Consider the following 72089-nt stretch of genomic DNA (forward strand, 5'->3'; position numbering starts at 1 on the left):
GTCATGTCTGACTCTTTGCGACCCCCGTGGACTGTAGCCCACCAGGCTCCTCTGTCCATGGAATTCTCTAGGCAAGAATACTGGAGTGGGTAGCCTAACCCTTCTCCAGGGGATCTTCCCCACCTAGGAAACCCAGGAATCGAACCAAGGTCTGCTGCATTGCAGGTGGGTTCTCTACCAGCTGAGCTACCAAGGAAGCCCACGTTCTTCTAAGTCAGATGCTCATAGGCAGGAAATCTAGTTAGCCATTTATCATTTATTTTTGGCTGTTCAGGGGCTTCATTGCTGTGCTGGTTTTTCTCTAGTTGGGGAGCAGGAGCTGCTCTCTAGTTGCTGTGCACAGGCATCTCATGGCAGTCGCTTCTCTTGCTGCAGAGCACAGCTCTAGGGTAGGGGGCTTCAGCAGTTGCGGTGTGTGGGTTCCAGAGCACAGGCTTAGTAGTTGTGGCTCCAGGGCTTAGCTGCTCCGCGGCATGTGGGATCTTCCCAGACCAGGGATTGAACCCGTGTCTCCTGCATTAGCAGGCAGATTCTTTACCACCGAGCCGCCAGGGAAGCCCCAGACTACTTTTAGTCAATGTCCCTTTCCCTGCTCTGACAGAGGGCCCTCTGAGCCTGGAAAGGGGCTGGCAGAAGAGGAGGAGTCGAAGGAACGAACCCGAATGACTTCCCACCTGGGGAGTGAAAGGAGCTGGGTCTGCGCCCTGCAGAGCTGTCTTACTCCCTGTTTTGGGGCTGCCCCTTCCTCGTTGCCAATCCAGGCTCCTGCCTTCCAGCCCGGGCCTGTTGCAGTGCACACCCCAGTCTGGTTACCCACAGGCCATGATGGCGGGAACGCCCCAGATGTCACCGTAAAATCAGGATATTTGCAAGCACAAAAAGGACCCGGGCCACGTTTTAATACTTCATCTCCTTCATTTTACAGCCAGAGAAGCAGGGATCAAAAGGCTAAGCAGCTTATCAGAGGTGGTGGGGCCAGGGTTAGAAGGCTCGTGTTGCCCTGCTGTCCCCATCCTTTGAGTCAGCAGGGCTCCAGAGAGCGCTGCCCTCCTCCCCACTGGGTCTTTGCACATCCTCCCCAAGGTGGAAGGAAGTGGGTTTCCGCCTCTTCACTCTTCGCTCATCTCCATTCTCCCCTGCTGTGGGGAGGGAGGCTTTTAACATAATCACCCATCAAAGTTTTGCTATGAGATACCATCCCGACAACAAAGAAGACTTGTTTGTAGAGTAGAGATCCTTCTCCGTATAATGTGGAGATATGGGGCCCTGTGGGTTAAATTGTCTCCCCCGCCCCCAAATACATATATGCACTGTGTGCTAAGTCACTTCAGTTGTGTCTGACTCTTTGCGGACCCCATGGACTGTAGCCCACCAGGCTCCTCTATGCATGGGTTTCTCCAGGCAAGAAGTGGACCAGAGTGGGTTGCCGCGCCCTTCTCCAGGGCATCTTCCCAACCCAAGGATTGAACCCTCATCTCTTATGTCTCTTGCATTGGCAGGCGGGTTCTTTACCACCAGTGCCACCATACTGAAGTCCTAACCCTGTGAATGTGATGTTCTTTGGTAGAGGGGTGCTCTTGCCTGGAGAATCCCATGGTGGAGGAGCCTGTTAGGCTGCAGTCCATGGGGTTGCTAAGAGTCGGACACGACTGAGCGACTTCCCTTTTACTTTTCACTTTCATGCATTGGAGAAGGAAATGGCAACCCACTCCAGTGTTCTTGCCTGGAGAATCCCAGGGACGGGGGAGCCTGGTGGGCTGCCGTCTATGGGGTCGCACAGAGTCGGACACGACTGAAGCGACTTAGCAGCAGCAGCAGCAGCAGCAGAGGGTAGGCAGGGCCCTTAATCCTCTATGACTGTTGTGCTTGTAAGAAGACAGAAGACACAGAATAAACACACACAGAGGAGAACACTGTGAAGATGGAGGCAGAGATAGGAGTTATGCTGCCAGAAGCCAAGGATGCCTGGGACCACTGGAAGCTGGAAAGCATAAAATGGACCCTCCTCTGCTGACACCTTGATGTTGAACTTGTATTCTCTAGAACTGTGAGAAACCAATGATCCTATGTTCTAAGCCAGGGGTCCCCAACCTCCGGAACATTATGCCTGAGGATCTGAGGTGGGGCTGATGTAATAATAATAGAATGTAATGCACTCAAATCATCCTGAAACCATCCCCCAGCCCCTGCTCAATGGAAAAATTGTCTTTCATGAAACCTGTCCCTGGTGCCAGAAAGGTTGGGGACTGCTGTTTTAAGCCACCAGGCTTGTTGTACTTGGTTACAGCAGCCTCATGTGTGTGTGTGTGTATGTGTGTGTGTGTGTGTGAGTCACTCAATTGTGTCCGACTCTTCGACGCCATGGACTGTAGCCCAAGGAATTCTCCAGGCAAGAATACTGAAACGGGTTGTCATTTCCTCCTCCAAGGGATCTTCCCAACCCAGGGATTGAACCCAGGTCTTCCGCATTGCAGGCGGATTCTTTCCTGTCTGAGCCACCAGGGAGCCTTACTGCAGCCTTAGGAAAATACAAATGAGACTTGTTAGCTGGAACCCAGGAAGCTGAGGTGGGAGAAGCCAGGATCTGGAGTTGAAGCTAGGGTCTGGAGTTGGAGCCAGAAAAGGAAGTGGGGAGGGGAGCCCACATGAGGCTTACCTGGTGCTGCCTAGAGGTGAGCAAGGAGAACAGCAAAGCAACGTGTGGGCCGATTTCCAGCTTATCAGAAACCAAGCTCATTTCCTTTCAAGCCACTGGGGGCCTGGGTGAGGGCAGCAAAGAATTAATGCCTAGAAATGTCTATGGGGTCTCACAGAGTCAGACACGACTGAAGCGACTTAGCAGCAGCAGCAATGAAATCTCTGATGCCACCTCTGGTTGGTCTCCTTCCCTTTGAACTTGCACCTCTTCATTCAGCAGACAATAATTGCATGCTGCGATTTCAACTGTGATGGGACCTAAAGACCTCAGGGAATAAACCTCGTCTTACAGCGATCTTTCTCTGGGCTCCTGTCAGTGCCAGGGCTGTGCATGGCATGTACTGGCTTCTCAATCTGTATTGACTAGTTGGGTGATTTGGTATCACAGCAGTAGTGCAGCCTAGGGTGGAGTGGGTTTGTTTAATTTTAAGTATTTCTGGCAAACCTATTTAGAGTGTAGCAGTGTTCTTGCCTGGAGAATCCCAGGGACGGGGGAGCCTGGTGGGCTGCCGTCTATGGGGTTGCACAGAATCGGACACAACTGAAGCGACTTAGCAGCAGCAGCAGTACCTTTACACTTCCAGGCAGGAGATAAGTCACATGACAAGTGGATGCCCATCTACTCGGTGACCTCAGACTGGTGTGGTCGCTGAGCTTTGCGAATCTCCCAGTTCGGGCTCCTCGTGTTTGTATGTTCAGGGTATTTCTGATTTTAGAAGATGCTCATTTGCCTTTTCTCTTGCCTGTTTCAACTCCCCACCCCAATTACCTGGTAACTCATCTTTCTTTAGAGGTTATGTATTTTGCAGAATTTTCAAAGAGCAGGATGATATTCAAAGGTAAGCATGGAGAAGCATTATTCCCTCTGTCCGCATCTTCCTCTCTCTGGGCCACAGGGATGGATAATTGCCATTAGATTCTTAGGTTTCTAACCCTCTTAGATAACAACACATAAAGGCATTTGTTCTTAAATCTGCTCTGTATTTCTTCTACAAAAGACAGCAAGAATATTTACTACTTGACAACTTGATTTTTTTGTGCAAATAGTACTTTACTGAAGTGTAACATATGCCATCAAATGTACAGAAGCTAAGTGGACAGGTGAATGAATTTTTTTTCTTCTTGAAGTTTATTTTTTCTTGTGTGACTTTTAAAAGCAGTCCTAATGAGGCACGATTGGCATAGAATAATAAGCAGCATACATGTGTGTGTATGTACATCCATGGATCATCACTATAATCAAGATAGTGAGCACAGGCATTGTTCTCCAAAGTTGCCTCCTGCCTTTGTATGTTTTTATTAGCTACTAAATTAAAACAAGTGGCTTCTGGCTTTCCTGGTGGCTCTGTTGGTAAAGGGTCCACTCTCAATGCAGGAGACCTGGGTTTGATCCCTGGGTCGGGAAGATCCCCTGGAGAAGGAAATGGCAACCCACTCCAGTATTCTTCCCTGGAGAAGTCCATGGACAGAGGAGCTTCAGTGCATGGGGTCACAAAGAGTCGGCATGACTAAGTGACTAACTTTCACTTTCAAGTTAAAACAGACTACTGAGTTGGGCTGAACACATCTAACGTCATGCTGATTTACATCCTTGTGGATATTTCTCTGAGGTTCCTGCAGTTTCTTGGGGCTTCCCTGGTGGCTCAGGGGTAAAGAATCTGCCTGCAATGCAGGAGCCGCAGGAGATATGGGTTTGATCCCTGGGTCAGGAAGATCCCCTGGAGGAGGGCATGGCAACCCACTCCAATATTCTTGCCTGGAGAATCCCATGGACAGAGGAGCCTGGTGGGCTACAGTCCACAGGGTTGCGGAGTCAGACATGGCTGAAGCCACCTAGCATGCATGCAGAGTTTCTACTTACCAGGAGGCAGGTAACACAGCGTAAGTTAACAGCATAACACAGCCACTACCATGCCTTATTAATCATCTAAATTTCTAACAATTAAACATTTGGACTCAAGGGACTTTGGGAAGATTAATTTGAAGGTATTTGTAGCAAAGAGCTTATTTTTGTCAGCCTGTAAACCTCCTAGTGCCAGAGCTTCTGATTCTGAGCAGGTTGACTCAAAGGATTAAGGATTCTTGGAAAAAAGGAACAGAAGTTCCATGGAATTTCAGGGTTTCCTTTGTTTATAAACCATAATTCTGGGAGGAAGGAAGTAAACACTTGTTAAGAGTCTTGTAAGTGTCAAGCACTTCACATAAAATAAATAATTTAATCCTCAAAATAACTACAATGGAGAAGGGATTATCACCATTTTTACAGAAGAGGAAATAGGATCTGAGAGTCTAAGCAAGTGGCTCAAGGTGACAGGAGCTGGATGAAACCCAGAGCTGTTTTATTTTAGAGTCTATCCTATTTACATCTTATTTATATAGCACCTTCTGCACCTCACATCTAGGCAAATATTAACAATTTATATATCCATAGATATAGATATCTATAGATTGGGTTTCTCTGGTGGCTCAGACGGTAAAGAATCCTCCTGCAATGTTGGAGACCTGGGTTTGATCCCTGGGTTGGGAAGATCCTCTGGAAGAGGGAATGGCAACCCACTCCAGTATTCTTGCCTGGAGAATCCCCATGGACAGAGGAGCCTGGCAGGCTACAGTTCATGGTGTCGCAAAGAGTCGGAGATGACTGAGTGACTAAGCATGGATATAGATCTGCAGATATATCTATATACATACATACACAGATACATCTATATACATACACACACACACACATATACACACATACATACATACCTATTGGGATGTGCTGTCGTTACCTGTTAGACTCTGCCAAAGCCCTTAGAAAAAAGACAACAGTCTACAGAACATGCAGGCAAATTGGTTACATGGATAAGCGGATTTTGTAATTTATATAAAGCGATATATATTGAGTTGATCCCCAGTGTTCTAGTTACAAGTACTGAGAAGTTTTCTTATGGCCTAAGAATTGTGTTCTGCATTTTAATGGAAACAAAATAAGAATGAGATAGAACATCTACTAGCAAAGAGGGTATCATGTTGTTGGTGAGGTGAGGCATTCAGAGAGAGACGGGGTGTCGTGACTGTGAGGGCAGCATGGTTCTAGGAAGGTCCCAACTGCAGGGAGGAGAACTAGAGGATGGGAAGTTGAATGTCTAGTTGGGAGGGGTCTCAATATCCAGAGCTTTAAAAAACCAGGCAGTGAAGTTTTCATGACTTGCTTGAGTTTGCATGGAGAGCTATAATAATAAAGTACAATCAAGTGTGAGGCATCCTGCCCAGTTACACAGTTGGCCTTGCCTCTCTGTGGGTTTAGCAGCTCAGGATTTAGCCAACTGTGAATCAAAAATATTCAAAAAAATTCCATAAAATTCCAAAAAGTCAGATTTAAATTTACAGTGCTGCCGACTATTTACATAGCATTTACATTGTATTAGGAATTAGAAGTAATCCAGAGATGATTTAAAGTGTACATGGAGGAGATGCATAGGCTTTATGCAAATACTGGGCCATTTTATACATGGGACTTGAGCAGGTACAGATTTTGGAATCTGCGGGCTGTTCTGGAACCAATCCCATTCGACACAGAGACTGTACATCTTACCAATCTCTGTATTCATCAAAAGCTGAAATCTTTCCCTCATGAGAACCAGCCTCAACTAGCTGTAAGCAAAGAGAAAAAAAGGACACAGCATCAGAGTCCTACTAGAGACAGACAACACATTCAAAAGGGGTAACAGAAGGGCGTTCCGTGGAGGAGGGCCCGTTGACAAAGGTGGATCAGGCTCAGAGAAAAACAAGAGGGGATGGCGAAGCACCAGGACCAGAAAAGCAGGAAGCCACTGCCCCAAGCTGGAGGGGCAAGGGGAAGGAGACGGGTGCCAGAACCAGTGTGCGGAGCCTCAGGTCCAGGAATACATACCTCTTTCTCCCTGTCCCCACATCCTCCAGTCAGTTGCTGGTTTCTCCTATTAACCCAAACCAAGAGGAAGCTTAGGGGCCTGAGAACTGTGTGGGCTCAGTCCCCAGAGGTCAGCAGCCTGGGGTACAGGACAGGATGGAAAGGCACAGCGCATGGATTTGGAAGGAAAAATGGACAAGGTCAGTGCAAAACCTGGGCGAGGGGGATCTGGGAAGGCTTTTCTGGGCAGTACATCAAAGGAGCTATTCCAGGTGCCCTAGAATCTCAGAGTTTTAAATCCACTCCTTTTTGTAATCCAACGGCTTTGTCCTGGTTCTTAACAGCAGCTCTATAAACCCAGGACCTTATTCTTTTTGGAGTCATCATTTCCTGCAGAACCCAGATATAAGTGCCAGCTGTTTAGCTCAAGCCCTGGCTGAGGAGGCGGTAATGGGGGCTATTCTTAGTGAGCACATTGTCATGGGTTAGTGACTTGGAGTTCAAGGTAGTGGGTGCCCAGATAACTCTGAATGATGGTGGTGTTTGTCAGTTGGAAAGAGGTCTTCCTCATTAACTCATTATCTTGCTGGAGAGGCAGTAGCACTTTGGCTCCAGCTTTTCAATGATAGTGGCTCCATTTCCGACTTGCTTGGAAACTATTATTAACTATTATTCCAAACAATACGCTTGCATATTTGACAATCCGGAAACCAAATTTAGCCAGGCAAATTATAGACAACTGCTCTCTTATAATGTCACTGTGATGTCCTAATTTTTTAAAAAATGGAAGATTAACAGAGCCAGCTTTAAATGCTTACGACAATGTTTTATGTTAGAAACCATTTCCCCCCAAAGATACTTAGATCTCTGAAATGTTACCAGAGCTCTCTGGAAGATAACTAATGTTTCTTTCAAAGGAAGGGGAAGTTGCAGAACATCAAATATATGCAAAACGTCTTCAAAGCTGGATGTGCTATCAACTTATAAGGAATTATGATGAAACTAAGGAAAACTTAAGAGGTAATTTAAATGATTTAAGCACTACCCTCTTCCCTCCTTCTCTAATACCTCCTCCCAACCCAAGACAAAGCTCATAACATTAGACTGACCTTTAGCATACATGATTTTAATGAAAACCAAGGCGTTCCCTGCTCCTGAACACATCTCAAACCATTCTTTAAGGTAATGATCTCTTGTCAAGTCCCTTGCTCTGACATGTGAAGGAGGAACGTCTGACATTTGAAAAACATTGTACAGGTTTGAATCACCTAAGTATATTATAGCTTTATTTTTGTAGATAAGAGAAACTGAGAACAGTGTGAGCAACAAAGGAATCTGTTAATTCGGCTGGATTTGGATGCCACATATTTGGGTTCCACCGTGTGACTACAGGCGAGTTGCGTAACCTCTCTGAATCTCAGTCTTCTCATTGCAAAGTAAGGATAACAGTACTGTTCGCCATGCTTATTGTATAATGGCAAGTGGATTTGTGTGAGCATTAAGGTATTTTTCCTGAAGGTACTTGTTATATGGAATACAGTGCGAGAAAGCCGGCCACAATAATTCATGAGCCTTCTCAGAGTTCAGGTCTCTTACTGAGAATGCTATGTTGGCAGCTGACCTATGAGGCAAAGAAAATGTGACCTTATATATGGAACCTGAAAAAAAGGGTCATGGTTTTTAACAAACCAATCTAGCGTACTTGAGCTTGAGGGGGCTATGCATCTATTTTCAAACTTGTCTGTCGGGGTACCACAACTAGCCTGCTTTGCCGAGGATGTTGATATGAAATTGTGACCTGGCACAGGTGATGATGTTTCAAGAATTAAATAACTTCCCACTGAAACAGTTTCAAAGGATCGAAGCTCTTTAACAATCCAGGCTCTTTGTTTCAGTAATCTTCAAACCTCTCTGCCCAACTTCAGAGATCTGCTAAACTTAAATCTTTGGAGCAAGGAGTAATCTGTCCTTTCTATTTTTCTGATTTTTAAAAATAAATCTTATGCAATGGGCAATCATTTTATAATGTATGCAATTCGTAGGCATCAAAATGTTTACTTTTAAAAATTCTTGCAAATAAAATACTTTTGAATATTTTTGGAAATTGAAACTTATTTTAGTATATTTCATATGTACTGTGATCATCGAAGCTAAATACAGCATAAAACAGAAGGAACGGGGAGGAGAATTAGAAGAAATTTTGGCAGTCTGTTGCCATATTTGCATTAAAGGGGCAATTAAAAGTAAATTGCCCAGATTTTGGAAGCTTCTTCCAAATCCTAACTCAACCACTTAACAGTTATGTGAACCCAGGACAAGTTATTTAATTTCACTCTGCCTCAGTTTCTTCGACAACAAAATGGGAACATAATATAAATATGTTATGAGATTTAATGAATTAATATATATTACATGCTTAGAAAAGCAATAGCAGATAGTAAGCAGAATCTAAGTCTCATCATTATTGTCACTTTCTAGACTCACTCGCTAGAATATTCCTGAAGATTGGTGATTCAGCCTTTATTGTATTTATTTATACTGCTTTTCGTATTATCAAAGCTATATATAAAAATCAAATTGTACTTAAAGAGTAATCATGAAAATCAGGCTTCCCCATCTCTACAATTAATCTGTGATCTTGCCTCCAGAGGCAGTCACTTCTCATCTATTCTTTTAGCTGATTACTTTGCTATGTACTTCCTTAAGTAAGGATGTTACTTCTTGAGTTATCAATACTGCTATTTCTTGATTTATCAACTATAGACATTACCTATGAACTTCTATTGCAGCAGTCAAGTTTAGCTTTTGAACTCTTCCCCTTTTCTTTCTCCAATTCTACCAAATTATGCTTAAATCATATTTTATATTTACTTTATTATGATTGTGTATATATTGTTGACCCCTGAGCCAAGTGATGTGCCAAAATTGCATTTTATTTTGTTTTGGAAATTTTTGCCTTTATTGGAGATAATTAATTGCCTTACTTTTTCATTTCCTTATCTCTTTAATTCCTCTCCCCCGCTCCCCCCACCCTCCCCGCCCCTCATACACACACACTTGATCATTCAGGTCAGTCAGACATCTCCTGTTTCATTTCAAACTATCAACTCTCTTGGATAAGCAGTTGATTCCACTGTACCCCAAAGGCTCCCCTCTCTGAGCCCTTCATCCACTTCCTTCAGTCTGGGCGTGGCTGTACATTAGGCTGGTTGGTCGGCTGCATCCCAGGTTTTCCTTACACCTTTCCTGTGTTCTCCATCTTCATACTATTTTACTCGATTACTTTTCTGAAACACAGCCTCTGGAAGCATATTTTAAAAGTGTGCTTCGCAGGTAAAATGCTTGACTCCCTGAATATCTGAAAATGTCTTTCCTCTGGCCTTATGCTTGATCCCTCATTTGGCTGGTTGCAGAGTTCTTTCTAGATTGAAAACAATTTCCTCCAGAATTTTGAAGTTCGTATTGGTTTGCTGTCTTCATGCTCCCAAGCCTTCTGATGCCTTTCTAGTTCATGTCTTTTGTGTGTGACCGTTTTTGTTCTTTCTAAATGCTCCTAGCGTCTTCCTTTTTATGCCGGCCTACTCTCTTCATTGTTTATTATGCATTGTGCTGAGCACGTGGTGGCTATTTTCAGTCCAAAGTCTCATATTGTCTAGTTCTGGGAAGTTTTCTATTATTCTTTGACAATTTCCTCTGCTACGTTTTCTTCATCCTTTTCTTAGAACCACTGTCAGTTGATGTCAGACTACATAAATTGATTCTCTAAATTTTGTACTATTTTTCTTCTCTTTTCCTTTTGTTGCTCCTTTGGGGTTATTTCCTCCAATTTATCTGTCGATCTCTTTACCGAGCACTTAAAAAAGTTCATGTTTTATTTATTTTTTATTGAATAATACATGCTCATGTTAAAAATTCAAAATTATGAAGAAAAGAGAACACAGGTAGAAGTAAGCCTCTTTGTCGCCCTCATTCCTCAGACACCCAGTTCACCACGTTGGCAGGGATGTTTGGAACAGCTGAGGGTGGAGCTGCAAACAGGGTTGTTCTATGAACGTTTGCATGCTGAGTGATGGAAGGACGCCGCACACAGCTCTCTTTCTTAACGAATGCAGCCATCCAGGAATATATTCTCCTAGATAGGAATTCGCTGGGTGGCTTTGCTGGAGAAAAGAACCTTGGCTGTCACACCTTTGGGACTTTTCTCCTGGGTTGGTAAGTCTCCCTAATGTAGGACACTCTAGCGTTCTGTTGGAAAGTGTAAAACTGAAGCCTGGCTGCTAACATTCTCAGCGAGAGAGCTGGAGTGCAGCTGGGGCGTGTTTGGGGGAACATTTCCATGCTCCGTTTGTAAATTTCTACTTCATCATTTTGGTTTCAGTCTTGTGCCACCTACCACCCAGAACTGTGCCTAATCTCTCAATCCAGAGGAAGCTCCCCACCCCCGCCACTTTTTACCCTTTCTAGAGACTTAGCCTGTTTTATCCTCTTTGGTCTTCTCTTGGGGTAGAGGAGGGGAAGTCATTGGGCAGAGTTGAACAACGGTAGGGATCTTAACTTTGTTTGGGCTTTTTCTGTTCTTTACACTTAATTTCTTTCTATTGATCTCTTCTTGCTTACAGACGCTTTCCCTTGTTATCACCATCCTCTGTTACCTAGCCTCCCCACGAAATGTTTTATTTCAGATACACTCCAGTTGACCCTTGAACAACACGGGGGTTGGTATCATCAACCAATCTGAATGAAACTTAAGAGCTGATCCTCCCATCACACAGTTGCTTCATCCAGTGCTTCCCCATCAGGGATTCAACCAACCCCAGATCAGGTAGGACTGCTGTATTTACTATTGAAAAGAATCTATGCACACGTGGATCTGCTCGATTCAAACCCATGTTGTTCAATTGTAGTCAGTTTTAAGTTAAAAAAAGAAAAAGCTTCCAATATGCTGAGATTTTCCACCTTTCATTCATGACAGGTATATTTTCTTCTACTTTATTCACTATAGTTATAATAGATGTTTTAAAGTCCTTGTTTGCTACTGTAAACATTTGGGTCATGTCAAGGTCAGTTTCTATGATTACTTTTTCTCTTGAGTGTGAGTCACATTTTCCTGTTTCTTTGGATGTTGAATCATTTTGGATTATATTCTAGACATTGGGAGTGTTGTGCTGTAGATAATCGGGAGGAATACTGTCTTTTCCCATTGATTTGTCTTAGTAAGCCCTTGGTTGCATTCTAGTTGAAAACTTTAATTTTGGTTGGCGGCTCGAATTTTCCTTTGTTTCATGTCCCTTTAGCTGTGCTGTTGGCAGTTCTCCCTGTGCCTGGGTAGCCTGAGAGTCACTCAGACATTCAGAGTTTACACGCATAATCTACGGCTCCTCATCATGGATCTCGACCTTCCCAATATGGTGACTTCACTTTCCACTAGCCGTGGTTGCCTGAACTCTGCTGGTTCTTCAAAGCTGGAAACACTGCAGGTTTCCTATTGGAGTTTCAGCTGTGCCCTGTGATCAACTTCCTTGCATCTAAGGGGGAAAAATGTGGGGGGAATCTCACCTTGTCAACCTGTGCCAGCCCCCTTTTCCAAATGTCACCTGCCCTCTCTAGAATCTGCCTGCTTTTGTTCACTGCATGCTGCCTTCAGATGGGTTTTGTTTTTGCTTTTTATAAATGTTGCTCTGTGAGTTGAAGTGAAAGTCGCTCAGTCGTGTCCGACTCTTTGTGACCCCATGGATTGTAGTCCATGGAATTCTCCAGGCCAGAATACTGGAGTGGGTAACCTTTCCCTTACCAGGGGATCTTCCCACCCCAATAGTTATTATCTGGGATGGAGCAGGTTTAGTTTGAGCTTAATCTACTGTACCAGAGGTAAACTTCTAACTTCTTTTTAAACAATTACATTTTCAGTCATTAACTCTACTTCCGAAGTAACTCAGTGGCACCAATATCTGAGCTTTTTGGAGGTCCTTTGTCCAAGTGACAGTACCGTTGCTACTATATTCACCCTGAAAAGCTCTTTTAGCGAGCATGAAATGACACATGAATAAAATGGGAGGTAATGGAACGCTGCGGCACAGATCCTTCTAAATTAGACGGAATCTCTGCTGCTCCTCCAGTTAGCCTCAAAGTGGCAGAGGGTAGGTTTTTTTAGCTTCATGTGAGCCAAAATAAGAGTATTCTTTTAAGGCAGCATTTTAAAAAATGTGGCTAAGAACCTCAAACAGCAGAATCACTTGGAGTTCTTAAAATAATGCAGATTTCTGGGTCCTGCCTTAATCTTCCTGAATCAAAATTATAAGCGTGCAGACTAAGGATTTACAGACTCAGATGGCTCAGAAGTAAAGAACCTGCCTGCCAATGCAGGAGACATGGGTTCAATCCCTGAGTCAGAAGATCCCTTGGAGAAGGAAGTGACAACCCACTCCAGTATTCTTGCCTGGGAAATCCCATGGATGGAGGATCCTGGTGGTCTACGGTCCATAGGGTCGCAAAGAGTCAGACGCAACTGAGCAACTTCACTCACTCACTAGGCTGCTTAAGCAACAAACAGCCCCCTGATGTGAATCTGATGCACTGTTACCATAAATGGAACTGGTGTAAGGAGTGAGACGCAGCTCCTGATTTTAAGTCAGTAAATTTGCTTCAGGATGACAAACACAAATCTTTTGGAAGCATGTTGCATGATAGGAAAGAGCTTTTTGCTGTTTTTTTTTTTCCCAGGGTCAATTTGAAATAGGGATTTTGAATAAGATTTTAGTTCCTAAATTTGGAACTGCTCTTAATGTGCATACTCTGTAAACTCCTAACAGGAAATCACTACTGTGTACAGCAAACAAGACCCCTTTGCTGTAAGAGGTCGCCATTCTTTCTGGCTTTCTCTCACCGGCATTCGGGTAAGCAATATCAACTGTATTGCTCAGTATGATGGTAACCCCACAGAAACCGTCACTTCAGGACCCTGCATACACACTGGAAAGCTTCGTGAAGTTGTTGCATTCATTTCTGGAAGTTAATTGTTACTCTTACCTTCCTATAAATTCAAGAGACCAGACAAAGGAATGTAGTAATTGGTCTGTTAGATCAGCTTCATTAGAAATTGACTTCATTCTTCATTCCTGCTACTCTAGACTATTAGCTTAGGTCTCAGTAAATTTGTTCTAGAGAAATTCGTGTACTTTTAAAAAGACCCATTTTCTATCAAGGTACAGATGGGGAAATTGAAAGACTGAAGCGGTAAGCATTGTGCTTATGTCTTGGTTACACACACCTTTTGAGGGGAAACCAAGACAGAAATAAAAGGTAAGTCATCCTCTAATTCAAGGCTATATAACCTCTACTACTGGGCTCTTTGGGGCTTCCCTGGTCACTCAGATGGTAAAGACTCTGCCTGCAATGTGGGAGACCTGGAATTGATCCCTGTGTTGGGAAGATCCCCTGGAGAAGGGAATGGCAACCCACTCCAGGATTCTTGCCTGGAGAATTCCACGGACAGAGGAACCTGGATGCTATACAGTCCATGGGGTTGCAAAGAGTCAGATACAACTGAGTGACTAACACTTTGACTAGGCCCTTTATGAAGCTGTAAGTCAGTGCTTCACCCTCTGGGGTACCTGAGCCTTTAGGGGGTCTTTGAAAGAAATAAGAAGGATTTTTGAGTGGTTTTCATTAATTTCAAAAGGTCCAACAGAAACTGCACATTTCCCTAAATAAAACTGCATGAATTAAGTAGAATGTCATGGTATTTTTGCTTTTGATTAGCGTTAAATTAATTCAGTTTGATAACATTGATTATCATGCTAATTTGAAGCTGTGATTGCAGTTATATATGTCTTAGATGATTAAAATGTAAAAATAGGTTAATTATGCCTTAATAAATGCAGTTTGTTTGATAGAAGTTTATAACACCTAAACTCATCAGAAAAAATATGATAAATTTTGGGCACTTTCTACATATATCTAGAAATAGGAAGAGTGTTTCTAGTACATATAATTCTAAAACACACCTCTTCCAAAAGTCTTCTGGAATCACAAGATTCCACATATTTGTTCTTTCTGGTCACCTTAACATGCATAGTATAAGGACTTCCCTGGTGGCGAAGTGGATAAGAATTTACCTGCCAATGCAGAAGACACAGGTTCAATCTCTGGTTGGGGAAGATCCCACGTGCCCTGGGACAACTAAGCCCGTGAGCCACAACTATCGAGCCTGTGCTCTAGAGCCAGGAACTGCAACTACTGAGCCCACAGACCTAGACTGTGCTCCTCAACAAGAGAAGCCACTGAAATGAGAACCCTGTGCGAGACAGCTAGAGAGTAGCCCCTGTTTGCTGCAACTAGAGAAAGCCCTCGCAAAACAACAAAGACCCAGCACAACCAAAAGGGAAAAAGACAAAACCAAAACACACGCAGTATAAAGTCAAACCATCCTTTCTTATACTTTTGATGCCAGTTGTGACTACAGCCCACTGACAGTTAGTGTCCATCACTGACATCGCTGGCTATTTAGCCTTAGCTATGCGTACAGTTTCAACTTGATGGGTGGATGCCTGTGGAAGCTGGTAGCGCACTTAAAAGAAGGTTCTTGAAAGCAGCAACATAATCATTGCACTGAGAAATGGGCAAGAGAGAAGCTTAATCTATCCTTCTGCTAAAACTCAATGGATACTTTACCTGGGTGCTAACAGCACATGGCAGTTGACAATGGCAGTTCAGCTCGTTTGGAAAGTATGAATACAAGCGTAACATATTTTCTGAACTCATGAATCATTAGGCTCGTTGAAAGACATGTCTTTGAGGAAGTACTCAACGTGCTTCCCTGAGCTAAGCCCCCAGGGTGGGGTTTTCGTAATCGCGTTACCATCTCTGTGGCTTTAGGCGTCACTTATGTGACTCACCTGGTTTGGGCTGCTTTAGACAAAGGGTCCAGAGTTCAGTCTGCTGAAGGGCACTGACTGAGATCATTGTTTCCCAGGGCATGGCCTTTAAAGGTTAAATCGGTGGGGAGAGGCTCAGGAACATGTGACTGGCTATATTTAGGCTGCGTTCTTCCCTAGAAGAATCTGTTCCAGAGATCATTCTGGAATGCTTCTTGGTTCTAAGGAGAGGTTAGGCATCATCCCCTCACCCCCTACCCCGTCCCCATGCTGATGTCCACGAACTTGGAGGTAAGAACAGAATTTGCTAACTCTCGGTTGCAGCGGTTATTCGTATGATCACCACGTGTCTGTTGGAACACATTACACAACACCATGTGATGGGATGGAGACTTAATCTATTCAAGTTCCTCCTGTGTAAAGGAGGATAGGGCACACGACCACTAAGGATCTCCCAGGCTCTGACCAGCTCCGTGTGGCTCTGAGCTGCTATGTAGAGTAGATCTCAGAATAAAGATTGCCCTTATACAACACTCTTGACCAAGCTGATGCCAGACAGGTGGCAATTTACATGTGTGGGAGACTCTCACTGCGGGTGGGGAAAGTGGGGTGGAGACAAAGCATGTGCCTCAAAGTACTTATTTTAACCTTTAAAAAAACCTTTAAATGTTCCACTCATGTAAGGTGACTCTTTTCCTTTTGTTTCTTCGTGCTGGTGTAAAAAGCTATCAGCTAGGACACTTGTAAGCATCCACATTGGAACTGTTGTTCCCAGGGATTTGGAGGGTTCTCAAAGTTTTAGTTATGCAATTTACTTTGTTTTCAGATTGTGTCTTTAAAGTTCTTAAGGTTCTGTCTTTCATCCTAAACTTACTCCCCTGCGTAAGACATGTGGGTCTGGCACCTGTGAGCCCACTAATATGTGTTTATTAATAATTAATTAAAATGAATAATTATTGATAATTATTATAATTAATAATAAGCTGTCATCTATTTAGACTTTATGCCAGTCCCCATTGCTCTAAGCATATATTATTTAATCCTCACAATAACCTCATGATTTACTCTTGTCCTGTCTTACAGACAGAAATGGAAATTTTTGAGAGGCTGAGTAATTTGCCTAAAGTCACATACACGTGGGAAAACAGGATTCAGGCTCATGTGCATTTGACTTGAGAGAGTCTATGTGCTTAATCACTATGCTGTATTGTCTCTCTTTCTTTGTTGAAAAGATGAATAATATGAGCTCTTTCACACTGAGAGGAGTGTAGTATTAGCAGATCTCCTCTGCTTGAAGACATCCTCTGTGATGGAGAGGAAGAGGCTTGGGGTTGGGAACTCTTTTACCAACTTTACCAGCAAAATAGACATCCGGTCCACAACCTAATAACATTTACAGAAGTTTAAAAATACTCACAAAGCAAAAGTCCACACTTTACAGGAGCACATTCAAGCAACATGACATATATTAAGCCCCTTATAATGGTTTCTCTTGGGGTACAGAATGAGAGTGGGAAGCAGGGCTAAAAGGCAATGAATAAATACCTAAGACAGGAGAGGGGATTCATGAAGGCCCAGTGATGGTGATATATGTGAGCTGAGAAATATAATGAACTTGACCTTTGCACTTGAGTATCTCCCCTCTGCCTTAGAAAGAATAAGAGCCAGGACAAGGGAAAAATAGATGAGGTTAAGGCAAAACATGGAAGGGTAAGGAAGGCAGGAGTGACTGCCTCCTTCCTCACATTCAGGGGTTTTATTTGGACCTAGAATTGAGGGGCTTTCCTGTAAACACAGCTACATGTAGATCCGCCCCACCAGGAGTTTAAGTTTTGCCGGAGGATAAGGCCCCATCATCCCTATACTGGGGCTTCCCAAGTGGTGCTGGTGGTAAGGAATCTGCCTGCCAATGCAGGAGACATAAGAGATGCATGTTTGACCCTGGGCTGGGAAGATCCCCTAGAGGAGGAAATGGTAACCCAGTCCAGTATTCTTGCTTGGGAAATCCCATGGACTAAGAAGCCTGGCGGACCACAGTCCATGAGGTGCAAAGAGTGGGACATGACTGAGGCAACTTAATGCATGCGCGTGCACACACACACATACACACACACAAACACACTCATATACTAAAGGAGAAGCCATTTCAGAACATGCGAACTAGAAAGCACAGTCAGAGTCACCCTGCAGATAAGAAAGCCAATGTTCAGGGTGGTTGAAGGACTAAACCAAGATGGCACAGCTGGTTTGGACCAAATCCCGAATGACAACCTAGCTCTCTTCCCATGGGCCCTCACCCCTTCCCCAGGCACATCTGCCTCAGCTGGGCTCTAGAAGCCCCTTGCACGTTGACTTCTCTCTGTTTCTCTTGCTGAAGTAGCGATGGATTTGCCTGACCAATCTCTCTCCCCTTCATTACCTGGACTCAGAAGAGTCTTTTTAAAAAGATGTCAATTTTTCTTCCAGTTTTATTGAGATATAATTGACACACAGCCCTGTAGAAGTTTAAGGTGTACAGCATTATGACTTGACCTACATAGTCCATTAAATGATTATCACAGTCTAGTGAACACTCATTGCCTCATATAGATGCAGCATTAAAGAAATGGAAAAAATATGTCTCCTTGAGATGAGAAATCTCAGGATTTAGTCTTTTAACAACTTTCATATATAATATGTGGGAGTGTAGATTTTATTGCCCATGTTGTATATTACATCCCTAGAACTCATTCATCTTATAACTGGAACTTTGTACCTTTTGACCGTATCTGTCCAGTATGCCCTCTCTCTAAGAGGGAGAGAGCCTTGACTTTGGAAACGTCATAAAAGTGAAGTGAAGTTGCTCAGTCGTGTCCGACTCTTTGGGACTCCATGGACTGTAGCCTATCAGCCTCCTCTGTCCATGGGATTTTCCAGGCAAGAGTGCTGGAGTGGATTGCCATTTCCTTCTCCAGGGGATCTTCCCGACCCAGGAATCGAAGCCGGGTCTCCTGCATTGCAGGCAGGCGCTTTACCGTCTGAGCCACCGGGGAAGCCCAACTTTGGAAGGTGCTCAGTAAATATTGGTGACAGTGATCACTGATACTACAGAAGATGTTCTTCGACCCTCCAAACACTTGGGTAAGGAAGCGAACTCTATACTACTTGTTCTAGATTGTTGTAGCTTCTTATTTTATTCTAGTTTCAGCTTGGGTGTTAACTAGCTGTACAAATGTGAACTGGAAGCCTTATCTTGGATTTAGTTTCTTCGTTTGTCCAAAGGATGGAGTGGTTTTTAGAGCTTTCTAGCCAAGGATTCTGTGGTTAGGGCTCTTCTGGGACTCCAGAAATAATATTTTCCACCAAGGCAGGCATGGGAGAGTGCATGCTCACAATGGATGCTCTGGGTAGCTCATTTCAGTGGCTCAGTCTTACAGGACTCCTGTGTTATCTATGAATGAGCAGCGAGATGCTCACCAAGAGCAACGTGCCTTGTAGAGATGGACAGTCCTTGCCTTCCAGGCGTTGTCATCTTATTGGAGAAAAGATAGTATAGATAGAAAAGATAACAACAGTTAGAAGCACGAGCGTGGGTGCGTGTGTCCCTTCAGCCATGTCCGACTCTGTGTGACTCTATGGAATGAAGCCAGCCCGGCTCCTCTGTCCATGGGATTCTCCAAGCAAGAATACTGGAGTGGGTTGCCATTTCGTTCTCCAGGGGATCTTCCCAACCCAGGATCTTCCCAACCCAGGATCTTCCCAACCCAGGATCTTCCCAACCCAGGGATCAAACTGGGGTCTCCTGCATTGCAGGTGGATTCTTTACTATCTGATCCACCAGGGAAGCCCGGGTAGAAGCAAAATCCAGGCTGGGAGTCCAAATGCCTGTGAGTGGCCAGGGAAAGCTTCTCAGAGGAAGAGGGATGCTGGGCTCTGAAGGGAAGTAGGATTCTGATAACAAAGGCAATGAAACGCAGCAGTACAGGTGAAAGTCACAGACCAAAGACACAGTCAAGGCACCCAAGGTTGCATCAGCAAAAAATTGTATCACAAATCAAGAGATAAGGGGACTCAGAACTCAGCTAGGGAGGTGACCAACCGAAGGCATTATTTACAGCAAATACTCAGGAGGCATTTGAGTGTGTATCTGCAATTGAAAGGATGAGACAATGGATTAGAGAAGGTGTTTGGAGTTGGAGCCAAAAGCAGAGTGTGGCTGCGACCGGAGAATCCGCACATCCTGGGGGTGGACTGTAGCTACCTGACCATCTGCAAGTGGACACAAACTCACTGGGAGTTAAAACCAAGACAGAATGAGGACATCCAACCTGCCGAGAAGTGACACAAAACTGTTTGTGAATAACAGATAGGTGTTGGAGAATTAGGAGGTGAGTGGAGATCACAGAACGTCAGAATGATTTTTAAAGATAGCTTAAAAATTAAACTTTTCTGAACAAGAAATAGTGAATCTAAGAGAAGATAATGTTACTAAGAGCTCTTCTGCCCATATTGAAAGCATATATGTAACATCTGAACAATTATATTTTGCATTTGAATAAGTTCATGTGGCTATTAGAGTCAATAAATAAACGTCTACGGCCTCAGATACAATTTAAGTCAGTGGGTTCCTGAAACTTGGAATAGCTTTCTCCCATATGGTTATTTTTATATATGTAAAGATTGATAGGTGATAGATACATATCTGTATGTATGTACAGACACATAGATAAGTAGGTAGAAGCTCCAATACTTTCGCCACCTGATGTGAAGAGCCAACTCACTGGAAAAGACCTTGATGCTGGGAAAGATTGAAGGCAGGAGAACAAAGAGTCGACAGAGGATGAGCGGGTTGGATGCAATCACCAACTCAATGAGCATGAGTTTGAGGAAACTCCAGGAGACGGTGAAGGACAGGGGAGCCTGGAGTGCTGCAGTCCATGGGGGTCACAAAGAGTTAGACACAACTTAGGGACTGAACAACAGCAATAAATATGACACTGAGTGGAAGCAGGGTGATTAAATTTTTTTAAACATCAGAAATTTTTATTTTTTAAATTTATTTTATTTATATACTAATTATTATAACTGGACCAATATTGCTTTCTCCTCTCAGAAGTTTCCTTTTTTAAAATAAAATACTATAATCATTACAGTGAAAATACAAGAGGAAAAATATTTGAACTCGTATTTGAACCTACAACTTTCTATCATCTTTCTGATTCATTTCTCCCTTTCTAAAATTGAGTTAATATGATCATTTAAAAAAATTTTTGTAGTGTTTTTTTACATTGAAGTATGGTTGACTTGGGCTTCCCAGGGGTACAGAGGTAATGAATCCACCTGCGAAGTAGAAGATTCAGGTTCGATCCCTGGGTCAGGAAGATTCCCCTGGAGAAGGACATGGCCACCCATGCCAGTATTCTTGCCTGGTAAACTCCATGGACAGAGGAGCCTGGCAGGCTACATACAGTCCATGAGGTTGCGAAGAGTTGGACACGATCGAGTGACTGATCACACATGTTGATTTACAATATTATGTAAGTTTCAGGTATACAGCATAATGATTCACAATTTTTAAGGGTTGTACTCTGTATTTTTGTTGTACTTTATATTTTATAAAATATATGTCATATTCTCTGTGCTATACAATATATCCTCATAGTTTTTTTTTTATTTTTTAAAGTTTTTTTGATGTGAACTATTTTTAAAATCTTTATTGACTGTATTACAATATTACTTCTGTCTTATGTTTTGGTTTTTTAACCGCAGGCACGTGGAATCTTAGCTCCCCGACCAGGAATCGAACCCATACCCCCTGCATTAGAAGTTGAAGTCCCAACCACTGGACTGTCAGGGAAGTCCCTATTTTATGCATAATGGTTTGTTCTTCTTAATCCCCTAGCCTGATTTTGCCCCTCCCGACTTCCCTTTCCCCACTGGTAACCACTAGCTGCTTCTCGGCGAGTCTGTTTCTGTCTTGTCACATTCACTAGTTTATTTTATTTTCTAACTTTTTATTTTGTATTGGGGTATAGCTGATTTGGAGAAGGCAATGGCAGCCCACTCCAGTACTCTTGCCTGGAAAATCCCATGGACGAAGGAGTCTGGCGGGCTGCCGTCTATGGGATCACACAGTCGGACATGACTGAAGCAACTTAGCAGCAGCAGCAGCGGCATAGCTGATTGACAAACAACGCTGGGATAGTTTCAGGTGAACAGAGAAGGGACTCAGCCATACATAGACATGTATCCATTCTCCCCCAAGCTCCCCTTCCATCCAGGCTGCCACTTAACATTGAACAGAGTTTCACGTGCTGTACAGTAGGTCCTTGTTGGTTATCCATTTTATATATAGCAGTATATTCACTAGTTTGTTTTATTTTTTAGATTCCACATAGAAGTTGCTACTGCTGCTAAGTCGTGTCAGTCGTGTCCGACTCTGTGCGACCCCATAGACGGCAGCCCACCAGGCTCCCCCGTCCCTGGGATTCCCCAGGCAAGAGTACTGGAGTGGGGTGCCATTTCCTTCTCCAATGCATGAAAGTGAAAAGTGAAAGTGAAGTCACTCAGTCGAGTCCGACTCTTCATGACTGCATGGACTGAAGCCTACCAGGCTCCTCCGTCCATGGGATTTTCCAGGCAAGAGTACTGGAGTGGGGTGCCATTGCCTTCTCCACATAGAAGTTAAATCTTACAATACTGGTCTTTCTCTTTCTGACTTATTTCATAAGCATAAGATACTGTCCAAGTAGGATAGTTAGAGTCTTAATAGAATTCAGGAATAATTGCCCATCTCTGTTGGGCATGTCTTCTGTTCAGCAGGTAGCTACTTTTCCCTTCAATAGAGGGAAATGGCAGGAAGCAAACAGAATCAAAATTACATGAATTAAAAAAAATTTCTTGAATTTTTTAAATATATATATTGTTCTGGAGAATATTATACCAATATCAATGGGACTCTCTTACATCTGTGATGCAGTAAGCAGCTTACAGCATAGTTCCCAATATATTTTATATTTAGAATCTCAGTACTGCTCTGTGATCATCAGGCTGGTATTAATATCCTCACTTCTCATTTAAATATAGGAAAACTGAGGCTCAAAGAGTTTATATGCATTGCCTGGGAATTCACAGCCAGTGAGCTACAGAGCTGTGATTGAAATTCAAATCTTCTGACCCCTGGTCCGGTGTTTCTCACTTACTGTCACACACAAAAAAGCAGCCTTGATTTTGATCCTGCATTTGTAATGTTCTTTTCTAGTAGTTTGTTCTTCTCCTCAGGTCTGGAGATGCTGCTGACCTCCAACAAAAACGGCTGTCAAAGGCCAAGGCTCGACCCTGACTCTCCCAAACAAAGGTTTCGGTCCAGAGCACACCACCCCGCTCACATGCTCTTATTTGCACAGAGAGGATTGGATTACAGGGTCATCTTTGTTTCCATCCACGCTTCCGTGTTCATTTGGATACAGAGAAAACTGTGCTTGGGATTTGCAAAGTACAGCTGAGTATTTCCTTGTTTCATCACTGGCATTTTTTTTTTTTAACCCAGTGGTACACCTGTCCTTTAAAACTTGACTATAGGAGTGGAGTTGTGGGTGAGTCTGAAAAATGTTGCGGGCTGAGTGTTTCCAGAGGGAAAGATACTCTGACGATGTCACTTGATAAGCTTTGTTTATGGAGGCAGGAACAAAGCTCTTTTGAGGAGACAGAAGTAAAGACTGATTTTCACTTGATGGTAGGGACCCTGAGGTTTTTTAAAAAACTTTTTACTTTGAAATAGATATTTACAGGAAGTTGCAAAGATAGTATGGAGAAGTCCTATGTAACTTTTAAGAGTGTGCTCTAGTAGTTACTTGTGGCATAAATATAACACATCAAAACCAAGAAATCGGCATTGGTATAATGTGTGTATGCTAGATCTTTCTAGCACATGCCAGACTATGCATCTAATACACAAGGTGCAGAACTGTTCCTTCAACCACAAAAATCTCCCTTGTGCAAGCTCTTTATAGTTAAAACCCACCTACTTTCCCCAAACCACAAATGTTTTCCATCACTCTAATTTTGAAAATGTTAGATAAATAGAATTATACAGTATGTGACCTTTTGAGAAGGGCTTTTATCACTCAGCTTAATATCCTTGAAATCCATCCAAGCGGTGGCGTGTTATCCATTGTTCATTTCTTTTTATTGCTGATATAGTATGCCATAGTATGGAGGTTCCACAGTTTGTTTAATCACTTACCTGTTGGAGGACATTTTGGTTGTCCTATTTGGGGGGCTGTTATAAACAAAGCGGGTATGAACAATCATGTACACATTTTTGTGTGTATATACGTTTTCATTTTTCTGGGGTAAATGCCCAAGCGTGTGATTGCTGGATCATATGGTAAGTGTGTGTTTAGTTTTTAAAGAAAACTACCAAATTATTTTTCAGGGTGTCTGTGCTACCTTATATTCCTACCAGCAATGTATGAAAGATCCTGAGTTATTTATCTTCTCATCTCCCCCCTGCCCTTGGCCCAGCACCTAGAAAGGCCCTGCCCATAGAAGACACTCAGTACATGGTTGTCTGCATGAATGGCTAAGGACCCCCACAACCTACTGGTACATTGCCATTCCAGGATTCCATTCCCAGTCATAATTGAGGACTTTAAGTAGCTTTGAATAATCCTGTCAGTCTGAATTTAGATATACCAATCCAAACTAAGCCACGGAAGGGGGTCTCCTATGAACCTGCTCCAATGGAGGCATAAAATAGTTCTATTGAGAAGCGGAGTCATTAGTAGCTTTATTTCCCTCCCATGCACCTCTGCTCATAGAAAAATGAGAAGGTCAAATATTTCCAACACCAAGCTCCGTCTCTAGGGTTTGGCACCTTGTACCTCTCTTGAGCTGAGAAGGAACAACGATGACCTTGCAGGCTCGGCTGTACCCAAAGGAGCCGTGTGGTGTGGACCAAGGTCAGTGTGCGGGACACCAGGAAGACACCTGCCCCCATTCTCCCAGCCCACAGTCACCCATTAGCCATAGAGAAGAGATGCTTGGAGCTACCCTGTGAGTTTTCCAGAACGCTGACTCCTCCATGGAGAACTCCTCTGAGGAGCGCTTCCCAGAGTATAATCCATGGTGTAACAAAGACCATTATTTGCTCTGTCAAAGATTTGGTTTTCTCCTCTGTAGAATATGAATACCGGGAACTGATAAAGTTGTTTGTAGAGTCAATGAAATGACACATGTGGAAAGAACTTGTCCAGGGCTGGGCTCCGTGGAACTATTGGTTCCCAATATCATTTCCTCTTTCCTCTTCTCAATAACTAGACAGACATGAGTTCTGGAGTTCTTGTTACACCTTCCATCCTCTTTTCTGCCTATTTGGCTCCTCTGCCTCAGAATCCTGTTCGAGTCTCATCTCCTTTGCCAACTTCCTCTCAAAAGTCTGCCTTACCTTGTGGACTTCCTGGGTTTCTTAGAGCAGAGTGGTCCTGGATGAGCTTAAACTCAAGGTGTCCTTAGGTGAGTTGTTTTTCCTGGAAGCAGGACCCAGAATGGGATCCTTGCCTAGAAAGTTTTAGGTGCTAAGACACCCAGGGAACCAAAGGAAGAGATGGTGACAATGGAGGGGTGTCATTGGGAGAGGAAAGTCATCCTTCTCCTCATCTCTGTTTTCCACAGGGACCAGCCTGGCTCTCAGATGGTGAGGGCCAGAGTAACGCAACTCTTGTGTGAAGCACTGGGAGGCAGGGCAGGTGTGGAGACATGGGAAGACAGATCCTGGGCAGGGAGCACAGCCTTTCCCCGGTGGAGATCAGGTGGATGCCCAGTGGGGGAAGAACAAGCCCAGAATTGTTCAGAGACATCAAAGACATTCTCATGGGACTCTGAGATCCTTGGGGGAGGATTTTGAGAAGACTTTACATAGACAAAAAGGATGATGAGACAGCAGAATTTATGACGTCATTCACACTCACTAGCTGATTACACTTCGAAATAATGCAAACCTCTCCACTCACTGCTTAACATCCACTTGCCAGGTAGTGGAATCAATCTTGCACAGGTATGTGGGTGCTTCCTGTGTGTTGTGGATTGCCTGATACAGCAACTGGTGCCTGGAACTCCGCTGCCTTCTAGAGTTTGAGATTCAGAGAAAATGGGGAGAAGAGAACAATTTACTGTTTGTTAGGACTTCATCTGCACCAATAAATCCTGTTCCACAATTCAATCTCCCAAACCCAATCTCCACCACCCATGACATTTTTCTCTCCTTCTTGCACTTTAATGAAGGTTTCTGCATTAATTTTGCACAGGTTTTTACAAAACTTAGTTGATGTAGAATTGTACTGAGAAATACCTAATAATATTTTGGTTCCCATGTGGCCAAGAGAGGGTTTTAACCTGTCTGTGTCAAATTTAGTTCAGTCTCTCAATCGTGTCTGACTCATTGTGACCCCATGGACTGCAGCATGCCAGGCTTCCCTGTCCATCACCAGCTCCCAGAGCTTGCTCAAACTCATGTCCATCGAGTCTGTGATGTCAGCTACCCATCTCATCCTCTGTCGTCCCCTTCTCCTCTAGCCTTCAATCTTTCCCAGCATTAGGGTCTTTTCCAGTGAGTCAGTTCTTCCCAACAGGTGGCCAAAGTACTGGAGTTTCAGCTTCAGCATCCGTCCTTCCAATGAATATTCAGGATTGATTTCCTTTAGGATGGACTGGTTTGGATTTCCTTGCAGTCTAAGGGACTCCCAAGAGTCTTCTCCAACACCACAGTTCCAAAGCATCAATTCTTTGGCGTTCAACTTTCTTTATGGTCCAACTCTCACATCCATATATGACTACTGGAAAAATCATAGCTTTGACTATACAGACCTTTGTTGGCAAAGTAATGTCTCTGCTTTTTAATATGCTGTCTAGGTTGGTCATAGCTTTTCTTCCAAGGAGCAAGTGTCTTTTAATTTCATAGCTGCAGTCACCATCTGCAGTGATTTTGGAGCCCAAAAATATATGTTTCTCCACCCATTTGCCATGAAGTGATGGGACCAGATGCTGTGATTTTAGTTCTTTGAATCTTGAGTTTTAAGTTAGCTTTTTCACTCTTTTCTTTCACTTTTATCAAGAGGCTCTTTAGTTCCTCTTCACTTTCTGCCGTAAAGGTGGTATCATCTGTGTATCTGAGGTTATTGATATTTCTCCCGGCAGTTTTGATTCCAGCTTGTGCTTCATCCAGCCTGGCATTTCGCATGATGTACTCTGCATGTACGTTAAATAAACTTACATGGGTTAAAACCAAGATAAGAGCTGTCATCAGGGATTATTCGGTTTAGCTGTATTTGCACTCAGTTCTTTTTAAGAACTGGGCTTCCCTGATGGCTCAGTGGTAAAGAACCCACCAGCCAAAGCAGGAGATGCAAGTTCAATGCCTGGGTCGGGAGTATCCCCTGGAAAAGGAAATGGCAACCCATCCAGTATTCTTGCCTGGGAAATCCCATGGACAGAGGAGCCTGGTGGGTTACAGTCCCTGGGGTCACAAAGAGTCAGACACAACTTCGCAACTAAACAACAACTTTTTAAGAATTGGTAACTTCTTGAGTTATTGAAGCCATTACTGCTAACATAAGAGTTTAGGGATCCAAACTTCCTAGAAATTCTGAATGAACGTCTTTTCATTTGATTCCAATCTTTTTTTTTTAAGTGAGATGCTCAAGTCACTTCCTGAGTTAAGTCACTGAACTTGTAGGTTGTCCAGCTGCCTCCCTGAGGTCTTCGTTGACCAAGGAATCAGCTGTGAGGTCTGACTGAGTGTTCAGACTGGTGTCTGTTATCACATAACCTTTGTTTGTGGCCTGGAGAGCTCAAGGATTGGCCACAGAGAACAGGCAGGGTCTACCCCGTGGTGGCATGGATGAGCTTCCAGGATGAACGACTCTTGACAGGCGTCCACTTTCAGTTTCAAAGCAAGTGCCTGGCAGCATTCTTCTTAGGCACATGGGCGGCTTCCCCTTCCTTCTCCGAGGTGATTACATAGTATTTCTCACAGCCTACAGCTAGCTTGGAAAGTGAAAGTGTTAGTCGCTCAGTGGTGTCTGACTGTTTGCGGCCCCATGGACTGTAGCTCCACGAGGCTCCTCTGTCCATGGGATTTCCCAGGCAAGCATCCTGGAGTGAATAGCCCTAAACCTTTTAAATATAAAAGACATGGAGGACGCTAGGGGCCTGGGGACAGTGGCCACGGCCACAGTGCTGTCACCCTCTGCCGTCCAGGTGCACGGCTGGATTTCATTGAATGCCCCATGTTCTTGGCACGCGAAGAACCCTAAGTGTGGTCCGGTGGCTTGGGCTGGCTTCCTGCTTGTGTCAATGCTAAACCGGCAGGATTCTTCTGCTGCCCGGGAGGCTGCCAGTGGCCCCTGGCTCAGACTTGAGGTGCCCTTTTGTTCCTCACCACTTGGCCCGGGAAACAGCTGTCTTCTGACAGGCTTATCAGGAACAGACTATTCTCAGAGCTCCAAAGCTCTTGCCAAAGAAATAAATGACCAATTCTTCCCCAAAGTGGATCTCACTCCAGGAGTGCCTGTGAGCGGCTCACAGGGGGCAATTGATAAGTATCTGTTGAGGGAACTGGGTACACAGAACATCTTCTGGATCGCTTACCTGCTTGAAAACATTCTCATGTGGTGGTAAGTTTGGCTTAAGAGAAGCTCCAGTGAACCTGGACTGCAGAGCCTAGATGCCTTCTTTCGATGTTGCTCCCAAGCAGTGGATGACCATGTAGAAGGTTGGATGGAAGGGAGCCATATGGCAGAGTGCCAGGAGCTGGGGAGGCTGACAGACAGCATTTCCTTCCAGGAGCTCCCATGCGCCAGGCCCTGAACCAGGCATGTTACATGTATTATTCACTTTATCTGCATAGCAGTGTCCTAAGGAGGAAATGAGGCCCTGGTTTAGTGATGGGCTTCCCTGGTGGCTCAGCTGGTAAAGAATCTGCCTGCAATGCGGGAGACCTGGGTTCAATCCCTGGGTTGGGAAGATCCCCCGGAGAAGGGAAAGGCTACCCACTCCAGTATTCGGGCCTGGAGAATTCCATGGACTATATAGTCCATGCGGTCACAAAGAGTTGGACACGACTGAATGACTTTCACTTCACTTTAGTGACGAGGAAGTTGAGACTTAGTGAGGGGGAATCACTTGCTTGAGGTCACACAGCTTGTACAGGGTAGAGCCTGAGGTAGGAGTTCTGTCGAGACCTCTGCTGTTGCCATCGTCCTATGGTCAGGTAGCTGCTGGGCTCAGGGTGAGTCAGGATGAACCAGGCCCTTCTGGGCTTCCTCACTCTGAGGTCTTCTGAGAAAAATTCAAGATACAATAAACAATGCTTATTTAAAGTAAAGTAAAAAAAAAAATGTCTTTACCTGCGCTGGGTCTTCAAGCTGCATGTGGGGAGGCTTCTTTAGTTGCTGCTCATGGGACCTAGATTCCAAGGGCTCAGTAGACGAGGCACCAAGGCTTCTCTAGTTGTGGTGCTCGGGCCTGGTTGTCCTGTGGCATGTGGGATCCTAGCTCCCCAACCAGGGTTCGAACCCATGTCCCCTGCATTGGAAGGGGGATTCTTAACAGCTGGACCACCAGGAAGGTCCCCAACAGCATGCTTTAGACTTGCGTAGCACTTGAACTTACAGAGTAATTTTACATCAGTGTTTCACTGGCTCTTCACAGTAACTTAGTGAGTTACTAGCCACATATCACCAATGAGGACTTCCATGGTGGCTCAGACAGTAAAGCATCTGCCTACAATGTGGGAGACCTGGGTTCAGTCCCTGGGTCAGGAAGATCTCCTGGAGAAGGAAATGGCAACCCACTCCAGTACTCTTGCCTGGAAAATCCCATAGATGGAGGAGCCTGGTGGGCTACGGTCCATGGGGTTGCAAAGAGTCGGACACGACTGAGCAACTTCACTCACTCACTCATCACCAATGAGAAACTGAGGTTTGACAGGAGACAGAGAGGTTGGCCTAGATCTCAGAACACCTCATGATGAACCTAGAGCTCTTTTTACGGAGCACCTTTATTAAGCATTGTGAAAAAATGTTAATACAACTTTAATTTCAAGTATAAAATACTAGACTGGAAGCTCCTTACATCAGGAATAAATAAGATTTATCTTTGTGTCCTCAGCACACCGCCCAGCGTGGGGCTTACTGCAGGTTATCAATATCCCTAAAAATCTATGCCATTGGTAACTGTGAGTCCTCTGTCTATAAAGCAAAGAGCCTCATAGTCCTGGCTTCAGAGTTGTTCCTTTTTTTTAAAGAGTTGTTCCTTAACCATAATTGAGTGTCACGTTTATTTTTAGTGCAGCAGTTTGTAACTAGAACAGTGGATTAAAAATGTTTTAGTGGTAGACAACTCTTTTTCAAAGGAAATCTTAGGCAGAATCTTGACTCAGGAAATGGCTTTTAACAGAGTTTACTGGACAATCGTATCTTCATCTGATGGAAAATATTTCATGGGAAACTCCTGCCAACTGTCTTGGCTGTCCTAGGTCCTAGTCTTCAGACTGCCAAGGTGCACAGTCTGAAGATCACCAAGTGAATTAACTAGATTGACCTGAGGACTGTTCATCTCTTAACCTTGTCAAACATTAAGGTGCTAGGTGGGGGAAAGGAAGAAGGAAAAGAACAGGAGAGGGAATAAGGGTGGGTGTCTGGTCTCAACCTCAAGGACCTAGGCTGGAGGACATATCTTAGAGGCCACAGTCTGTATCACACAGTCTAGAAGACACAGGCTTGAGGACACATAAAACAACTGGAAAGATACCCATAACTATTCTGGTGTTTTATTTGCAGCCCTAGATTCTCACAGCAGACAATGCTGTCAAGGAAAAGCCCAGCCTTGTACCAAGTTATCAATATCAGCCGCGACCGGGTGAGGGGAGCCATCCGTCCTCACAGAGACATTAGCACGTCTTGAATCGCCCCTGGAGCCTCTATTTGAAAGGTGCATCCATCTGCATGCAGCACCGATGACACTGGCCTTGATGTGAACAGCAGAGAACTTCATTTTGCTCGTTCCTGTTAAGACGTGGGCGTCACTTTGTCGCTGGGGTGGCAGCCTCCTGTTCAAAGCAACCGGCACAAGTCAGTCAAAGGTGAGATGAGTTCTGATTTTTATCTCCAGGTTGTGAAAGGAGAGTTGGCATGAAAGAGCCTCACATCCCTCCTCTAAATGTGTGTTAAATGCACTGCAAGGTGAGAAGTGATTTCATTTTCTAAATTATGGGGCAACAGACTTAAACAACAGAATTGGGTGGGGCGGGGGGGAGGATGGTGTAAGATGACTTGCAAGTTAATAATACAGTTACAAGGTTGTTCTCTTATTTTCTCTGTAGCCCATTTCCTTCCTCCGAAGTTTCCCTCTGGTTGAACCGTCTTTGCCTCTGCCCTTCCTTCCTGACCATAGACTGGGCTGCTCCTGGGGAACTGTAGTATTGGCGCTGATACTCTGAATAAATCGAGTAGTGGGTATTGAAATCTTGCCCCAGAATCCTTGGGAGGAAAACTTGCAGCCTCCTAAAGTCGCACTACGTAGTTCTGACCTTATTTACTTGGGCTTCTACTTGTGAAATCTCGAGTTCAGGCCAACAGGCATTTTTTTCTTTTTTAGCCCTAATATGTGCTGGACACTAGGCAAAGAGCTAGGGATAGACATATGAGTAATACCCACGTCTCCTTAGCTTATCAGGGAAAAATTATAGGTTTATAACTAAAGCAACCAGGACACAATTAATTTTTAATCACTGTTATTATGAGATATGTAAACCAGAGAGCTATTTTGTCTTGGGATGTCTAAACAGGTGTCACAGAGTCAGGGGGCTTCCCTGGTGGCTCAGATGGTAAAGAACCTGTCCACAGTGTGGGAGACACATGTTCAGTTCCTGGGTCAGGAAGATCCCCTGGAGGAGGGCATGGCAACCCATGCCAGTATTCTTGCCTGGAGAATCCCATGGACAGAGGAGCCTGGCAGAATACAGTCTATGGGGCTGCAAAGAGTCAGACACGACTGGGCAACTAACACTTTCTTAAGAAAACAAGAGGAAGGTACTTGCAATTTAAACAAAAGACAACTAAGATCTCACAAAATGCTAAGTCACTTCAGTTGTATCTGACTCTGTGCTACCCTATGGACTGTAGTCAGCCAGGCTCCTCTGCCCATGGGATTCTTCAGGCAAGAATACTGTAGTGAACTGCCATGCCCTCCTCCAGGGGATCTTCCTGACCTAAGGATCAAACCTCAGTCTCTTATGTCTCTTGCAGGGGCAGGCAGGTTCTGTACCACTAGCACCACCTGGCAAGCCCTCTCACAAAATGATATACAAGTATCCTGTGAGTATAAACTCTCCTCTGAAATGGAAGAATGAGGCCATTGGATTAGCTGATTTCCTTAGATCCTGATTTTTGATTCATCACTGTAGGATTCTGACAATAAGTGCTTGGAGGTCAGAGTTTTATCGTCTAAACAGGTTTTATTCTCTTCTTCTTATTGCATTTACATCAGAAAGCAATGTAGAGAAGCAAGTTATATGGAATTAAAGTTGGCTTGCAATCATAGCTAAGTTCTATTATCTGCATCTTGCATGCAGGAGGTATTATGTCAAAATATTGACCAGTGAACATACAGAGTGTACTGAAGTTTCTTTACTTATGAACAGGTTAGATTTATAATGTTATTCTTTTGTTAGAATTTCATTTTATTATGGTATGTGCATGCTAAGTCGCTTCATTTGTGTCCAGTTCTGTGTGATCTCACGGACTGTAACCCACCAGGCTCCTCTGTCCACTGGATTCTCCAGGCAAGAATACTGGAGTGGGTTGCCATTTCCTTCTGCAGGGGATCTTCCCGACCCAAGGATTGAACCTGGGTCTTCCTCATTGAAGGCAGATTCCTTACCATCTGAACCACCAAGGGAGCAAAACAATCTTGTTGACTGTAAATTAATGTTGCACGCCAGATCTCGAGAACTTATTCACCTTGTTTAACTGAAACTTTACTACGCCTGTTGCTTAACAACTCCCCATTTCTCCCTCCCCCGCATGCCCTGAAAACCACTATTTCACTTTGGTTTTCAGGTCCTTCTTAGATCTAGTTGTTTGCAAGTTCAAAGTGTCTCCAAACCACCAACATTTGACATTTTCTCACCACTGTTAATATTCTTATTTCTATATTAATTTCATTGGAAATTCCACCTCTTCTTACAAGGACCTTCAACATTCTTATTATTTTTGATTCCATCAGATATAATGAGGTTAATACTATTTGCAAAATTCATTAAAAAAACAAACACAACAAATCTTCCATTCTCTACTGACAGAGGTAAAGAGAAGACTTGGTCTTGGAGTAACATGGCTTCTCCAAATGTCCAGAACTTCATATACAAACTCAGAGTCACTTACAGGTATTAAGAATGATCCCCAAGCTCAGGAATTAAGACCTGGCCTCCCTAAGCCTTCTCTTCCACCATCCTGGGGCTCCAGTGGGGGCCTGATGGCCTCACCCCTCCTCACCATTCAATATTTACAGCTTCATCACCAATAAATGAATTTCCTACATATGAACCTTCAAGTTGCAAACTTTAAAAGATGTAACTGTGCATGCCAGCCCCAGTATGCCAGCTGTTGTACTGTACTACTGTACTTTTAAGGTATTATACCATAAGACCAAAAATGTTTTCTCTATTTTTGGTTTGTTTTTATGTATGTGTTATTTTTGTGAAAAGTATTATAAATCTATTATGTGCTAAGTCGCTTCAGTTGTGTCTGACTCATGGTGACCCCATGGACTGTGGCCCACCAGGCTCCTCTGTCCATGGGATTCTGCAGGCAAAATCTGGAACAGGTTGCCCTCCTCCTGGGGTCTTCCTGATTCAGGGATGGAAACTGTGTCTCTTGCATCTCCTGCATTGGCAGATGTGTTCTTCACCCCTAGTGCCACCCGGGAAGCCCAAACCTATTACAAGAAGTACTACATAACTGACTGTGCTAGTTGGGTACCTAAGCTAACTTTGATGGACTTTCAAATTGGACTTAAGATGTGCTCTCGGAGTGAACGAAACTTGTTTGTATGTAGGGGACTTCGTCTATTTGTCTTGAGTCCAGTAGGATTAATCTCAGCCTGCCCTGCATCCCAGGTTATCCTAAGAAGCCTCAGCCTCTCAGGTCATCCCCCATCTCCCACACTCTAATCCCTATAGGTTCTGAGTACCCACTATTCTCTCTCTGTCTCTTTCAGCTTCCTAACTCTTGAAACTTCTACCGTGTCTCCGCAATTTCTTGTCCATCATCAGCAAAATCCCACATACCATCATCTCTCCTCTTTGCCTGAATGTCCCCTGAGGATGGGCTTCCCCAGGAGCCCCTCAAGAACTGACTATTTTTCTCCTGTAGTCTTTGTAGCCCCGGCTCTAGAGGAGAGTTCAGTGTTTGCTGTGATGCCCCAGGACCCTTAAGGCCCTTTTCTTCCTCCCCTCGCTACAGATCACCAGCTTTGACTTTCATATCAGCTTGTGTCGCTCAGCACCCTTCATCGTTGCTGACTTGGATGAAGGGGGCCACTTCCCGCTTATATCTTAGGTTTCTTAGCTCCTGGTTTGCTGTTACTCTTTTTGATCTTTCTCTCATCTGAATGTTTGGTGATTTCTGGGTTCCTGTACATACATGGTCTTTCCCCCACCCTGGCCTTTCCAGTCCTGTGACCTCCTCTCCTCCAGCTCAGCCACCCACTCCCCAGTCACACTTCATCCACACCAGATAGGAGGCAAGGTACTTAGTGCAGATGTGGGAGGAGGTAGATGGGTTGGTAGGGTCTGCGGTCCTCTCCTGCACACGAAGTCTTCTCAGGAAATAAGAAGCAAGGTCATCAGCCGAGAGTGAGATGAGACAGAAGGGTTGAGGAGGGAAGAGAAATCAGGAATGAATTAGGAATGAATGTTTAGGATTTGGGTGAGGTGTCCTTGGGGAACTTGCTTAACCTGTACACCTCACTCTCCTAATTTATAAAATGGGGGTAAAAATAGTAGCTAATTTAGTGGTGTGTTGTGAGGACTATTATACTTCATCAAATCCAAGATGTCATCCATTGGAAGGTGTACCTTTCCTTCATGGGCTTCCCTGGTGGCTCAGACAGTAAAGCATCTGCCTGCAATGCGGGAGACCCAGGTTCGGTTCCTGGGTTGGGAAGATCCCCTGGAGAAGGAAATGGCAATCCACTCCAGCACTCTTGCCTGGAAAATCCCATGGACAGAGGAACCTGATAGGCTACGGTCCATGGGGTCGCAAAGCGTCGGACATGACTGAGCGACTTCACTTTCACTTTACTTCATGCACCACTAATACAGAAAAATATCCACCAATATCTGAGCACCAGGATTGTTAGATGTGGCCTGATTTCCCAGATGTTAAAATGTGAAACAAAATACATCATACAATCAATGAAGTGTGGTAAATGTTTTAAATGAATCATACACTTATGGGATGAAGTGTGTCCTCCCAAAACTAGTATGTTGAAATTTAAACCCCTAGTCCTCAGAATGTGACTATATTTAGAGATAAGGTCTTTAAAGAGGTAATTAAGTAAAATTACATCATAGGAATGTACACTAAGCCAATATGAATGGGGTCTCTATATGAAGAGACGGCTAGGACACAGAGACACCTGTGAGCCTGGGAGAGAACCCTCTGAAGAAATAACCTTGATCTTGAACTTTGAGCCTCCAGAACACTGTGAAAATAATTTCCTGCTGTTTAATCCACCTAGTCTGTGGTACTTTGTTATGGCAGCCCTACCAAACTACTATGCTGTGCTGTTCTTAGTCGCTCAGTCATGTCAGACTCTTTGTGACCCTGTGGACTGTAGCCCGCCAGGCTCCTCTGTCAGTGAGATTCTCCAGGCAAGAATACTGGAGTGGATTACCATGCCTTCCTCCAGGGGATCTTTCCAACCCAGGGATCAAACCCAGGTCTACCACATCGCAGGTGGATTCTTTATAGTCTGAGCCACCAGGGAAGCCCTACCAAACTACTATAGATCCCTCAATAAAGCTTTCTAACTCAGGACAAGGAACTTCTATATGTGAGAGCCCTGTCTCAGATCTCCAACCCACCCTCCCAGGGTCCCTTATACTCCATCAACCCAGCCCCAAGTTAGAGCTTCCCTTCCACTTGGGTCTCCATTCACCAAGAAGTCAACTGTCTACTCAGCACATGAGAGCTATATGTAAACTAGATCCATTACCACTTGACTTCTTATTTTTTTTTAATTTCACTTATGTGGCCAGAAGGGGAAAGTGTGATGAGCTTTAGATCAACACACTGTTAGCAGGATTCAGACCAAAGTACACAGTTCACACTTAGCTCAAACCATCTTTAGCAAAACTGACTGACGGTCGGCACTTGACATTAAAAAGGTCTATAACAGCAGATTGTCTAGATTAATGAGCTCTCTGAAAAGGACTGACACCTTCCCACCCCCCAACACCCTTGACTTTTTTTCTAGACCGATCTGACATTTGTGCATAATATGAAGAAAGATTGTTAAGCCTGTAACGTGGCTGCTAAGAGGCTTCAGCTCATGTTTGCTAATCTCCTGTATGGTGAAACACTGGCACCCGGACAAACCCTCATTCACATTGGAACAAAGCGCCAGTTATGTGTGTTGAAATTCCTTCGAGAAAATGTCTTGCAGGCCATTGGGGGAGTGCATGAATGCTGGAAATACTTCACCAAGTGTTGCTCAACATCCTGGGAAGACGGTCTCCTGGCATCTGGACGCTCACCCTGGAGACGGGTTGCAGCCCTCTGGGGCACGTGGGTCTGGTGAGGACAGAGGGAGCATGGGTGGAAGAGGGGGTGGACATGGAGTTGGATGTTTTCTCTGTAATTGTTCCAGACTGGGCTGGAGCCAGCCCCAGACTGCCCACTTGCTTAGTCCATTGAGAGTATCTAACCCCAATGCTGGGAAAGATTGAGGGCAAAAGGAGAAGGGGGCAGCAGAGGATGAGATGGTTAGACAGCATCGCCGACTCAATGGACATGAATTTGATCAAACTCCAGGAGAGAGGGAGAACAGAGAAGCCTGGCGTGCTGCAGTCCATGGGGTCGCAAAGAGTCAGACACGACTTAGCGACTGAATAGCAACAACAAAGTCAGGTTTATCACCAAGGCTGCCACCTTCCCTGCTGGGAACCAGATTTTCCTGTTTTCCGATCATACATCCAAGTTACATATGTGGGTTTCTTCAGCTTTGACTTGAAGAAGTAAGAGGGTGGAGAAAGAGAGGAAAGGGTTTTGATCGACACTGAAGCTGTGAAATGGTTAGGTGGGAGTCCCTTGGTGGAGGACGCAAGCCAGATCCATTATGGCTCCAGTTGTGTGCTGTGCTGTGTCTGACTCTTTGCAACTCTATGGACGGTAGCCCGCCAGGTCCCTCTTTACTTGGATTTCCCAGGCCAGAATACTGCAGAAGGTTGCCATTTCCTCCTCCAGGGGATCTTTCTGACCCAGAGATCAAACCTGGTGTCTCCTGCAATGACAGGCAGATTCTTCACCACTGCATACCTAGGAAGCCCAGTTGTGTGGAGGTAACTCCAAAAGATGGGTTTGAAGAAGTGACCTTAGGGAGCAGAGGATGGCGGGTGGGATCACCCACTTCCTATGGGGTGATGTGATAAGTGCACATGACCAGAAGGGAGAGGAGAATGGTGCAGAGCTAGAGCAGGGCTTGGCATGGTGACCAGCAGCATCAGCACCACCTGGGAAAAATGCAAACACTCAGCCCCGCCCCAGGTCTGCTGAATCGGGAACTTTGGGAGTCGAGGCCAGTCATCTGTGCTTGAACAGATTCACCTGATAATTCTGATGCTGGCTACAGTGTGTTAGGAGCCCTTCTGGAATGAGGACGAGACAGTCCTGGTATTAATGGTTGGGGGAGAGTTTGGGGGGAGGAAAGAGTAGAGAATGGACTCAAAGGCAGAAAGATGTTCTGCTCCATACACATGAAAAGTGATGAGGGATGCCAGGATCAATGCAGAAGACTGTAGTTTCTTCTATTGTGGGTCAAGACTATAGCTTCCTAGGATTTGTCTGCTGGTCCAGTGGCTAAGATTCCAAGCTAACAATGCAGGGGGCCCAGGTTCGATGCCTAGTCAGGGAACTAGATCCCACATGCCACAATTAAAGATTTTGCATATTGCAATGAAGATCCCATATGCTTCAGCTAAGAATCGGTACAGCCAAAGAAATAAGCAAATATTTTTTAAAAAGGACTTTAGCGCTCAAGGTATCTTGAATCCTTAGTTTGCATATACTGACCACAGATGTCGATGCAGAAGTTTTAAGGAGAGATGTGGCCAATAAGAGTAAAAGAACAAATGTGCATGCAAATTACTCTTAGAAATTAGAGAAAGGGAATTACATGGCTGAGATCCACGTGCAAATGGAGGGTGGCTCATTTATTCTTTCCCCTCTACTCTGGTCTGTTATGGGCTGAATGGTGGCCCTCAAAAGCCAAACCCATGTCCTAACCTCCAGAACCTGTGAATGCAACCTTATTAGAAAAAGAGTCTTTGCAGATGTAATCAAATTAAGGACCTCCAGCTAAGATCATCCTTGATTATGTAGGTGAGCCCTGAGTCCAAGGAACTGTCATCATGAGACACAGAAGAGGAGAGAGACACACAGAGAAGGAGATGAGAAGCAGGAGCCTGAGAAAGAAGAAGATGGAGGCAGAGACCGGAGCTACACAGCCATGCTGAATCTAGAGCCTGTTACACAGAATGAAGTAAGTAAAAAAACAGATATTGTATATTAATGCATACGTGTGGAATCTAGAAAAACGGTACTGATGAGCCTATTATCAGGGCAGGAATAGAGATGCAGACGCATAGAACAGACATGTGGACACAGAGGGGGAAGAAGGTGGGATGAACGAAGAGGGTAGCACTGATGTATACCCACTACCACGTGTAAACTAGGTAGCTGGTGGGAACCTGCCGTTTAACACAAGGAGCTCAGCTCAGTGCTCTGTGACAACCTAGAGGGGTGGGATGGGGCAGGGGCGGGAGGGTCAAGAGGGAGGCAGAATATGTCTACTTAGAGCTGATTCATGTTGCTGTACAGCAGAAACCAATGCAACACTGTAAAGCAATTACCCTCCAATTAAAAAGGAAGTTTTTAAAAATGGAGGGAAAAAAAGTTAAAAAGAAGATGGAGGCAGAGATTGGCGTTAAACAGCCATAGGCCAGGGAATGCCTGAGCCACCAGAAGCTGGAAGCGGCCGAGAAACTTTCTCTCGGAGAGACTTCAGAGTGAGTGCGGCCCTGCCAACACCTAAATCTCAAACCCCTGGCCTCAGACCTGTGAGATAATAAATACCTGTAGCTTTTAGCCTGTGATCTGTGGAAGTTTGCTAGGGCAGCTCTAGGAAATGAATACATCCGGCCTAAGGAAAAAGATTTGGAGTCAGAGGGCATGTATCTTTAAAAAAAATTATTTTGTTTTTTCATTTTATTTCCTTGGATGTGAAATGAACTCTCAGTCACAATGGCCTCTACCTGGCTTGTGTTGCTCATGACTTTACCAATTTGCCTCCTGTGAGCATCTGAGCTTGTGTCACACTAGCATTCTAGCACGGGGATGGATGTGTGTGTGCTCAGCAGCACAGCTGTGTCCGACTCTTTGTGACCCCATGGACTGTAACCCACCAGGCTTCTCTGCCCATGGGATTTTCCAAGTAAGAATACTGGAGTGGGTTGTCATTTCCTACTCCAGGGGCTTTTCCCGATCCGGGGATCAAATCAATGTCTCCTGTATCTTCTTCATTGTGGGCAGATTCTTTACCCACTGAGCCATCAGGGAAGCCCAAGGGGATTGGGGAGGGAGGTGTCAAAAACCCAAATCCTTTGGAGAATACTTTGAGGTGATGCAATCTATAAGTCTTTTGAATAGTTTGGTTGATTTTATATGGAGGATGAAGGAAATTTCTTCCTAAAATATATACCAGGATGACTTTTCAGAACTGGGAACTCAGTGATTTTTCATGAAGGCATGAAAGAGCATCTCCTGCCTGGGTTTCAGCCACCCCTTCCAGAGGGTAGGAAGGTATGACTACACTGGGGACTGTGGGTGAGAAGGGCCTGCCTTGCTGAACAGAAGAAATAAACACAGGCCTGTGGCAGGGATGTTATATCGTTGGGTCACTATTATCCTTGTGTGTTCAGTTCAGTTCGGTCGCTCAGTCGTGTCCGACTCTTTGTGACCCCACGGACTGCCTCCCTGTCTATCACCAATTTCCAGAGTTTACCCAAACTCATGTCCACTGAGTCAGTGATGCCATCCAACCATCTCGTCCTCTGTCATCCCCTTCTCCTCCCACCTTCAATCTTTCCCAGCATCAGGGTCTTTTCCAATGAGTCCGTTCTTTGCATCAGGTGGCCAAAGTATTGGAGTTTCAGCTTCAGCATCACTCCTTCCAATGAATATTCAGGACTGATTTCCTTCAGGATGGACTGGTTGGATCTCCTTGCAGTCCAAGGGACTCTCAAGAGTCTTCTCCAACACCACAGTTCCAAAGCATCAATTCTTCAGCATTCAACTTTCTTTATGGTCCAACTCTCACATCCACATATGACAGCTGGAAAAACCATAGCTTTGACTAGACGGACCTTTGTTGGCAAATGTCTCGGCTTTTTAATATGCTGTCTAGGTTGGTCATAGCTTTTCTTCCAAAGAGCAAGTGTCTTTTTAATTTCATGGCTACAGTCACCATCTGCAGTGATTTTGGAGTTCAAAAAAATAAATCTGTCACTGTTTCCATTGTTTCTCCATCTATTTCCCATGAAGTGATGGAACTGGATGCCATGATCTTAGTTTTCTAAATGTTGAGTTTTAAGCCAGCTTTTTCACTCTCCTCTTTCACTTTCATCAAGAGGCTCTTTAGTTCTTCTTCGCTTTCTGCCATTAGGGTGGTGTCATCTGCATATCTGAGGTTATTGACATTTCTCCCGGCAATCTTGATTTCAGCTTGCCACTTCATCCAGCTGGCATTTTGCATGATGTACTCTGCATGTAACTTAAATAAGCAGGGTGACAATATACAGCCTTGACCTACTCCTTTCCCGATTTGGAACCAGTCTGTTGTTCCATGTCCAGTTCTAAATGTTGCTTCTTGACCGGCATACAAATTTCTCAGGAGGCAGGTCAGGTGGTCTGGTATTCCCATCTCTTTCAGAATTTTTCACAGGTTGTTGTGATACACATAGTCAAAAGCTTTGGCATGGTCAATAAAGCAAAAGTAGATGTTTTTCTGGAGCTTTCTTGCTTTTTCAATGATCCAGCAGATGTTGGCCATTTGATCTCTGGTTCCTCTGCCTGTTCTAAATCCAGCTTGAACATCTGGAAGTTCACAGTTCACGTATTGCTGAAGCCTGGCTTGGAGAATTTTGAGCATTACTGTGCTAGCGTGTGAGATGAGTGCAATTGTGCGGTAGTTTGAGCATTCTTTGGCATTGCCTTTCTTTGGGATTGGAATGAAAACTGACCTGTTCCAGTCCTGTGGCCACTGCTGAGTTTTCCAAATTTGCTAGCGTATTGAGAGCAGCACTTTCACAGCATCATCTTTCAGGATTTGAAATAACTCAACTGGAATTCCATCACCTCCACTAGCTTTGTTCATAGTGATGCTTCCCAAGGCCCACTTGACTTCGCATTCCAGGATGTCTGGCTCTAGGTGAGTGATCACACCATCATGGTTATCTGGGTCATGAAGATATTTTTTGTATAGTTCTTCTGTGTATTCTTGCCACCGCTTCTTAATATCTTCTGCTTCTGTTAGGTCCATACCATTTCTGTCTTTTATTGAGCCCATCTTTGCAAGAAATGTTCCCTTGGTATCTCTAATTTTCTTGACGAGATCTCTAGCCTTTCCCATTCTATTGTTTTCCTCTATTTCTTTGTATTGATCACTGAGGAAGACTTTCTTATCCCTCCTTGCTATTCTTTGGAACTCTGCATTCAAATGGGTATATCTTTCCTTTTCTCCTCTGCCTTTAGCTTCTCTTCTTTTCTCAGCTGTTCATAAGGCCTCATCAGACAATCATTTTGCCTTTTTTGCATTTCTTTTTCTTGGGGATGGTCTTGATCACTGCCTCCTGTACAATGTCACAAACCTCTGTCCATAGTTCTTCAGGCACTCTGTCTATCAGATCTAATCCCTTGAATCTGTTTGTCACCCACGTGTGAGGCAAGCGTTATTTGGAATTGTTCTCAAGTTCTCAGCTTAAAAATATATACAACCTGAAGTCAGTCTTTCCCAGAGTCTGTGTGTTGTTCAAGGAAATCTCTAGCGTGAGCTACTCCAATAGAGAATTATATAGTAGATACATCAGTACTGTCTCCATCCAAGGGAATTTATTTCTCGAGTACCAGAAAACACACCAGTTACTAGCACTCTGCTGCTAGTAAGGTCCCAAGCTATACTCTGATGCTTTGTGGTAACCGATCTTTGGTGGCTTCCTCCCAACCCCTGAAACCTAGTTTCCATCTGGCTCTGCCTCTGGGGCAACACTCAGACTTCAAACTTTCACCTTCTTTCTCTTTCTTTTTGGCTGTGCTCGGCCTTCATTGCTGGGTGGTCTCTTTTGTCTAGCTGCAGAGATCGGGGGCTACTCGCTAGTGGCGCTGCATGGGCTTCGCATTGCCATGACTTCCCTTGATGCGGAGCCCAGGTTCTAGGCACGTGGGCTTCGATAGTTACAGCACGTGGGCCCAGTAGTTGCAGCTCCCGGGCTCTAGAGCACAGGCTCAGTAGTTGTGGCTCATGGACTCTGTTGCTCCATGGCATGATCGGCTCCATGTCTCTGTACTGGCAGGAAGACTCTTTACCACTAGGGGCTTCCCTGGTGGCTCAAACGGTAAAGCGTCTGCCTGCAATGCGGAAGACGCAGGTTCAATCCCTGGGTCGGGATGACCCTCTGGAGAAGGAAACGGCAACCCACTCCAGGACTCTTGCCTGGAAAATTCCATGGGCAGAGGAGCCTGGTAGGCTACAGTCCATGGGGTTACAAAGAGTCGGACACAACTGAGCGACTTCTCTCTCTTTCTTTACCACTGAGCCACCAGGGAAGGCCCTTCTTCTTGTCACTTTCTATCAAAATATAGCTTGTCCTTAACCTCAATCCTTTAAAGTTTGGATCTGTGGATGAACAAACATCCTAGCAGCCATGGGCATCCTGCATTCCTAAGTAACCCATTTGCATTTCAGAGCCTTCTTGACTCTAATGGCGGGAATTTCAGAACCATGGTGGACTGGGCAGTGACCGAGTGTCCCTTAGAGGCCCTCAAACCACAGAATGTGTTTGACCACCGGCTGCACCAGTAGACCAACAAACTCAGGACCAACCCAGAAAGGGAATTAATTTGTTTGGATCTACAGAGGTTCTTCAGCTTTACCTTGGAAGTCAGAGCCAGCAAAAGCAATGTTCACTCGAGCTCCTTCTAAAGAAGGCTACTCTCAAACAGCTGGCAGGATGATGGGCAAGGAGGAGGCTGAAAGAGCCAGGGTCACCACTCCTGGGGTTGGCTCAGCCCCAACTGGCCAGGTGATCCCTTCTCTTAATTCCTCCAAGTTGCTTTTGTCACCTATAAAAGTTAGCAGTAAATCAGGTGAAATTAGGTCAGTGTCTGGTCAGAAAAATCATTCAGGCCAATGGTAGAGAAATCATTCAGGCCATTGGTTAAAAAAAAACCTGTTCTCGGGGCCTCATGACAGACCACCTGACTCTGACTCTCCGTGAACAGACCTGGGCATCTCTGTTTGTGATAGGTGCTGCTGTGGTCGAAGGGATCAGGGTGTGGGAAACAAACGTAGGTGGTATCTCAAGACCCTTTCAGCCTTACTCTCCTGTGATGTCCAGAAAAAGAGTAGAGCAATGGCTTCAACAAAAGCCTGGGAGCCCAAATGCCTGAGTTCAAATTCTGGCTATGATTTATCAACCCCGTGTTCTTGGCCAATCATGGCTCCTTGCCTCAGTTTTCTCATCTGTAGAATGGGCATGATAAGAATATCAACCATGAAGTCTTGTTGCTGATTCAGTTCAGTTCAGTTACTCAGTCATGTTCAACTCTTTGCAAACTCATGGACTGCAGCACGCTAGGCTTCCCTGTCTGTCACCAACTCCTGGAGCTTACTCATGTCCATCGAGTCAATGATGCCATCCAACCATCTCATCCTCTGTCATCCCCTTCTCCTCCCACCTTCAATCTTTCCCAGCATCAGGGTCTTTTCCAATGAGTCAGTTCTTCTTATCAGGTGACCAAAGTATTGGCGTTTCAGCTTCAGCATCAGTCTTTCCAATGAATATTCAGGACTGATTTCCTTTAGGGTGGACTAGTTGGATCTCCTTGCAGTCCAAAGGATTCTCAAGAATCTTCTCCAACACCATAGTTCAAAGCATCAATTCTTTGGCTCTCAGTTTTCTTTATAGTCCAACTCTCACATCCATACATGACTACTGGAAAACCATAGCTTTGTTGGCAAAGTAATGTCTCTGCTTTTTAATATGCTATCTAGGTTGGTCATAGCTTTTCTTCCAAGGAGCAATTATCTTTTAATTTCATGGCTGAAGTCACCATCTGCAGTAATTTTGGAGCCCCCCAAAATAAAATCTGTTTCCATTGTTTCCCCATCTATTTGCTATCTATGCCATCTATCCACAGTCTTCTGTGTTCAAAAATTGAATCTATGATACCTTTTAAAAAATCATTTGCCATGAAGTGATGGGACCAGATGCCATGATCTTAGTTTTCTGAATGTTGAGTTTTAAGCCAACTTTTTCACTCTCCTCTTTCACTTTCATCAAGAGGCTCTTTAGTTTTTCTTTGCTTTCTGCCATAAGGGTGGTGTCATCTGCATAGCTGAGGTTATTGATATTTTTCTCAGCAATCTTGATTTCAGCTTGTGCTTCATCCAGCCCAGCATTTCACATGATGTACTCTGCATATGTTAAATAAGCTGGGTGACAATTAAATGATGTCTAATAAGTGAAGAGTACAGAACAGTGCCTGGCCAACAGCCAGGGCTCAAGACAATGTTTGTTACATTAAAACTACAAAGGAGAGAGTGAGAAAAGGCACCTGCCAGAGTTTTAGAACTTAGCTCAGTGTCAACCCTCTCTGCAGCCTGCTCTGGAGCCCTGAGCCGGCCGGGCCCCATCCCTTGCTGCTGCCTTTGTGACTCTCCTGGGCTTACCTAGTGCACGTTCTGTTTGACTATGTTTATCTGCACGTCCAAATCCCCACCAGAGTCCAAGGGCCCCAAGGGCAGGGCTGGGCAGGTTTATCACTTTTCCTTCTGTGTAAGCAGAGCTGGCAAAGGGCAGACCCCCACATCTGCACGAGCTGAGTTCATCTCTCTGGCTCTTAGCTCTCTCCGCTTCCTTCTGTCTGCCTCCTCTTGTCTCTAACTTTGTCTCCCTGGTTTGGAAGGTCACACTGTTCCAACTGGGACATAAAAACTGGCCTACAATAGGGAGGTAAATGACCTTTCTCTTTCCGCATTCCATGGTGGAAGGTGTACTCTGGAAGATTCCAGGGTCAGAGGATGGACAGGAGTCTAAGGCAAGCAGGAGTCTTAAAAGTGAAGTTGGGGGCTTCCCTGGGGGTCCCAGTGGTTAAGACTCCAGGTGATTCCACTGCAGTGAGTGCGGGTCCCTGGTCAAGGAAGTTACATATGCCGCAAGGAGTGGACAAATAAAGAAACACATAAATAAAGGAGGAATCTTCTTCCCTGTCCCTTAAAAAAAAAAAAAAAGCAAATCTGGGAGGACCAACCTCAGTCGCGTGTCCTGAACCCTGCAGAGAACTGTCACTGAGCAGCGGCTGAAACAGTGATGTTGTCCCAGAAAGTTGTCCCATTTTCCGGGTGCCAGGCATCTGTTCAGCCTCGTGCCCCTAAGGGAGTCAGGTAAGTTGGCCTGGAGGCTGACCTAACTGCCACTGAGGGAGGGGCCTGGCTGTGGGATCCCTCCCAGACACACCCAGAAAGGCGTTGGACCAAATATCTGGGCCCCCTCAGACCCAGTCATGTTGACAAGTAATGTTACCCGTCACAAGTCGTATCTGAAAAACACAATGCCACATCCTCAGAGGGACACAGCCACACCCTTGTGGTCCTCGGGTGAGCTTGGAGCCATCTGTGTCTTCTCAGGGACGTGGCTGCTGGCAGACACGGGGACAGGATTCAGGCAGAGACGCTTCCTTCTTGGGGTCTCCAGTCTTCTCCTGATTAGATCTTGTAGGTAAAGGAACCCAGAGAGGACAAGGGTGACTTCTGGGGGTCACAGGAGACCTTACTTAGAGCATTGCCTTTAGAGGAAAATCCAGAGACTGTGTTTCTTGGGCCTTTGCGACTGGGCCAGTTCACAGGTGGGAGCGTGTGGGGACACGTGGGGGCACGTGGGGGCCCTCTGGTGCTTATTCTCCTCCTCCTCCTCCTTCCCTGGTTGTTGAACTTTAAGGGACAAGTAGGTGGGGGAGGCTGCCTGATTCTGGGGACACCAGTCAATTTGGGTAGGAGGTGGTGTTGCAGCAGAATTGAGGAAGTGATGGGGGAGGCTGCTAGGTTTAATGAGAAATGAAATGTCAGATCCAGGAATGCCTGGCTTCTCCCCAACGGGCATGGCCAACCTGCATGGCTGGCCCTCTTGTCTCTGCTGTTTTCTATCTTGAGGTTTCTTGGGAAAGCATGTTTCTTTTATTATATAATAGTTTCCTGGGAGAAGGTGGGACAGAGTGGATGTCACGTGAAGATACAGCAAGTAGGAACAGGACTTCTGGCCGGGTCACCATAAGTTGATGTAGAGGACATGGTGCCCAAGTTTTCTTCCAGCTCTGCGCCTGGTGTGTCCTAAGCACTCAAAGAAACTGCGTTATCGAGCATATTGAGCTAAATCTCCAGGCGCTCCAAGGACAGGTGCGGGCTGTTTCCTGAAGAGGCGGAGCAATCCCGCCCAGGTGAGCCGCCATATTTCTCCTGTGCATCTGAGTCCGGGGAGCGGGTTTACTTGCAGGCAGGTGACACCGGAGCTCTGATTGCCTTTTGTCTCTCATGTGATTCTGACTTCTGTTGCACCTTCCTGTAACTTCCTGCAGCCAAGTCAACCTACTGGGCTGTGTTAGAACGTTCTCCCTTTGTTCCGGATCTTCTCAACGCCACCCATCCGGGGAACACACACCGTGCATCACGTCCAGAGCCTTCTGGGATGTTCTGGGTGTTGTGAAGGGGCCCTGGTGGGCGCTGAGGGACACTCCTCCCATCTCATGGACTCGGGCCTTTCGTCAGGCTGCCACCCCCTTCTTACCTTGGCTCTTCTCAAACTCTCCCCCTTGAGGACCCTTCCCTTCCTCTCCCAGACCCTCCCCAGCCACTCATCCTGCACCAGGCTCATCTCTCTCTTTGCTGAGGGTCCAGCTTGGGCTGCATGAATCTTAGGGAGCTTGTCCCCTCTTACGTTCTTCCCGCTGCTCCTCACTGCAGCCCCATCAGCCGTTGAGGGGAGTCAGGAGGTTGGAGGGGCCAGGCCATAGTTAATAGCAGGTGAGTCATCTTCGCAGGTGGACCTGGGGTGAAAAGGATGGGTGGATGTACTGGGAGGAAAAAAATGACATTCAAGCAAAGAGTACAGCTGAATCAAGCATTAGTCATTGAACCCTGGGGAGAGGACGCCCTCTCTGCGAGGGGCATGTGTATAGGGGGGTGGGGCATGGTGGGGATCTGAGAAGAGACCCAAGAAGGCAGGGGGACCTACCACCTGAGGGGGCTGTTTATCGAGTATAGTGTGAGAATAAATGCTGGATCATTTAGATTCATGAAAGCCCATCAGTAAGCATCCATGAGGGTCTACCATATGTGTAACTGTGTGTGTTGCCCCACGGCTGCTTGATAATTCAGTTGCCTTTGAAAAGGGCACATGGGCAGAAGATAAAGCACGCAGCTAGAGGGATGCTGGTGTTAGACTTCACAGTGAAAGAAGCATCTATTTTTCTGGAACGTTTTTCAGAAAAAGCATGAGTACCTTCTCTGTCTAAAACAGGTGAGGGCCAGTCTGAAGGTCAGGGTGATGCCAGTTTATCTGGGAACAGCCCTTGAAGATCTGTGGACCCACAACCTCTCACTTTATCATCTGGGGACAGGAAGCCATGGTCCTCGGGCTTGGGGACTTGGTTTCAATCAGAAGGTTGGAGGTCAGTTAGCCTGCATCTCTCTCCTTGAATCTCCTCTTATTGCTTTTGCAAGACATTTGGTTTCTCCCCTCATTCCCTCTCCTCCCCCAGACTGGCTCCCTCAACCTGGCACCGATCATCCACATTTCTGCCACATGTACCATCCCTGTCTGGTCCTGAGGTCACAGACTCTGTAGTCCACTTGGATTTAGTGAATTCACTGAGCACTCTTTTACTCATTTCCTAATATCAATCCTGATCCCTCCTCCCCAATTCCAGTGTTCTTACTTCAACCTTCTTTTCTTCTGCATACTACTGTCCTCAGACAGCTCTGGGCCATCATAACATCACATATGATCTCCAAGCTATCGATCCTCAGCTGGTATTTCCCCAAACCTCCCTGAGATGTGCTTGGGTGATGAAACAATGGACTGGGTCAAGAACATGCAGCAGAGGCCTCTCCACTTGCACCAAAAATCCATTTTCTCTCCCAGGCAACATGGCTGGCCCACTTTTACCAGCATCCCATGTATTTAAATGTAGCAAACCACTGAGTTCCAAGCAGGGGAATCTGCACAGAAGGACCAACACATTAACAGAGCACCAGCTAGAAGAAGACAGCAAGGAGGCTTGGGTGATGGCAGCCTTAGAAATGGAAGATACCCAGGCCCTGAATTACCCTGAGGAGGAGAGTCACCACCAACGAGACTGGACTTCCAGCCATAGCAGCAAGAAATAAGCTTGTTCCGATCTTACTGTATAGCACAGGGAACTCTGCTCAGTGTTATGTGGCAGCTTGGATGGTGGGGGTGGGGGGTGGGTTTGGGGGAGAATGGATACATGGATATGTATGGCTGAGTCTCTTGGCTCTTCACCAGAAAGGATCACAACATTGCTAATTGGCTATACTCCAATATACATTTTTAAATTAATTTATTTAATTGGAGGCTAATTACAATATTGTAGTGGTTTTTGCCTGGAGAAGGCAATGGCACCCCACTCCAGTACTCTTGCCTGGAAAATCCCATGGATGGAGGAGCCTGGTAGGCTGCAGTCCATGGGGTCGCTAAGAGTCGGACACAACTGAGCGACTTCACTTTCACGTTTCACTTTCACACATTGGAGAAGGAAATGGCAACCCACTCCAGTGTTCTTGCCTGGAGAATCCCAGGGACAGGGGAGCCTGGTGGGCCGCCGTCTATGGGGTCTCACAGAGTCGGACACGACTGAAGCGACTTAGCAGCAGCAGCGTCGGCAGTGGTTTTTGCCATACATTGACATGAATCAGCCATCCAATATAAATTTTTTAAAAAAGAAGAAGCTCGTTTTGTGCTTGAAAATATTTGGGTCAACTAAATATTGACCCAAATGTGTCAACCATTTGAAGTCCAAGATCCTCTATATGATTTTTCGGGGCTCTCACTGTTACCCCTTTCCCTATCTGGCTTCATTTTCTACCGTTGCCTCCTCTGCCCTCCGCTCTGGTCACCCAGGTCTGTGTCAGCCTGCCTCCTGCCCCGAGCCTGCCGCTCCTCCTGTCCTCTGCCTCCTTTCCTCTGATGACCTCCATCTCAAATTCTTCTAGGAAGAACCTTGGAGAATTCCACCCCCACTCGCCTCTCTCTTCCCTGAATGAATAGGTCAGTCATTGCCTCACATGTGCTAGTTTTCCTTCTCACAGGCAAGAACTGTCTTGGTGTTTCTCCTCCCTGTTGCGTGTTAAATAGAAGTGAAATACAATGTTTTGTGAATTGACTGCAGTCTAGGGTCCTCAGACTTTATCCCTAGATATGAAAAACATGAAGTATGCTCTCTAATAGATCATTTGTTCATTCAGGGAAAGATTTCCTGAGTGTGAACCTCTTTACAGTCCCCACCAACACAGTGAAAGTTGCAGGGAGCACATGACGAAGTTACTGACCTTCAGCATATATGTCAGAATGTGAGATGAGTTTGATGATATTTCTGTCCTGGTTAGTCCCTGAGGTTGCTCATGTATTTTCACTTTCCCCTGAAATCTTTGGTTCCCTATCAACACTGTACCTTTGACTTGAAACCTCGAGGCTGGACACACCCAAGGAAGTGCAGGGCAGGTCCCCACTTGACTTTGAATCTCAAAGTTGACTTTCTTTGCCTGTTTATCAGGATAATACTTGTGGAAGTCAGGTTTTGTAGAAAGAGGGGACTTTTTCTAAATCCCAAGTATTTCCCTTTGGCTTGTTAAGAGCCGAAAGCAGCTGGATCTGTATCAGAGAGTGGAGGAGACAGCAGACACCCCTTCAACCTTTCCCTGTTCACTGCCCAGAAGGGGGTGAATGAGGGCAAAGGGAGTCACTGCCAACGAGAACGATAACGTGAAATGCCTTCTGGCTCTCTGGAATGTGGAACGGAGAGTGGGTTGAGATGAGTATGCCTCTCCCCAGCAGAGGGGCAATGTTCGTTGAGAGGGGGGCCAAGACGAGACGGACTTTTGCTCCCCATCTCGGGACTCTGGGAGGAGACCCCTAGGCAGACACCTGCTCTGCTGTCATGGAGTTGCTGGAATGTAGGCTCCGCTAAGGCAGGGATCTTTGTTTTTGTTCACCGATCCCCCTTATCTAGAACAGTGCCCCGAACACAGTAGGTGCTCGGTAAATATTTTGGGAGTGACTACATCAGAGTAAAATGGATGGGACGTAGCTCCCGGACAGAGCTCCCCCATGTGGTTTGGAAGACGTCCAGGAATTTCCATGAGCCCTGCAGGGGGACTTGGCCAAGTGGGGAGGGCTGGATGGTGGCCTTGTGTGAGGTGTTGCCACACTAGAGGCTTCCAGAAGGACCCTGTGGGCTGGAAGCGCCATAGTGTCCTCAACCAGGGTCAGGGGGACACTCAGCTCCAGTGAGAGCCCGAGGGGGCTGAGTCGGCAGCGGAGACCCTGGGCTTGGTTGACCGAGAGGGGCCACAGCACTGGCAGCATCAGGCAGACAGGGGGCGCTATGGCCCACAGGACAGAAGCACAAGGACAGAGGTACCAGGGCACCGTGGGCATCAGTGACCACCTCTGCAAACACAAGGAAATAAGAGAAGACTCAGTGTTAACAAGCCGCTCTGAGTCTCCTTTCTTTCAAGTGCAGTGGATACTGGCACCTACTTCATAGGGTTGCTGGGAGAATTAGATAAAGGGCACGTAGAAAGCATTTGGTATCTGACAAACTGTAATCCATGTCCTTGCTGGGACTGTTGTTCCCCAGAGAGGTGGCACTGCTGGGGACAGCTAGGTCAGTTATGAAAAATAAGATTTTATATCTATTTTGCAACATCTGAACATAGTGTGAAAAAAAATTGCTATCATGACACTTAATAACAACACGGTCTGGAAGGGATTTTGTGGCGTACAAAGCACTTTCAAATATTGTTCCCTTGAATCTTCTCAACAATGCCACAACAGGGGAGATCATTTCTACCCTGAATTTACAGATCTGGAAACTAAAACTCAGCGAATTTGACAGGCTCACCCAAGGCCAGATTTCTAGCAAATGCTGGAGCCAGCTCTGAAATCCAGGATTCCTGACCCCAAACCCCCTTCTCTTTCAACTCCAGCACTCCTGGAAATGGGCTCCCTGCCACCAAAGAGGGCAGGACCTTCCACCTACTCCTCCGATCACGAGACCTCCCTCCTACAAGGACGCTTTTGTTGAGCTGGGCCAGGGTGCTGAGAAAGGAACCGAATTACAGAGAGTCCCAAACATGCGGGGCTGAAAGAACAGTCTGCAGCTAATTTAATAAGCACTGGGTTCATTCGTGCAACAATCCTGCCTGTGGAAAATGGGTTTCAAGGATCCTGAGGTCTCACCAAGGGTTCCCACCAGCGTCGTGTGGTGGCTGAACCATCTGCAGTCTTACAGATAAGCAGCTCAGACACGGAGAGGCCAGGCAGCCTTCAAAAGGTCACACAGAGGTGACTCACATGTGAGGAACCTCCATCATCAAAATGTGGAAGTGGCAGGTGGAGGTGGTCAATGTCGAATACAAAGGAAATGGAGTCAGACACCCATGGGTGAGATAAAGTGCAGAGAAGAAGAACTTTCTCTTCTATTTTTTCTATTCACACTTTTATTTATTATTTTACAGTTCAGTTCAGTCGCTCAGTCATGCCCGATTCTTTGCGACCCCATGAACCGCAGCACGCCAGGCCTCCCTGTCCATCACCAACTCCCGAAGTCCACCCAAACCCATGTCCATTGAGTCGGTGATGCCATTCAACCATCTCCTCCTCTGTCGTCCCCTTCTCCTCCTGCCCCCAATCCCTCCCAGCATCAGGGTCTTTTCCAATGAGTCAGCTCTTCACATCAGGTGGCCAAAGTATTGGAGTTTCAGCTTCAACATCAGTCCTTCCAATGAACACCCAGGACTGATCTGCTTTAGGATGGACTGGATGGATCTCCTTGTAGTCCAAGGGACTCTCAAGAGTCTTCTCCAACACCATGGTTCAAAAGCATCAATTCTTTGGCTCTCAGCTTTCTTCACAGTCCAACTCTCACATCCATACATGACCACTGGAAAAACCATAGCCTTGACTAGACGGACCTTTGTTGGCAAAGTAATGTCTCTGCTTTTCAATATGCTATCTAGGTTGGTCATAACTTTCCTTCCAAGGAGTAAGCGTCTTTTAATTTCATGGCTGCCGTCACCATCTGCAGTGATTTTGGAGCCCAGAAAAATAAAGTCAGCCACTGTTTCCACTGTTTCCCCATCTATTTCCCATGAAGTGATGGGACCAAATGCCATGATCTTAGTTATCTGAATGTTGAGCTTTAAGCCAACTTTTTCACTCTCCTCTTTCACTTTCATCAAGAGGCTCTTTAGTTCTTCACTTTCTGCCATAAGGGTGGTGTCATCTGCATATCTGAGTTTATTGATATTTCTCCCAGCAATCTTGATTCCAGCTTGTGCTTCCTCTAGTCCAGCATTTCTCATGATGCACTCTGCATATAAGTTAAATAAGCAAGGTGACAATATACAGCCTTGATGTACTCCTTTTCCTATTTGAAACCAGTCTATTGTTCCATGTCCAGTTCTAACTGTTGCTTCCTGACCTGCATACAGGTTTCTCAAGAGGCAGGTCAGTGGTATTCCCGTCTCTTGAAGAATTTTCCACAGTTTACTGTGATCCACACAGTCAAAGGCTTTGGCATAGTCAATAAAGCAGAAATAGATGTTTTTCTGGAACTCTCTTGCTTTTTCGATGATCCAGCGGATGTTGGCAATTTGATCTCTGGTTCCTCTGCCTTTTCTAAAACCAGCTTGAACATCTGGAAGTTCACAGTTCACGTATTGCTGAAGCCTGGCTTGGAGCATTTTAAGCATTACTTCACTAGCGTGCACTGTCTTTGTTGCTGCTCACAGACTTATCCTACTTGCAGTGAGCGGGGGCTGCCCTCTAGTTACGGTGCTTGGCCTTCTCACTGCAGTGGCTTCTCTTGTTACGGAGCTGGGACTCAGTAGTTGGCACACGGGCTTAGTTGCCCTGTGGCATGTGGGATCCTCACCAACAAGGGATCAAACCACTGTCCCCTACATTGCAAGGTGGATTCTTAACCATTGGACCACTGGGGAAGCCCTCTATCTTAGTTTAGATCCTTTTCGTGGCAGTTAATGGAAGCCCAGGTAAAATTTCCTTTAATACTGAACAAGGGTTATTTGTTATTATTTTTTTAAGTATATGACTAAAACAGGGCATTATAAGGGTCCGGGGTGATTTACAGAATGCATGTTATGGCAAGACCCGGGTCCAGGAACTAGAAAACCCTTGGTGCTGCACCTGAGTGGCATGTCTTCTGGTCAGTCTCCTCCTCTCTCCTGCAAGTTAGCTGGCCCCTTTCTCTGGCCTCCTGGTTGTCTATAAGGCTAACTTCTGTTGGCAATTCCAGAATCCCAGCCTAGAGGGTGTGATCAACCTGGATGGGGTGTCTCCACACCTACTCAGGCTGGATTGGCTCTAGCTGTTCTCCTGAAGGGCTCACAGGGGCCGTCACTGGGCCTGCCCCCCAGAGAAGTGGCCAAATGCGGGCAGGCCTTTGGGCCACAGTGCAGGAAAAAACCATTTGCTTGTTGAGGAGGCTTAGTTTATTCTGTGTTCCATTTTCCATTTCAGAAGGCCTGAGTTTTTCTTTCCATTTCAGCCTCTTCCTCGCAATCCGCTCTCAGGACAGTTCCCACTTTGGGCCTAGAGGTGGCTGCTGTATGTAAAAGGCAAAAGTCATTTTTCAACAAAAAGAAAATGAAGTCGCTCAGTTGTGTCCGACTCTTTGTGACCCCATGGACTGTAGCCTACCAGGCTCCTCCGTCCATGGAATTTTCTAGGCAAGCATGCTAGAGTGGGTTGCCATTCCCCTCGCCAGGGGATCTTCCCAACCCGGGATGGGCCAGGTCTCGTGCATTGCAGGTGGATTCTTTACCAGCTGAGCCACCAGACCACCTCCTAAGTGCTTGAAAATGTCCAATATCCTCCACGTGTCCAAAAGTCACTCCTTGGTACCTGGAAGGAGATGCTCTCTGCCAGGGGAGCAGAAGTGAGAGACCAGCCAGCGATGGGGCCCCGGATTCTCTGCACACTGAGAGCACTGAGATTTGTGGTCTTTGCCTCCTCTTGCATCCAGTTTTGTCATCGGATAGATTCTCGCTTTGGGGCTCGACTTCTGAAGAAACCGTGTCAGAAAGAGGTGGCCCAACTTCACATGACATTTTGGTTTATGGGCAGCGGGGGAAGGGTGTGTGTGACTGTCCAGTGTGGATGGTTTCCATTCTGAGAGAAAAATGTGAGGGTTTGTCTCTCTTCACATTCAGGCCCCCTATTGTTGAACTTAGGGAATAACACAACAGGGACTTTATTGCAAACTCATTTCACAGGCAAGTTATAAAGCGGAGCATTTATATGTGGCGCTTACAGGCTTAAGGGCTTCCCTGGTGGCTCAGACAGTAAAGAATCCGCCTGCAATGCAGGAGACCCAGGGTCCTATCCCTGGGTGGGGAAGATCCCCTGGAGAAGGAAATGATAACCCACTCCAGTATTCTTGCCTGGAGAATCCCATGGACAGAGGAGGCTGGCGGGCTACAGTCCATGGGGTCTCAAACAGTTGGACATGACTGAGTGACCAGCACACACTTTTACAGGCTTAAACTCTCTTTTCCTGTAAAGAGTGTAAACAAGTGGTCAGACCAGCCCCATAGGAGTGAAAGGCATACTCGGTTGAACTTCTGGCTGGAGCCAGGGTTGTGTTTTTGAAGCTGCATACAAACGATACTTTATTCTTAACATGGTGCTAGAATTTAGTAGCTATCACATATTTTTTATTTTTATTTTTAAAGGTTACTTTCCATTTGCAGTTATTATGACATTATTGACGCTATTCCCCAGGTTGTACAATGCATCCTTGAGCCTATCTATCTTGCACCTTCCACACCCGCTGTGTTGTCCCTCCTCTCCTTCTCCCCACTGATAACCACCAACTTGCTGTCCACATCTGTGAGTCTGCTGCTTTTTTTGTTATTTCCCCTGGCTTGTGGTTCTCTTTTGTGGCCTCACTACCTGCTCCTCTGTACCCAAGTCACCATGTCAACCAAGGTCTCGCCCTCTGGCCGCCACTATGAGGCGTCCCTCCTCTGCACGGAGGCGTCCTTCTGATCCTCCTTCTGGCCCCTTCTCTGCTGGACCAGTCACAACACAGGGAGGTCACCAAGGCACACGTTGCCCTCAGTGGGCTAACATTCTATTAATAATAGAACGTTAGACACCAAATGAGACAAGCTGTCTCTACAATTTCATCCAGCATCCCTGGTGATTCTCCTCTTTGAGTACAATTAGTCTTTGTGTTAATGATACCGTCCATCATAAAAGTCATGAGGAGAGAAGATGGGGATGGTGTTCATGATCATTTGCTATAGGCGATTCATGGGGTCGCAAAGAGTCGGACACGACTGAGCGACTGAACTGGACAAGGGATGGCATCACACAGAGGGCAGCTGCGGTGACGGCTCTTTATGAGTACACTTTGGTGCCACCATCATCAACAAGACCAGGACGGGTCAGAGGCAGGAACTGCCTGACCCCAAGTGTGTTCTCTCTCCATTTAGTCATTTCCGTCTGGTGTTATTATAGCAGAGAGAGGTTCTGCCCTGTTCTTCTGGGTAGCATGGGAAGTTAAGACAGAAGTATGGAGGTGGGATTCAAGACTTTTCCCACCCAGTCCATAATGTTGTGTTTTTTTTTTAAGATTTTTTTTTTTAATGTGAACCATTTGTCTTTATTGTATTTGTTACAATATTGCTTCTGTTTTATGTTTTGGGTTTTTGGCCCTGAGGCATGAGTGTTCTTAGCTCCCTGACCAGGGGTCAAATGTGCACCTGCTGAATTTGAAGGCCAAGTGGTGGGAAGTCCCCCATAAGGTCTTTATCATAGTTTATTCATGTTAGGTAACAATGGAAGTGGCAAAAATAATAGGCATTCCCTTTTTTTAAGATTAGAATTTTTATTTAATTAAAAGGAAATATTTATTATATTTAAGAAGCATATTCTGAATGAAATATCCACTTGAAATTTTAAATGAATACTATTTAAAAACCTATATTTTAAGATGGTTTATGAAACTAAATCTCTCAAAAATCATATTTTGCTATTAAAAACTACTCAAAGAAGTCTGTTTTCAAATGAATGTGTAACTCTTTGTATGTTAATGCTAAATATTATTTGTATATCTTAAACTTTTAGGGGCTGAATATGATTCTTCTAACAATAGGCATTTCTTTTAAAATATAATATTTGGCAAAACTAATACAATTATGTAAAGTTTAAAAAATAAAATAAAATTAATTAAAATAAATAAAAAATATATAATTTTATTTATTTATTTTTATGTAATTTTATTTATATAAAATTTTATACAATTTATTTATTTATATAATTGTGCTGTGCTTAGTCGCTCAGTCATGTCTGACTCTTTGCTGTCCCATGGAGTGTAGCCTGCCAGGCTCTTCTGTCCATGGGAATTCTCCAAGCAAGAATACTGGAGTGGGTTGCTATGCCCTCCTTCAGGGGATCTTCCCAACCCAGGGATCAAACCCAGGTCTCCCACATGGCAGGCAGATTCTTTACCATCTGAGCCACCAGGGAGTGGGTAGCCTATCCCTTCTCCAGTGGATCTTCCCGACACAGGAATCGAACCGGGGTCTCCTGCATTGCGGGCGGATTCTTTACCAGCTGAGCTACCAGGGAAGCCCATTTATATTTATATAGCTAATCAATCAATTAATTTCTGTGCTGAGTCTTTGTTGCTACACAGGCTTTTCTTTAGTTGTGACGAGCTACTCTGGTCTACTCTGCAGTTGTGCGTGGGCTTCTTATTGCCGTGGCTTCCCTCGTTGTGGAACACCAGCTCTGGGGCGCCCATGCTTCAGTGGTTGTGGCACGTGGGCTCAGTAGTTGTGGTTCCTGGTCTCTAGAGCACAGGCTCAATAGTTGTGGTGCATGGCCCTAGTTGCTCTGGGCATGTGAGATCTTCCCCGATCAAGGATTGAACCCGGGTCTCCTGATTGGCAGGTGGATTCTTATCCAGGGAAGCCCTAACAATAGACATTTCTAATACTCTCGATGAAAGTGAAAGTGGAGAGTGAAAAAGTTGGCTTAAAGCTCAACATTCAGAAAACGAAGATCATGGCATCTGGTCCCATCACTTCATGGGAAATAGATGGGGAAACAATGGAAACAGTGTCAGACTTTATTTTTTGGGGCTCCAAAATCACTGAAGATGGTGACTGCAGCCATGAAATTAAAAGATGCCTACTCCTTGGAAGGAAAGTTATGACCAACCTAGATAGCATATTCAAAAGCAGAGACATTACTTTGCTAACAAAGGTCCATCTAGTCAAGGCTATGGTTTTTCCAGTGGTCATGTATGGATGTGAGAGTTGGACTGTGAAGAAAGCTGAGCACCGAAGAACTGATGCTTTTGAACTGTGGTGTTGGAGAAGACTCTTGAGAGTCTCTTGGACTGCAAGGAGATCCAACCAGTCCATTCTGAAGGAGATCAGCCCTGGGATTTCTTTGGAAGGAATGATGCTAAAGCTGAAACTCCAGTACTTTGGCCACCTCATGCGAAGAGTTGACTCATTGAAAAAGATTCTGATGCTGGGAGGGATTGGGGGCAGGAGGAGAAGGGGACGACAGAGGATGAGATGGCTGGGTGGCATCACTGACTCGATGGACGTGAGTCTGAGTGAACTCCGGGAGTTGGTGATGGACAGGGAGGCCTGGCGTGCTGCGGTTCATGGGGTTGCAAAGAGTTGGACACGACTGAGCGACTGAACTGAACTGAATACCCCTTTATCATTGCAGAATCACTCCAGGCTGACCCCACGCTAATTACTTGGGTTCACAGTCCTAGGAATTGCAAAGGAGGGAAACAGACATCTGCACAGAGCCTTGGTGCCTGGATTCACTCAAGAATCTCCACATCCACGTAAGCATCAAGTAAGCCCTTCACTCCGCCGCCTTAATGCAGTAGAGAAGGACAAGGCTGGACTGGGGATTTTATGTGCATTACTGAATTCCTTCATGCCTTTCTTTTGAATCAGATTTTGTGATTTCCACGGTAGTGCAATGACCTCGAGGCTCACACCTCTGAAGAAGTGGCCAGGATTTTCTGGCACCAAAGACCGCTGTGGGCTCTTACCTCAAGTTATCCAGCAGATCCTCAGAGGTGTGAACTTCCTTCAGTAAGGTATGATAAGGGGTCCTGGGAGGCGTGCAGAAGTCTCAGACAACAGTGAAACCAGTAAGGTCTGCATTTGAGTCCTTGTAGCAATCTCCACTTCTGACACCAGTGACAAGTGCCTTTCCCAGCCTTTCTGAATAAGATGCACCATCACACTAATCAAAAAAAGCTGCAATAGTTATATTAATTATCACAAGGTAGATTTCAGAATGAAGAATATTGTTAGAGATAAACAGGGACATTACTTAATGTAATGTAAAGAGGTCAGTTCACTAAGAAGGTATGTATGTTAAAGCTCTCTTGTTAGGTACGTTCCTACTAAGGATTTTATATCTTCTTGTTGAAGGTGAAACAGTGAAGCCTCAAAATACATGAGGCAAAATGTGATCCAGTTGAAAGGAAGAGTAGACAAATCCACAACTATCAAAAGAAAAATCTTTGTTCAATATTCCTGTCAATAATCGATAGAACAAATGAACAAAAACTCAGCAGATATAGAAAACTTGAACAATGTTATCTATTTATGGCAGAAGTTGCCTTTCTCCTCTCACCCCACCAAATCCTACCTTCCTTCCCAGAGATACACACTGTCAACTAGCTTTGTGTGTATCTTTCTAGACTTGTAAAAACATACAAACACATGTAGACAGACACTTTATTTGTGTGTATAATCTAAACAAAATGGGACGACTCTGTGTCTATTTTCCTGCTGCTTGCTTCTTTTGTTTAACAATGTGCTGTGTGAAGTTGATTCAGTTGTGTCTGACTCTTTGCGACCCTATGGACTGTAGCCCGCCAGGCTCCTCTGCCCGTGCGATTCTCCAGGCAAGAATACTGGAGTGGGTTGCCGAGCCCTTCCCCAGGGGATCTTCCCAACCCAGGGATCCAACCTGCATGGGCAAGTGGATTCTTTACCACTAGCATCACCTGGGAAGCCCTGTTTAACTATTTTTTATATATATATATATATATAATCTTTGTCATAGAGTACATCTGATTCTTTCCTATTCTTTTTAGAGAGTTTGACACCAAGCATGTCTCCTCAGAGAACACAGTCTCTTTGTCCAGAAGTAAGGGCTGATGGAACACGTCTTGGTCACGTACCTCTAGAGCGCCATCTTCCAGTCTGAGGTGTTGTTTGTTGTAGGACATTTCTCCTTGTGGAAGGCTGTCTTTCAGTTTGAGAAATCATGCCAACCAGCAAGCATTTCTTCTCTTCCTGCACTGTCTCTTTGTTTCTCTGTCAAAAAAGGAGGGTCACCCCTCCAAGCATTTCTCCTCATGGAGCTCTGTCACTGTGCAGGTCCAGGAGGCCTGGGCATCTGGCATATCTCCTCAGGGAGCTCTCTCTCTCTCAGATGGAGCACAGACCATCTGGCATTTCTCCTCACAGGGCACCGTGTCTCTTTTTGAGATGAAGACCCTACCACCAGCCTTTCTCCTCAGAGCGCTCTCTGTCTGAGGTGCTATTTATCTGTCTGCTTGTCTGTCATCAGGCATTTCTCCTTGTGGAGGGCTGTCTATCTGTTTGAGAAAGCATGCCGACCAGAAAACATTTCTCCTCTTCCAGCGCTGTATCTCCGTTGCAGCATCTTCTCTCATTTCACGTTATGGAGAATTGTTGGCCTGTCTGAAAAAGAGAGCTGGACATCTGCCTTTTCTTCTCAGAGCCCTTTCTATGACTGAAAAAGAGGCTGACATTCAGAATTTCTCCTCATAAAGATCTGTCTCTCTTTCTCATTAGAGTGCTGTCTCTCTGTCTGAGTTGGAGAAGGTCACCCATCAGGCACTTCTCATCAGAGAGCTTTATCTCTCTGTCCAGAAAGTGAGCTGGGAATGGCTCCTCAGAGGGTGCATCTCTGCCTGAAGAGGAAGGCTGGCTCGCTAGCATCTCTCCTCCCAGAGTCTAGAGCGCTGTCCCTGAGTAGATGTGGGCTCCCAACTCCTGTCTTTTTCCTCTGAGGGCTCTGTTTCTATGAGATGGAGGGCTGGCCATCGGGCATTGCTCCCCCTAGAGGCTCTCTCTCTGTCTAAGGAGTAGGCTGAACCTCAGCCATTCCTCCTTATAGGGAGCTATCTGCCAGTTTAACAGAGAGTGTTTCTCCTCACTGACCATGCTGTATTTCTCTCTCCAGAGCTCTGTCTCTGTGTTGGAGGGGGAGGTTCGACCCACTGGCATTTCTCCTTATAAAGAGCTTTCTCCCTGTCTGACAAAGCAAGCCGGACATCCAGCATTTCTCCTCAGAGGGTTTTCTCTCTGTCTGAAAAAGGCCGGCCATTCAGAGTTTATCTTCACTGAGCACTGTCTCTATGTGAGAAGATGGGCTTTCCCTCCGTAATGTTTCTTCATAGAGGGCTGATCCTTAGTCTGAGCTGGAGGGCTTGACAGCCAGCATTTCTCCCCATCCAGCTCTGTCCCTTTGTCTGGAAAAAGTCAGCTGGAACATTGACTTTCTCCTCACAGGGCGCTGCCTCTACTGAAAAGGAGGTCCAACCCTGCGGTATTTCTCCTCCCAGAGCGCTATTTCTCTGTCTAATGGAAAAGCCTCGGGGTTAGTGTGGCCATTAGGGAGGTTCTGCCACACACTAGCCTCTACACTCATGCCTCATCTTCTGAGGGCACGCCTGAGACCTAGGCAAGGCTGCAACAATTGCGTTGGGCACGGGGCAAGCAAATCCTTGGAGATATTGATATGATACAGATGCCTGGGAATGCCTTCTTCTCACTTGTAACCACCCTGGAACCTCGTATATTTCTTAGGAGTTGTGTGGTCAGTAGCCAGTTCCTCTCCTTTTGAATCAGGCAACCCATCCTTCTTGATTGGTGCTGATGCTCCAGGTCCACGTGGGAGGATCTTGTTAGTGACATCAGCCAGAGGCATGAATGACTGCTTCAGCAGACAGTGGACTTTAGGAGGCCTGAATACTTGTCTCTCCTGACTTCATGACACCCTTTAAAATTAATGCCTTGCTCTTGTCTGTTTCCTGTCATGGTCTCCAACCAGCTCTGATGTTGCTTCTACTCTTAGCACTTCATGCCAGTTCTTTTCTCTTTTACAAGGATTGAGTCCCTGATTTTCAGGGTTGCCTTCTTGCTGAACTGGAGGAAGAATGGTTATAATAGTGTGTACTCAGAATGTATGCTGTTACAAGGATGTGGATGAACTGAGGGTCTCTTAGGAGGATGCTCTTTCTGAGCATCTTTTATGTATCAGGCACTATGATAAGTGCTTTATATCATGGTATTTGATTCTTCCAAATATCCCTTTAAATATAATGTGATAATCTCCATTTCCCACATGAGCAAACTGAGATTCATTGAAGTTGGGTGAATTCCTCCCAACTAGCATGTGTTTACATAGCAAGTATTTACACTGATGTCTCCCTGGAGCCAAATCTTACAACCTCTTCCTCTTGCCCAGGCAGCTCCTTGGGATGGGGAGGGTGAATCCGAGGATCCAATTTTTGGACTGTGTTTTATTTAAACGTGAATTACTTGCAGATAACCACTCTAACTGTGCTGCTGCCTCCACCAGAGCCCATGGGCATGTGCCAGAGGCTGGTGTCTGCATCAGAAGAAGCCTCTTCTACGTCATTCTGGAAGACAAGGGCCAAGACCTTGGCACACTCATCCCCTTGCCCTGACTCAGCTTTTGCGTGATCACAGACCTGCCCTTCAGTCTTCCTGGTTATTAATCACAATTTCAGTCCAGGAGATGGAGATGAAGGAAATCAGGAATTAGTTCAAAGAAATATCATGCACTTTCTTAAACTCAGTACTCAGCGCCGACACTTGGGGAGGAACTTCATTGCTTGTGAAGGATGCTACCATTATGATTTGGTTACTTTTAAAGCCTCATGAGGCATCCTTGCAGCAAGAGAAGAGATCTTGCCTTTAAAATAAGGTTGGATTTTTCTTGAGAAAGAGAACATTACCCCAGCTCTCCCAGCATTGTCTTCTCCTCTGTTGTGGGATATATGAAAATAAAATGAGGTCTGCTTACCCCTCCCTGTAGATCAGGAAATACCAAACCTTGAGGCTTCAGGGCGATGGCTAACCCTGCCTTTGGGTCCATGCCATGTCAGGATAAGATTTGAACTGCTCTCCTTATGGTACCTTACTGTTGGTTTGCTCCTATCAAACCCACGCCTTTTTTTTTGAGTCACTCAACTAATGATTGAGGCCGGGAGAATGAATGGAAATTGTGGAAACTGAAGTTCAAAGGCTAGATTTTCCACCATTGTTTGGCCCTCATACTTGACCCTTTACTCAGGCCCTTTATTCTGACAAGTTATTCTTTCTGAACCTGAACTTGTGCTGAGGCAGTAGGGTGATTGTTGGCTGACTAGGAAACAATAGTCCCAGGCATGCCAGCCTCCCTGCCCTCCCTAGCACTGTTTACTTTGCCTGGCACGTGCTTCCTTCCATGTCTGCATAGCCCAAAGCCGCCCACCCTCTTCAAGGCTCTGGATAAACATCTTCACGTTCATGAACGCTTCCTTGGGGTTCTCCAGCTGCCAGTTAGAAGATCTCAGGGGGCTGGATGAGAACAAAGATTCTGGGACCAAACCACCACCCCAGTTCAAATCCCAGCTCGGTCACTTTCTAGCCACAGGATTTTCTTAAAATTTCTCACTGTGTCCTATTTTTTCCGTCTGTAAAATGAGGATAATAATAGTAACTTCTTCAAAAATTACTGCTGCTGCTGCATCGCTTCAGTCGTGTCCAACTCTGTGCAACCCCATAGACGGCAGCCCACCAGGCTCCACCTCCTTCTCCAATGCATGAAAGTGAAAAGTGAAAGCGAAGTACTAGGCACATTCAATAAGCTATTACACATTCAAGTGCTTAAAACAGTACCTGGTACATAGTAAGGGTTACAGAAGTGTTTACATAAAATAAAGAGTATTTCTTCTTCTGAGCTACTAATAGCATTTCAGAGATATCTTCTATAGTTCATATCAGTTTCTACTTTCTATTACACACATTTTCTTCTTTTTCTAGAGTGAAAGTGCCTGGCAGGAAAGCCGTGCCTGTCTCTGCTTGGTAGCCCTCACACTCTCTTGTGCATGGCAGGCACTTTGTAACTATCTAGTGAATGCTTCGGAGAAGGCAATGGCACCCCACTCCAGTACTCTTGCCTGGAAAACCCCATGGACTGAGGAACCTAGAAGGCTGCAGTCCGTGGGGTCACTGAGGGTCGGACCCGACTGAGCGACTTCACTTTCACTTTTCACTTTCATGCATTGGAGAAGGAAATGGCAACCCACTCCAGTGTTCTTGCCTGGAGAATCCCAGGGACGGGGGAGCCTGGTGGGCCGCCATCTATGGGGTCACACAGAGTCGGACACGACTGAAGCGACTTAGCAGCAGCAGCAGCAGTGAATGCTTTCCAAGGTGATTGCTATCACTTCATCCTCTATTGCTAGTCACGAAAACTATGGGCTTCCCTGGTGGTTCAGTGGTAAAGAATCTGCCTGCAATGTAGGAGACATGGGTCTGATCCCTGGGTTGGGAAGATCCCTTAGAGAAGGAAATGGCTACCCACTCCAGTATTCTTGCCTGCGAAATCTCATAGACAGCGGAGCCTGGTGGGCTACAGTCCATGGGGTCACAAAAGAGTTGGATACAACTTGGTGACTAAACAACAATAGCTCACAAAAAGCATCGTGAGTTGGGTGTTATCTTTCCTATCCATAAAGAGTTTGGTTTTTTTTCCAATTATCCTCTTGGATAATGTTCCAGAAAATGCACTTCCTCTCAGGGAAAATACATTGGAATGTACATCCTGCCAAGCATCCATTCATCCCACGGTCACTGGAAACTTGGTGTTGCAGTGAGGAAGTGTGTCAAGGCTGGCTTCCCCGGAGACCTGCTTCCTGGTGGCATCAAAAGATGCAGAAGTTTTTGTCAGCTCACTCAACGAGAGTCTATCTGTTCATGCTGGCCTGGTTCATTCATACTCAACTTCCAAGACATTGTTGCCTAAAGACCAAAACGACAAATCATCCATTTTCATTGAGAAAGAGATCTCGAGAGGAGGTACTTAAAAGCTTCCATTGGCAATTTGTTTTTTTTAATACGGAAACATATCTGAGAAGCCAAATCAATATCAGAACGCTGCCCTGTGGATAGACAGAGCTGAGTAAAGTGAGACGTTGTTCATGTCATGACCGCTTGATACACCCGATTACACTAGATGGAGTGTAGACCAGAAGGAAGGGGGTCCTCTCTCAGCAACACTGGAAGTCAGTCCAACAAATGCCCATGGTTCTGCACCTCTTTCTCAGTATTCCTGGCCAGTCATGAAAACTCCTGCAATGGCATTATTTCCTCATAATGGATATGTTTCAGTGTTCCAAGATTACCACTCACTTTTCACTTTGAATTCTAAATAAAGGCTTTCCTTTTGGGGAGGGACTCTGTAAGTACTTGGCTTAGTATTTTTAAAATGTTCTAGCTTGCTGTGGTGCGGTGTCACGTGTCTGTGGGTTAGCTGTGCCGTGTCCTTGTCTTGGAGTGCCCTCCCCGTCCTGCTGTACCCACACCCCCAACACCTCTGTCTGCTAAACTCTCAGTCATCCTTTTCATTCCAGGGACAAGTGTCATCCCCTTCAGAAGCTCCCACACCCAGAGCAGGCTTAGAAGGTCTTTGCTCTGTGTTCCTATGTTGGAGAAGGAAATGGCAACCCACTCCAGTATTCTTGCCTGGAGAATCCCATGGACAGAGGAGCCTGGCAGGCTACAGTCCATGGGGTTTCAAGAGTTGGACATGACTTAGCGACTAAACCACCACCTATGTTGTTTGTTTATCCTTTATTCTAGCCTTTGTCATAGGCTGCAAAGGCAGGCTTGTCTAGCCGTCTTCCCCACTAGATTGCAAACTCTCAGGAAACAGGAACTTTGTCCATCTCATGGACCCGGACACAGTGCCTGGTACAGGGCAGGTATTAGACAGGTGCTGATACTTGATAAAATCAGTGAGTGGCATTAACATTAGCCTACAGCTCTCCTAATGATGTCTCAAAAGCATGCAAACCCCATTTTATTCTTCAGATGACTTTTGATGCCTCTCGTTTATAAAAGGCAATGTTCATAAAAACCTTAGGGTTGGCTTTCAAGGTGATGAGATGCGAACCTAGTCAGGTGAGCGAGCGTCACTATCCTTGGGGGCACATGGCTGCCAGAAAGAGGCGCTCTCTCCATGCATCTCTTCACTACCAAGCTGGTCAAGGATGGAAACTGCAGGCTTCCCCTCAGTGTGTCCCAAAGCCCATGGTCCTCCCTGTGGAGAAGCCCGACTGTCCCAAGCTGTGTCCTGAGGGGTTGGACAGCGAGAACCAACTTCCCTTTCCCTTCTGGTGGTTTCTCTTGGTGCAGACCAAAATGAAAAGTTATCTGAAAATTCTGGAATCAGACACACGTTTGTGGGTAAGAAAGTGAGAAGAAAAAGATGAACTATCTTTGTGGAGACATGGAGAATGTACTTTGCTGCTGGGTGGGTTTGGTGACCCTGACTCTCTTAGGAATAAAGGAAAGCTCTCAGGAGCCTTTTGTGTTCTTGATTAGATTGTTCTATTAGCTAAATCTCCAGTGGTTCCCCCCCACTCCCCCTGGAGAAGGAAATGTCAACCCACTCCAGTATTCTTGCCTGGAAAATTCCATGGACAGAGGAGCCTGGTGGGCTACAGTCCACGGGGTCGCAGAGTCGGCCATGACTGAGTGACTGAACACAAGTTTTTTTTTAAAAAAAAACTTCTTTTTAACATTTAACTGGTATATTAGAACTAGTTTGACTCATCTGGGGATTTTACCAGCTCCCAAAAGGACACAATCACCTACATTATCTTTGTTGGAATGAACTAGTTTCCCTGCTCATTCAGTTCTTATTCACATTAAGGGTTATCATTTCTATTTAAAAAATATCTACATTCATCGTGACTGTCCAGAACACTGATTTCAGTTTAGTCATACAAAAGATATAATACACTCCACTGGCAGACAGAGTCTCTGAAGCAAGAATTAGCTTAATTGGCTATTCTTAAACTGCTCTCAATTATAACCTGCTTTTGTCCACCATGTTGTATCTGTGGTAGAGAGACAGAAGTCTCCTCTCACTCTGGGCCGGTCTCTATACGAGATCATTTTTAACACTGCTCCATCTAAACCCTTAGTCCTTTCAGCAGATGGACTTATTATAAACATTTTTTAAAATGGACAGACTCAGATGCAGCAATGCAGCCTACAGTTGGGAAGCACGTGAACGTCAGGTGAGTGGTTATGAAACGTGTTGCAAATATACTTACTTTCCTAACTACTCTGGGCCTCAGTTTCCTCATCTCTCAAATAAAGACCTTGAGGGAGATAACTTCTGGAGTTATTTTCAGATTCCTATGGTCTTAGGTCTATCTAAACTTCGTGTCATCACTCCTGGAATGGGTGCAAATCTTGCGGTGGGGAAGCCCATACCTGGGAAGGGACAGAAAGGTCCCCAGAACACCCAACCGTCGGGGAGGCAAGGCAATGAGCTCTCCTGACTCACCCCTGGCACAGGGTTGTGCGCTGCGCAGAGGATGTGCGCTGTTGAACCGGGGATGGGCGCCCCCTGGAGGGGATGTGGGGAAGGTGCTCCCGCTCCTGAATCCCTGGGTAGCCGGGAGCAGTAGCCAGTGGGTTGCCCACTGCCCTTCCAGCTAGCTCTCCTTCTCCTCGCCCCAGTCCCTAAGGATGAGGAGACCTGGAGGGAGGATTGAACCAACTGGGCTGTAGGGGAGAGAAGAGCCTGTTCTGAGCAGAGAGGTGGTTCTATATGGGGAAACCGAGCAGAGCCCGTTTCTGGGCGCTGCTGCCGCAGAGGCAGTCCACAGCACTCAGAGCCTGGGACACCGGCAGGCAGTGGGAGAGAGAGTGACCTGGGTGTATGAGGGCCTTGCCTTGTGAGCGCTAGTGCTGAAGATGGAAAAGACAGGTTCATACACGTCTTTGCCGTCTCCCCTCTATCATGGTGGATCGGGGCTGCATCAGGGCAAGTGGCCTGCTCCCGACTTGTCCCCTCTGTCAGACAAGATTCTGGAAACGCAGGTGGATGTGGAGGGGAGGAAGTGAGTGGCTGGCAGTTCTCAGCTCCAGGTGGCCCTCTAACCTGTGTCAGCCACACCTCAGGAAGTGGAGGGAGCCAGCCAGCCTCTGAGAGTTATGTGCACACCAGAAACCTAAGCTGAGCTTTAAAAGTGGCAAATAAATAAATAAAGCCAAACTGGTGTTGCAGTGGCAGGGGGCGGGTGAGGTAGAGGCATTTTAGCAATGGTCATTTATTCAACAAGACAAACTAATTCACAGAAATCTTTATTAAAGTGCCTGTTGCATGTTTGAAAAATCAACCAAGATGCTTATAAAAAAAAAAGCTTTTCAATGGATGCGAAATTGCTCTTTCTGGCTCTGTCTGCCTGATCCCACCTCATTAAAATTCCAGATGTCGGAAGGAGGCTATGCTCCTTCCATGATTTAAGGCCCCTTTGTTAGTTCAAAGCAACCTGGGCCGCCCTGATGCAGAATGCCAGGTTCATGCCCTTAGCCACACTTCATCAAGAAGAGTGCCAGGTGGGCCTGTCTCCAGAGAAGGGTGATTTTTCTTAAGACAGGAGTTCTTTGGAGTAACCAGCCCCTAAAGTATGTGTGAATCTCCAGAAAATAGTTTGTTTTTTTTTTTTTAAACAATAGGGTCTGTAATTATTATCAAATTCTTTAAACAAAAACAAAAACTTCCTTTTGTATTGGCGTATAGCCAATTAGGTTCATGGGGTCGCAAAGAGTCCAACACGACTGAGCTGAGCGATTGAACTGAACTGATAGCCAATTAACAATGTTGATAGTTTCAGGTGGACAGCAAAGGAACTCAGCCATACATATACATGTATCCATTCTCCCCCAAACTCCCTTCCTATCCACAGCTGCCACATCACACTGAGCAGAGTTCCCTGTGATCTACAGGAAGTCCTAAACTCCCTATCTCTTCCCCCATTCTTCCCACCCCCCACCCCCAACCATAAATTCATTCTCTGAGTCTGTGAATCTGTTTCTGTTTTATAAATAAGTTCATTTGTTTCACTTCTTTTTAGACTCTTAAAAAGAAAAAAAAAAAGAATAAACAGAAGACATGAATAAAGCAAGAGCCTCTCTCCCAGGATACCATGGAGGTCAGGGGCTACATTAGGCCATCAACCCTTCTGTCATATGGAAATAAGCAAAGACCTTTCTGGTTAGGTGAAGAACTGGGCTTAGACCAACATAGCAGGCAAAGCAAAGTGCTGCTGCTGCTGCTAAGTCGCTTCAGTCGTGTCCGACTCTGTGCGACCCCATAGACGGCAGCCCACCAGGCTCCTCTGTCCCTGGGATTCTCCAGGCAAGAACACTGGAGTGGGTTGCCATTTCCTTCTCCAATGCATGAAAGTGAAAAGTGAAAGTGAAGTCGCTCAGTTGTACCTGACTCTTAGCGACCCCATGGACTGCTACCTTGTCTCTAAATATCCATCCAGCTAGTCTCAGTTTCTGAGGACTCTCAGGACTGCGTGGGGCTGCGTGGCGGCCATTCTCTGTACGGTCCAAACGTCCGCCTGCCTTTCTAAACGCAGGACACCTTCTCATGTCCCTTCCTGCTCCTTGAGTCATCTGAAGGCTCTTGCTTGGCTGCCCAGCCACTCACTGCTCAGCCGGGAAAATGCTGGAAAATGATATCGCCAGGCACCTTCAGATCCACACTGTCTTTCCTCCCCCAAGCACATATTCCAGAACAACTTTAAAATGATGGCTCCCAAAATGCACCCCCAACTCCAGGGTGAGGGGCTCTTTTGGCCGGTATGCCGACGGTGAACGCAGTGAGGCCCTCTCCCCCGAAAGGGGTTGAGGAGGAAGCAGGGGGTGGTCTGTGAGGCCGCTTTAATCCCTGTGAAAGAAACACCAAGCTCTAGAATGGATGTATCTCTTCTCCTAGGCTTTTTCCTGTTTTTTGTAAAACTCCAAAACCCATTGATTTTCTTTTACCACTGATGGATATGTTTGCTAATTTGCTAATAATATTGCCTTCCACTGACAGGAAGGACCTTGTATTTGGTTACTTAATTTTCTTTCAGATGCCATCCTGTGGGAGGTGGGGGTGTCTTGACAGTGATTAATGGGACATTTTCTTGCTAAAGAGTGCGACTTCTCATTTATGTCCGGGCTTTCTCTTTTGTTTACTCACTGCCCACCTCCTGAGACATTCCTCAGGGACTGACACCAGCTCTGATGGGGTATTTAGAGACCAGGAAAGCGCTTTTCCTCACCTGCTGTGCTGGTCTAAGCCCCATTCTCCACCTAAATGGAAAGGTCTCATATGCCTATTTCCATATGATGGCAGGGTTGTGACCCAATAAAGGAAAAAGCAGTGAGTGGAAAAAAAAAAAAAAAAGAGTTCTGCTTTTATTGGATTTAAATTGTGGTTGGGAAGACTGGGACATAGGATGGTTCTGGAAATGGAGATGTAGAAGCATTCAGATTGTGAAGCTGGGAGTCTCTTTCCAGGAATGAGGAGAAGCCAGAATCCTTAAGATGAGCATGGTTTTTCCTAGAGAAGTAAAGGTATTCTACCCATTATGATGGGACAAAGGTGAGTTGGATGAGGCATTTGTATAATGAAATGAGGTTTGTATAATGAAATGAGCTAAAGGATTGAGTCTTAAATCTCAATCCTGCCACTTACTAGCTCTGTGACCTCAGGGAATAACTTTCTTGAGTTTCATTTTGTCATCCATCCAATAGAAATAGTAATGTATTAGGATGGCTTTACTTCCAAAGAACTGAAAACCCAATTCAAAATGGCTTAAACAATTGGAAGAAATCATTTAGCTCATGGCTCCTAGAAAGTATCAGATCAGATCGGTCGCTCAGTCGTGTCCGACTCTTTGCAACCCCATGAATCACAGCACGCCAGGCCTCCCTGTCCATCACCAACTCCTGGAGTTCACTCAGACTCACGTCCATCGAGTCAGTGATGCCATCCAGCCATCTCATCCTCTGTCGTCCCCTTCTCCTCCTGCCCCCAATCCCTTCCCAGCATCAGAGTCTTTTCCAATGAGTCAACTCTTCGCATGAGGTGGCCAAAGTACTGGACTTTCAGCTTTAGCATCACTCTTTCCAAAGAAATCCCAGGGCTGATCTCCTTTAGAATGGACTGGTTAGATCTCCTTGCAGTCCAAGGGACTCTCAAGAGTCTTCTCCAACACCACAGTTCAAAAGCATCAATTCTTCGGCGCTCAGCCTTCTTCACAGTCCAACTCTCACATCCATACATGACCACAGGAAAAACCATAGCCTTGACTAGACGAACCTTTGTTGGCAAAGTAATATCTCTGCTTTTGAATATGCTATCTAGGTTAGTGGCCAAAGCTTCAGGTATGGTTTGATCAAGGGTCCAGATGTATTTCTCTTGGAGTCTCTTACTATCATTTGCTTTTGTCCCAGGAGAAAAATGGCAGCAAAAGTCCCAGGCCTCCCAGTTTACACATCCTGTTGCCCAGAATAAGAAAGAACTTCTCTTACCCAATCGCTGAAAAAAATCGGTGGACTCTGACTCTGACTCCAGTATTCTTGCCTGGAGAATCCCATGGACAGAGGAGCCTGGCGGGCTGCAGTCCACGGAGTCGCAAACAGTTGGACATGACTAAGTGACTAACACACGCTGGGCTCGGACTAGACTGACTGACTTCATACGCTCACTTCTGAACCGTCATTCAGCTGGGTGAATGCCGTGCACTAATTATTCTAAGCCTGGGTCACACATCTTTCTCTACACAAACCACCTGTCAACTAAAAATTGGCACCTGCCATGGGTGCTTGCCGTCTTCCTCCACAGGGATTAGATCATCTGCTGGTGCAGACGCTGAAGGAGTTCAGCTGGAGAGCAGAAATGAAGCACTCTCCACTCGGCCAAATACGGGCAGGAGACATCTTCAGATAGTTAGATATTCTCAGCAGCTGATTTTATGAGCCCAAATCTTATATCTCCTCATATTTAGAAAAGCACTGAAATCCTTCGTGGCGATGACTGTTTCTCGTGACTAACAGAAGCTTCATGAGACGAGTAGAAACCTTTTGGGAAAATATGTGCCTGATTGAATGTATTCCCCCCTTTAACAAAATCACATTATATACTGACCTTTGCTTGTTGCCTCTTTGGAATAGTCTCTCAGAGCTCTGAGGTGCCATCTCCTGGGCTGCAGTCCTCATATCGCCCCAAATAAAACTTAACTCACAACTCTCATGTTGCGCATTTTTTTAGTCGACACACCATAACAAGAGGCATGGAATTGTTGTTTGATTGAGACTGTCTGTCTTGAGGATACCATCCAAACAGTACAACTGCTTTATGCTCCATGAAGGAGTAAAGAGAGGATTAGCTAATTTAACATAGACAAACTTTCCCAACACCACCCCTAGCGCCTCAAAGATGCTCAAACATGAGTCAAATCTGAATTTGTGGTGAAATGTCCTAAATTGGTTTTCCATCACTCTATAACAGTTTATCACAAACTTAGAAGCTTAAAACAATGCCCATTTTTTAGCTGACAGTTCTCTAGGGCAGAAGTCCGGGTTCTCTGCTCAGGGTCTCACAAGAC

General features: G+C 45.4%; 1 long non-coding RNA gene across 1 annotated transcript; it reads left to right on the top strand.

Annotated features, from left to right (window-relative positions):
- The first annotated feature begins 35967 nt into the window (after positions 1 to 35967).
- Positions 35968 to 58442, top strand: LOC147343686 (uncharacterized). Its single transcript, XR_015156407.1, has 4 exons — positions 35968 to 36287; positions 38091 to 38250; positions 58058 to 58192; positions 58297 to 58442. It is a non-coding gene; the product is annotated as an uncharacterized LOC147343686 (long non-coding RNA).
- Positions 58443 to 72089: the final 13647 nt, after the last annotated feature.

This window comes from Bos grunniens, chromosome 27, assembly GCF_055505025.1.
Source record: "Bos grunniens cultivar Pamir isolate PY7600 chromosome 27, Bosgru_T2T1.0, whole genome shotgun sequence".
Classification (NCBI taxonomy): Eukaryota; Metazoa; Chordata; class Mammalia; order Artiodactyla; family Bovidae; genus Bos; species Bos grunniens.